Source organism: Mytilus trossulus, chromosome 12, assembly GCF_036588685.1.
Source record: "Mytilus trossulus isolate FHL-02 chromosome 12, PNRI_Mtr1.1.1.hap1, whole genome shotgun sequence".
NCBI classification, from domain to species: Eukaryota; Metazoa; Mollusca; class Bivalvia; order Mytilida; family Mytilidae; genus Mytilus; species Mytilus trossulus.
The window spans coordinates 37423006-37483953 of record NC_086384.1 but is presented as its reverse complement, the minus strand read 5'-3'; the positions used below and the strand labels follow the sequence as shown (position 1 = coordinate 37483953).

General features: G+C 32.5%; 2 protein-coding genes across 2 annotated transcripts in view; one reads left to right on the top strand and one right to left on the bottom strand.

The window, feature by feature from the left end:
- Nucleotides 1-9333: 9333 nt before the first annotated feature.
- On the bottom strand, nucleotides 9334-29156 carry LOC134692005 (caspase-2-like). Its single transcript, XM_063552344.1, has 10 exons — nucleotides 29032-29156; nucleotides 22306-22496; nucleotides 20036-20681; nucleotides 18410-18460; nucleotides 17394-17650; nucleotides 16559-16735; nucleotides 14915-15134; nucleotides 13402-13512; nucleotides 11796-11905; nucleotides 9334-10548 (listed from the first exon to the last, which is right to left on the bottom strand). The coding sequence occupies exons 2-10, from the start codon at nucleotides 22438-22440 to the stop codon at nucleotides 10414-10416; spliced, it is 1842 nt and encodes a 613-aa protein (XP_063408414.1). The 5' UTR covers nucleotides 22441-22496; nucleotides 29032-29156; the 3' UTR covers nucleotides 9334-10413.
- A 27679-nt stretch (nucleotides 29157-56835) lies between these two features.
- The window catches only part of LOC134692421 (uncharacterized), an 8338-nt gene continuing 4225 nt past the window's right edge, over nucleotides 56836-60948 (top strand). The window contains exons 1-2 of the mRNA XM_063552873.1: nucleotides 56836-57058; nucleotides 59057-59274. Coding sequence (XP_063408943.1) covers nucleotides 56836-57058; nucleotides 59057-59274 — 441 coding nt within the window. The remainder of the gene's footprint in view (nucleotides 57059-59056; nucleotides 59275-60948) is intronic.

Sequence of the window (60948 nt, the reverse complement as noted above, 5' to 3'; positions counted from 1 at the left end):
TAACAGGAGATCTCGATCTATAAAGATACATGTATTAAGGTAATAGGTTTGTTAGAGGAATACATTGGTAACATATTTTCAAATAGTGTTCTATGTTAAACCAAGGTTCTCTTGGTGGCCATCTTGCACAGTGAATTGGCAACAAAGTAGCAACACTTCATCAGAACCTCATAAGGAATATAAATGTCATAAAATTGATAATGGAAATGGGGAATTTGCAAAAGAGACAACAACCCGACCATAGAGCAGACAACAGCAGAAGGTCACCAACAGGTCGTCACTGCAACGAGAAATTCCCGCACCCGGAGGTGTCCTTCAGCTGGCCCCTAAACAAATGTATACTAGTTCAGTGATAATGTTTGGTTTCATTCCAGTCAGTGCTCCTCTACTCTAGAAGAAACATTTATATGTATTACCCGTAGGGTCTTAAGTCAAATTAAGTCCCCTGGTGGAGGTCATCTTGGATGATGGATAGGCTACCATGTAACAACACTTGGTCAGCACCTCATTAGGAAAAAAACCCAAAAATACCGAACTCCGCAGAAAATACAAAACTGAAAGTCCGCAATCAAATAGCTATATCAAAAGCTCAAACACATCAAACGAATGGAAAACAACTGTCTATTTCCTAACTTAGTAATACATTTCCTTATTTAGAAAATGGTGGATTGAATCTGGTTTTATAGCTAGCTAAACTTCTTACTTGTATGACAATCACATAAAATTCCATTGTATTGACAACGATGTGTTAACACAAGAGTGCACACGCTGAAATGTATTGCCTTCTTTACTAATCATTGATATTATGTTGATATTCCTAAATATAAAGCTTTATTACAACTGTCACATAAACTAAACATTAACCAATGAACTATAAAAATGAGGTCAAGGTCAGATGAAACATACCAGGCATGTACAGCTAACAATTCTTGCCTGCAACACATATAGTTTACCTATTGCTTATAGTTTAAGAAAAACAGACCAAAACACAAAAACTTTACAGATGAGCAATGAACTGTGAAAATGAGGTCAAGGTCAAATAAAACTTGCGTGACGACATATAGATCATAAAATATTTCCATATAATAAATATAGTTGACCTATTACATACAGCATAAAAAAAAAACAGGCCAAAACACAATAACTTAACTATAACCACTGAACCATGAACATGAAGTCAAGGTCAGATGACACATGCCAGTTTGACATGAACACTCCTTCCATACACCGAATATACTAGACCTATTACTTATAGTATCTGAGATATGGACTTGACCAACAAACCTTGTTCACTGATCTGTGAAATAAGGTTAAGGTCAAGTGAAACTGTCTGATGGACATGAGGACCTTGCAAGGTATACACATACCAGATATAGTTATCCTATTACTTATAATAAGAGAGAATTTAACATTACAAAAAATCATAACTTTTTTTCAAGTAGTCACTGAACCATGAAAATGAGGTCAAGGACATTAGACATGTGACTGACAGAAACTTTGTAAGATGTGGCATTCACAAACAAAGTAGGAAGCATCCAGGTCTTCTACCTTCTAAAATATAAAGCTTTTAAAAAGTTAGCTACTGCCGCCACAGCCGTGGCCGGATCACTATCCCTATGTTGAGCTTTCTGCTACAAAAGTCGCAGGCTCAACAAAAATTGGAACCCCTCAACATTTTGAATCCCCCTGGGAGTAATTAACCCCACACTCCTACCCAGCCTTTCTTTTGAAGTATGGAAACTTGTAGTACAATTTCACAGAGATCCATATTCTTAAACACTAGTTACTGTCAGGAAATTAGAAAATTGCATGTTTATGGCCCTTAATTCCCGCATTTATGGGCAGTTGCCTTCAAACTCAATCCCTGCCTTCCTTTTGTGATATGGAACCTTGTGGTACAATGTAAGAGAGATCCATACACTTACACACAAGTTGTTGTCCAGAAACTACAAAAATGCTTGTTTCTGGCCCTTAATACCTAAACTGTTAGCACTGTAACCCCCAAAATGAATCCAAACCTTCTACTCATAGTATACAACATTGTAGAACAATTTTAGAGCAATTGAAATACTTATACACAAGTTAATATCCTGAAAGTAGAAAAATGCTTGTTTTGGGTTCTAATTTCAAAACAGTTGAAAACATCATCCCCAAAATCAATCCCAACCTTCCTGTTGTGGTAATGAACCTTCTTATTTAATAACAGAGATCCATTCACTAAAACTAAAGTTATTATCAGGACAGTAAATATGTCTTTTGATGACGACAACGCAGACGATGCAGACAACATCATATTATTATACGATCCCAAAATGTTTTTGCGGTCGTACAAAAATGAATTCGAAAGACATGAAGAATACAACAATATACAATAGCACAATAACAGGATGTATAAGAATAGAGCTAAGACAAAGATCTGGCAAGGATCCAATTTACCAAATATAGTCCATTTTAATCCTTTTACTCATGACATATTTCATAACAAACAAGAATGTGTCCATAGTACATGAATGCCCCACTCACACTATCATTTTCTATGTTCAGTAGCCTGTGAAATTGGGGCCAAACTCTTTGGCATTTAAATTAAAAAGATCATAGAATAGGGAGCATGTGTACTAAGTTTCAAGTTGATTGGACTTCATATTTTTCAATATCTAACTTGACCAAAAACTTTAACCAGAAGCGAGACAGAAGGATGAAAGGACAGACTTGAAGCACAGACCAAAAAAAACATAATGTCCCTAAATGGTGCATGAAAAACTGTACATTTTATCAAGCAGTAACTGTGACTAAAACCATGAAAACGAGGTCAAGGACAATAGACATATTACAGCAGAAATCTCTTAACATAAGCATAAAAGGTATGAAGCAGTCAATTATAAAACCTATTGAAATATAAAGATTAACATAAATAGTTAATATTGCCACTGCCAGATAGAAATCATAAAGTCTCGCGTTCTTAGACTTCGTTTGAAGGTAAGACATAAACTGGAACCCTATCAATAACTGTTACCCCGATAATAACTGGTACCCAAACAATAACTATTCTCACTGCATACAAACAACAAAATATAATAAAAAATATTTATTATGATATCTAAAATATGCATCTCTTATAAAGAATGTCATACAAAGCAACAGTATAAAAGTATTATAAATGTACATTTCTTCATCTTTAATGTTCATTTATACAAATTGCCTCCCCTCCAAACCATCTTAATACAACAATTAGACCAACTTTCTCATTTCTGTTGATTTTGTTTTTTTCCATCTATTATAAAAAATATTAAAGTAGAGAAATAAATTCTCTGAACCTGATTTGATATTATTTTCAGTGTTTGAATCCTTACATTTCTCTTGTGTATGTACATGATTTCCATTGGACTATAATCATGCTATATGGCACTTTCTCATGTGATGTGTTATGGACATAAGCTTAAAAACGTACAACATAGCATTCCCAAAGCCTTCATCTGATAAATCAAAATCATTCAGATAGACATGAAAAAAATACCAAACTAAAAAGTGTTCAGATTTTATAGAATAATTTTTATTTTTAGGAAATTCAGATTGCTCCTCCGGTTACCAATTAATTTCTCAATCAGTTTTTAGGCCTTACATTGTTTTTGATGTATGAAACAAGTTTATGCTGGAGTAAAGATGATGAGCAAATTTAATGTGCAATTGAACACAAATTGCTTACTGGGAGTGAAAAACTAATCCTACAAAACTCCCCAATACTGTACTATAATTACATATCTACACTATGATCAATGTCCATACTCATATCTTGTTGCATTAAAAAAAGGTAGTAATGTGTTGTTCAATGTGACCATTTTAATTTTTTAGCATTCAGGACCTAAAAGATTTTTTTTTGGCCAGGTCCATGCCCAATTCATTGAACTTATGACTTATCTTAGCCCAGAAAGAAAAAAATCCAGCATTGTTGACTCAGGGGCAGATCCAGCCATTTTTAAGAGGGGGAGGTCTCAACTATATGTCCCCATTCAAATGCATTGATTGTCCAAAAAAAGAGGAGATTAAAACCCCAAGAACCCCCTTCTGGATCCACCACTGGAACTTAAAAAAAAAAGACTTTAAAATAATCTCCTCGTTAATATTAAATCAGTGTTATGATTATGGACATCAACTACAATGATATAGGTACTAAACAATTTCTCACACCAAAATAAAACCTGGTCTAAGATAACAGCACTGACCCTAAATTCTAAGTAAAATGTTATATAAAAAAATGGATTGATCTGTTTATATACAAATGAGATTACCAAAGAGCTACTTGTATACTAAATGAAATAATCTAAATTTGATATTTCTGAACACAATGTGGTGAAAACTTGCACCATTTTATAATGTTGTGATTGATATAATTACAATGCCATTGATATAATTAAAATTACAATGTCATTGATATAATTAGAATTACAATGTTTTTGCTATAATTAGAATTACAATGTTTTTGCTATAATTAGAATTACAATGTCATTGATATAATTAGATTTACAATGTCATTGATGTAATTACAATTACCATGTCATTGATATAATTACAAAATGTCATTAAAATAATTGCAAAATGTTATTGATATAATTACAATGTCATTGATAAAAATACAATGTCATTGATGTAATTACAAAGCCACCATACCTTCCAAAAACATTTGGCATGTGTCATTGAGATTTTTCAACTTTGACAAAAAAGTGGGACATATTAGTTATTATTGAGGTTTACGAATATTTTGCATACAGAGTATTCAATTATAATTTAAACTATACTCTGATGCAATTTCTCAAAAATTAAAAATTGCAAAATTTCTGAATTTACAGTTTATACAGTTTATGTACTAAAATAACATAAAATAATATAAAATCTACCAAATACAGTGAATTATTGAGTACTCTTTTTCAATTACTGTGGATTCATTATAATTTGCAGGGTATTTATTTCTATAATTTTGTTGGTGCATGTATAAAATTGAGAATGGAAATGGGGAATATGTCAAAAGAGACAACAATCCAACCAAAATGTTAACAACAGCTGAAGGCCCCCAATGGGTCTTCAACGCAGCAAGAAAATGCTGCATCCTGAGGTGGTCCTCAGCTTTTTCAAATTCAAATAGTCAACAAAGACAAACATTCCTGTCGGCTTCTATGCAGAACTTGTCAAAACCAAAAATCCAATATCATAAAAATTCTTTTTTACCACCATCCATACATTTTCTTAAATCATGTCAGTCAATGGGAATAAAATGAGACAGTTGAATTCATGTCAAAAATAGGCAACCAAGCAACATGTTCAAAAGTCATATTCTATCCATGTAGTGATTGAAGTTTCACCAGAAATCATTTAAGTTTAATCATATCTTGCTTACAAATCAAATTCAAAAGATGTTTTATTAAATACTTGTTGAATGCATTTGAGACAGTCTGGTTAATTGTGAGTCAGAGAGCAATTGACCTTAACAAACATTTTAATACACTGGACTAAAATTCATAGTTAGGCAAAACATTTATGTTACAATTAATCTGAAAAACATAATTTTTGCTTTAGTTTTTCAACCACACATTTTTTTCTCTTTTAGTTTCCGCCCTACACCAACAATACATTATTAAAATTCCATTAACCTGGTGTGACCTTTTTTTATTAAACAATTTACATATAAACTTCAAATATCAAAATTGCCCTACTTTTTATATATACATATTTATATGAAGGTGTGGATTAGTAGGCATTCTTCATTTTCATATAACATATTTGAAGAGGCCATTGTTATCTTTTTTATATTTTGATAAAAAAATTCACTCTATTCTTTAATTTGATTGTCATTTTTCTTTATCCTTACAATAATTCAGTCTTCACGCTGAGTGGTAGCCCAGGCTTGTAAAATTGCTCTCGGACTTGTAAAAATCATATCTACAGACCAACAGAATCAAACTAAAAAAAATCAAAAATTAAGCTCTGGGCCTGTAGATTTAACAGTTCATCATGAAGACTGCAATATTTTGCCAATTTTTCTCTATCCATACAATTTTTTGGCCAAATTTTCTCTCTATTCTTATTTCATTTTTCACCCTTCATTCTCTATATTTTGCCCATTATTTTCTAATCTGTTAAGCCCTTCAAGACCCCCATATATCACAGTAAATATTTACATGACATTAAGAATAACCTTTCACAATTTCACAGAAAACGATCTAGGTGTGAATTCTAGATAATCTGAAATTCATAAATGAAAATTTATAAATGAACAGTGTGATAACCATCAAATAACAACTTTGATGAAAGGGATAACAATACATAAATCAATTGTTATAACTATGTGTTGAAAAATGAGCAATAATCTTTAAAATATTTAATGAACCGTTGAAAAATGAGCAATAGACTTTAAAATATTTAATGAACCAACTTTATTCTAAATATAAGAAGAGGATGATCATCTCTAACTCATTGATTTATTGATAAATTGGTGTTTAATGCCACTTTCACCAATTATTCAGCACAATTTCATGGGAAGGTGGAGGATGCTGGGGTGCCTGGAGAGAGCCATCAACCTTCAGTTGGAAATCAGGCCATCCCAGTCAATTAAGATTGGAGTCAATCGCCCCTGACATGTGCTAGATTCATACTTACAACCTCAGTGTTGTCAACAGGAGAGTGTCTGATACAGCAGTTGTAATAACATCACTTCAAACAGTACATTATAGATTTAGGAATTTTTGTTATATATTTTAAATGTGAAAAACGTGACAGAATCAGGATTACTTTGATTTGAAATCACAACATTAAATTCAGATCTCATATGAAGCAGTCCATGAAATCACACAAATTATCAAATGAATACACTGTAATTTGGTAGAATATATATATGTGTACATGTGAAATGGCAAAAATACTAGTTCAATAATAAATGTCAGATGAAAATTTCAGACCAAAATACATTTGAGTAAAAAAATCATGAAAAAAGCCTTCTACGATGTTTATATTTTACAAAGTTGAATCTGCTTGATAATGGTCATACAAATGTTGCCCCTAAGGCATGATAGGTCATATTCGTCTGAGAATGATGGAAATGATGATTATATAGTATTTCAAATTAAAAACAATAAATATCTAAAACAATGAACACAATTTCAACTAAAAGGACGGCAATAAAAGTATGTACATATCATAAAACTAAAGACACCTGAAATTATAAACTTAGAAAATGTTTAAGCGTCGGATGTTGTAATTTTTACTAAAATAATTTCAAAGTAAGTATTTATAGACACACCAACAGATGGATTGAAGCCCAGTATTTCCATGTCCCTTGCAACACGTTATTTACGGCACAATGAAACATAACGGTAGTATGCATATTTCATTCTTTGCCATTTTACATGTCCAAATGACCACCAAAATGTACCTCCCCTTTTTGCATTTAAAAAATGTTTTATATAGAGCCCCAAAATGTACCCCTTTTTGCATTCAAGCAATGTTAAAAAATGTGCACAGTTGAACACTAATTCCTTATGCAGTTACAGTACTGTCATTCAAATAGTTACCATTTTACAATCATATATAAAAAAGAAAACAAATAGTATACAAAGAATTGATCAATAATAAAGCATACCTAGTCTTATTTAATTTCTGAATAAAAACAGAATATATAATGTTTTACAATACACTTGGAATGTACTTCTGTAATCTAAACATAATAAAAGTACAAAGACAAAAAATAAACTATTAAGACGAAAATAAGTATCTTAAATCTATTATTATTTCACAAATATGAGTTTCAATATATATTATTTTACTTTTCTTCATGGACGTTTTCAACATGTTAGTTTAAACAGTATTTATTAAAGAAAAATTACAAAAATAAAATATTACAATGTTACATGAAGTTCAAATATGGGATTTTGAAACAAGTTTGGAAAAACTTATAAAAGTTTGTCTCCCAAATTCTAAATATTCAGTCATTGAACATTTTAATTTGTGGTTCACCTTTATCCACAATCTACAAAAATTGGTATCCAACAAATAATAAATCCACAGTTAGGTATGGAGAATTTGTATATGATTTCATTTCTCTTTCTATAGTACTACATAATTACATACAGTGATTTTGGCAAAAAGCAGATCTATATAATAATTAACAATTTAAACATTAACAATAAAGCTGAACAAAATTCTGTGTTTTGGCAATTAAATAAAGCCATATCAATAGCATACATTTTGTTTTGCCTGGCAGAAGCACAACATAATTGAAGCCAGTGACAGGCTTTTTAATTTAATGTACTATAAACTTACAAGTATGTCATATAAATAATACTTGATATTTGAGCTTCAAGAACATGTCGTTGTAATTAAACACATTAATACTAGTATATTAACAAATAACTTCACTATTTATGCATGTATTTAAGTCATAGACAGTAGAATATATACCTTCCAGTTGGGAATGAGGAAAATTTTGTGGCAATCTTTCTAAGTTTATCTAAATATTTTCAATAAGCAAAACAAAAATAAAATCTTTATACAAATACATATAATGCATTTTAATTTTTTAATTTCTGCTGGTAAAATTGGCCCTTTCCCTCTAGAAAATGTAAATTAAGAATTCACACATCTTCATCTTAAGCATATCCCCACTTATAATTCAAAGTATTGGAAAGTTCAAAACAGAGAGTAGGTGTATGACAGTTCATAAAAGAGCACACACCTTAGAATCCATTAATGTTGAGCTGCTGACCAAATATAGTAATTTTGTTAAATAGTACGGGAAAAACGTGTGACAAAAATTTACGAGTTTGTTCAGGAATCAACATGTTAATAACTTTAAGGTTCTGTCAACAAATAACATGAAGCAGGTGTTTAGACAGATCTAAAATGTGCCAGACTTTTATTAATTCATCACTGTCAACATGCTGACCATATAAGTCATTTTTTGTTATTAGTTTCTGAATAAAGTGGGACAAAAATATTTTTAGGACAAATGAACGAAATACTTTATTCTGAATTGAAAAATAATTTGACTGATCTTTAAATGTTATTATGCATTCTTGGATTAATTAAAACTTTTACTGGGTGTGGAGTGTTAAATTTAAGTAAAATGTTTTCATCAATTGATTTTAATAAATTATAGAAAAGATTTAAAGTTTTGATGGTGGTACCCCAAAATTCCAATGGGGTTTTGAACCCTAAGATATTTTTTCCCAAAAAATAATCTTATGAAAACTTGCACGACTTTAGCCATGAATACCTAATTTCATAATTTTTGGCAAGATCAACATACTGAAAAAGCACTAAATATTTTTTTTATTCAAGCACCTTTATTTAGTCTTATGAAGAAATTTTTAAGCATAATTCTTTTTCCGTGACTTCGGCAGATCATTTAAATATGAAAATGAAAAACAGAAATAACATCTTTTATTAATATTTTTTAATTAACTCTCACAGGTATTGTTAAACTAAACGACAATGTGTTCCTCTTCTGTCAATATCGGGATTAAATTATAAAATAACACGTACATTTCATTTTCTTCTAGAAAATATTCTCACTCATATCATAAAGTATATGGATTTTGTAACAATTACATACTATAAAACAATAACAAGCTTATAACAAACAATTTTCTTCAAAATATTAACCTCAAAAACCCATAAAAATATCTACAAGTAACAACTGATACAATGTACATAAAAAACATTTCAGTCAAACAAACCCCTTACAGAGAGAAAATGATGTTTGGATCAGATTCATAAGTTATACAATCAATCAATATTCTATTGATATCTTGATTCAACAGTTTTATTTATTCCCATCTATCAGTACACAAGTTTTAATGATGATTAAAGAATATTTCTTTGGATTTCTTGTTGACCTTGGAGATTTAATTTGGAACAGAAAGGATTTCAGTTTACAAAATGGAAATATTCTTGTTGCATGTCATGATACAGGTGTTCTGAATAGACAGGTTCCTGCTTTACACAGGGTTCAGTTTAGACAGGTTTATTGTATTACTAATGAATACCATTATTTCAAAGATTTACAAAAAAAATCTATTTTCTACAAAACCCCATTTCTAACAATACAGATAATTTATTGTTGTTTTATCAAAAATAACAAACGCAAACAATCTAAACAGAGTTCTCTAAATCTTTCTTTTCCTGGTGGTCCTCGCAGAAATCTGCTGGTCCTCACTATTGAAAATACCAAAATTGTGGTGGTGCTTTGGAAATTTTGATAGTCAAAACTTTCGGACCACCACGTTTCTAGAACTCTGTCTAAGGATACCACAAAACAATTATTTCTTTCTTTCTCCCTTCCTTTATATAACTAACTGTGATGTAGACATATCTGTTCTTCCATAGCACTTTCCTGAATAACAAACACAAATACCTAATTTCTTTTCTCTATCCACTACCAATGCCAGGGAAGAAGAAGAAATGTGGCATCCTCAGTGTACTTTTATACTCAGACATTTGAGACATTTGGTCCATTTCTATCTGTGGACATCTTGATATTTTCCTTGAGACAACAGAATTGACCTGTAAAAAACATGTTAAATTATGTTGAAATGAAATATCATGAATAAGACTACAATTTTATTAAAAAAAAAAACAACCATAAAAATATCAAGTGAAGAGAACATTGCTTTCAAATATCCTCTAATAGAACAGAGTAATTTTCCATTAAATGATATGAATAACATATGATAAGTGTGAGTTTGAATCAACTTAGAAGTAAATCATTTCAAAGCCGACCCTGTCTACCTTTCTTATACACACATATAGCAGTAATGCTCTGAAGGTTTATTTCGTTCGATCTTTTCAACCCAATTTTCTTTTATAAACTAAATTCTAACCAAAATCATCATAAAACAAATGCTATATATATAGGCTTACATGTATATGCATACTTTGGCAGAACCATGAAATCAAATATCTATGAATATACAATATTTATCCACACTTTGCACACTGGAATATAAACAGTGGCATACAAAACAGAATTTTGATATTCTATCTTTGAAGATAATTAGAACAAAGAAAAGAAAATCCAATTGACCAGAGATTGATTTTTGGTGTTTTAAAGCCACTTTTGGACTATTTTGTGGCGACCCCTTTTTAATTGTTGGAGGTAGCCTGGAGAAAACCATGTAATTTTAATTCTTTTCCTCTTGAAACATCTTGATGATCTTATAGCAGTGCTCTAAAGATACACTTGATTTGATCCCGGACCAAGTTTAATCAAAGACTTTACCACATTTTCTTTTTTAAGAACATTTGATTTCAAGAGTATTTTTTTTATCACATTTTCAGATTTTCTTATGGTGTCCGACCACCGATTACTCCCTCCAATTGAGAATACATGTAAAAGTAGGTATACTGGGACACAAAATAGTGCTTTTGATGTCATTGTATACTTAAACTTACCATCAAATTTGCAGTCATGAAACTTTTGGTGAAAGAGAAATATATTTAGACTATTTTGAGCAAAATTTGCTTGTGACTAGTTGTCTATGAGTTTGCATTTAAAATTCAGGATTAATGTGCTCCATAGTATACTAACTTAAGCTTCCAGAAAACTAGGGGTCATTTTTGTAATACCTGTATAGGTAGGTTGAAAATTGGCATGTAGAAAGGTGATACTTGTACGATTCAGGATATTCCTAGTTTCTATGAAGTTAAACTTCAAATAAAATATTAAGAAAGCTGTGAAAATTGCAAATTTTTGTTAAACATAAAGGAATTTTAATTAGTGATTTGACACCTTATCTGTCTATCATACTTGCCCTATTTAACATTGTGCAAACATCTTCTGTTCTGGCAAACTTCATAAAAACTTGAACAAGAGCTTCAATATACCAGCTGCCTCGTTCTCTGTTTCTCCAGGCATAATACCCTGCAATCAGTAATACAAGATTTTAAGCATAATACCATGCAATCAGTTAAACAATAGTTTTAGCATTATACCCTGCAATTACATGTACTAATACAAGAGTTTAAGCATAATACAATACAATCAGTATTTGGTGGGGTTTGTGTTGCTTAGTCTTTTGTTTTCTATGTTGTGTTTTGTGTACTATTGTTTATCTGTTTGTCTTTTTTCTTTTTTAACCTATGGCGTTGTCAATTTATTTTAAACTTTTTAATTTGAATGTCCCTCTGGTATTTTTGCCCCTCTTATACACGTTTTTAAGCATAATATGCAACACTCATTTATACACAAGTGTTTTTTTTTAAAGCACATATATATACATGTGTGACTGGCTCAAGAAATATTTAATGTGGATTCATTATTATTTGTTGGAAACAAATTTCGTCAATTTCTTGGGTACAGGTGAACCAATAAATTAAGTATTCTACAAATTGCAAATTTTCTATAAGGTAAAATGCAGATTTTGACAAGACCATGACGTCATATATAAACATGAAAGTTTTCTTCAATCTACAAAAATCGGTACCCATGAAAATAAATGGATGAACAATAAACTGTTTCACAACAAGCCTGATGCTTTCTACTTATTGTGTTGTTTATAGTTTGCCGACACTTTTTGTTTCTATATTTTACTTGTGGATTCATTAACTTTTTCTGGGATATCAACTATTTCGGGGGATTAATGAAAACTTGTATATCGGTGGATATATGATTGACATTTTGCCAAAGTCTCCATACAAGCCTATAGAAAGGGTGTTCTTCCTTGACCATTTAAATTCGTGGTTAACCTTTTCACAGATAATCTAAAGAAATAATTAAGAATCCAAGGTATCTGCTGTTATCCTTGTGTAGAATAAAAAAAGATCCATATTTTTCTGTTCTTTATACATTTTTCACATTATTCTCTATTCTTAATAATTCAGCATCCAATTAATCTCTATTTTTTAGGGGTATAATTTTCTCTATTCTTTATTTTTTTAGTCATTTATTATGCACTTTTTGTCCATTACTGTGGATACGAATTCAAATGTTCAACAAATATCATATTTGCAATAGGCTTTGTCTACATAAATTGGCAAAACCACTAAATCAAATATTCAGAAATACGCAAGTTTTCAGCAATCCACGAAAATAGATATCCATGAAAATAAATGAATCCACATCCTCGAGTATTAGAATTGATTGATTGATAAATTGGTGTTAAACACTGTTGTGCTATTTCATGGTGATCAGTTTTTATAGGAGGAAGACAGAGTGCCAAGAGAGAACCACTGAAGAGGGGGGATAGGACCTTTATCGGGACTCCGGGATCGGGTGTTTTTAAGCTCGGGATTTCAGATTGACCCTTTTGGGACCTCAGGATCGGGTGTTTTTAAGCCAGGGATTTCCTGATCAGGACCCCTCCTATCCCCCCTCAGTGAACTTTGGTAGGAAATCTCAAGTATTAGTAAGGTGATTACCTGTTTGCGTAGGAAAACATATAAGCATATCTGACATAGTTGGTAGTTGATAAGGCTTACAAGGGGCTCCATCATGTTCATCACCATACATCACACCACTGTCTAATGCTCCTGAAAATATCTTTTTTATATATATTTTCAAAAATCAAACATGTACACTGGAACTAATCTGATAAAGTTAAAAGGTTAAGTGACATGAGATAATTTAATGGTTTAATTAATTTCTAAGTTATATAATAAAAGTAAGGACAAAAAAGGCCAGGTGTCAATTTTTTGATGAGGAAATGTCTCTGTGTTTTTTTTTAATACAAAAAAGTCTAGGTGACAATTTTTTAAGAAGGAAAAGTTAAGGTGGTAAACATTTAATAAGGAAAAGTCCAAGTGGCAATTATTTGATAAAGAAAAGTCTAGATGACATTTTTTCAAGAAGGAAAAGTTGAGGTGGCATTTTTGATAGTGAAAAGTCTATGACATTTTTAAGAAGGAAAAGTCAAGGTGACATTTTTTTAGTAAGGAAAATTAAGGTGACATTTTTTAGTAAAGGAAAACTCTAGGTGACATTTTTTTTTATATAAGTAAAAGTCTATGTGACAAATGTTTTAATAAGTCAAAGTCCAAGTGGCAATTATCTTTTAAAAGAAAATGTCCCAGCAGGTGATATTCATTTAATAGGGAAATGTCTAGGGGACATGTTTTCATAAGGAAATGTCTAGGGGACATTTTTTCATAAGGAAAGGTTGAGGTGATAATTTATTAATAAGTCTCGGTGACAAATGTCTTACTTAGAAAAAATCCATATGGCAATTTTTTGTTTATAACAAATTATTTTATGACTAAATATTATAAAGCAAATGTTTAGATGATAATTTCTGTTTTTATAAGAAAAGCTCAAGTGACCGTATTTTAAAACAAAGTCAACGCTTTTGGTGATTTTCTTCGGAATCTTTGTAAAATGATCCACTGTAAATTTAGAAATTATTGTTTTTATTATTTTGAAAAATGCGACAGGGTTTATCATCACAACTATTAAAACTCGCATTTTAAATTTTTTTCTTTAAAACAAACAGGATTTTTTTTAATATCGCAAAAGTTAAAATCGCATTTTAGTCTAATATGGCAAAATTGCTATAATAAATGCATGCAATAATTTCTGATATACATTACCTATAATTTACAGATATCAGAGTAACCTGCCTAATTTCCAAAATCCTGCTTTAACCCCAAAAATTGTCTGAGTAAAAGTTTAAATACAGGATGAAAGTTATAACTTTTTGATCAGATGCCAAATGTTGCAGGCAACTTAATAGTATCTGTTATATTTTTTTAAACTTTCTATACTGAAATGCAATATAGATATTGAAATATTGTTAAGATATTTGTCCTTGTTGAAAGCTATTTGTTAACCTCTAGAATACTGTCATTCTTTCCATCTTTTTCATTTGAATTATTTCCAACATTATCAGTACTTTTCTCATATATTTTAATTCATTTTTTAAAATTTTTATTGGCTTACCTCCCCTGCAAGCCTGAATAATAAATATTTTTGGCTTTCCTCTTAGATTTTTACAATGGCTATTATCAAATAAAGACATGATGCTGTCTAGAAATATCTTTCTCCCGTCTGTACCAAATATATATCCTTCCTCTCCATGACTGAGTATACATACTACACAGGCATCAGCATGGGCGTGGTCAGACAACTCGCTAAACTCTTGCAATTTGATTGCTATTTCCTGTCACAATAAAAATCGTAGAATTAACATACATGTATATAAATCAACAATCAGGGAATTCAGTGATACTCATTAGAGCTTATGTTTAATATGTTTGACAAATTGCAAATCCAAATAAAGTTTTACGAATTTACTTTGGTTGGAACTGAAAACAGTTATTTCTTTCATAATACAATGAGAGCTATATAACCCTGTTTTAAAGATAATTCTAATATGACAGCCTATCATCGTCAATCAGTATAATCACAGTATATCTCCTTTTAGCCTAAGCGCATATATACATAAAACTGGCTGTTCAGCCCAACTTTATAATACTCAGGTATTCTCAATTTTCGCCATCATAACCAACAGTTTACATAGACCAAGAATCAGATACAATTTAGTTATCTCTATTTTAAAACAAAATAAAATCAGTGTTTTCCTTTTTTCACTAAGGTAAGGTGGGTGTTTTCAAAAAATCACTTACAACCGGGTGTTTTGTTTTTTTTAAATGTCCAACCGTTTTTTTTTATTTACTGTGGGTGCACGTTGGGGTCACAAAAATAAAGTTTAGTATAATATTCACATTTAATGAAGTTGAAAAACATAAATACAAGTAGTCATATTAATTGTCAAATATTCTTTGATTTAATTTTTTTCAACAATTTATCTCTTTTCTCTCTTCTTTCATTTAGAATTTTATGCATCAGCATCCTCCTGCCAATGCAGGGCCTCTCGATCCAGGTTTCTTGCTTTTGTGTCGTATTTTTGGCACACAGAACAGTAGTATCTTTCCTCTGTGACTATAAGCCATTTGAAGTCTTGCTCATATTTGTCTTCACTTGGGTGTCTTTTCCGTTGTTTGGTTGATTTTTGTTCAATTTCCACAACTTCAACATTGCTATCAATTTTATTTAACTTATTTGGTCTGGTATTTTCTTTATCATCATCGTCATCTGCCTTTCTTTTCCCCCCGATTGATAAATGAAAACATTGAAATTTGACGATTGGACGCCATCTTTGTCAATGAAAACAAATCAGCGAGGCGCGATTAGTATTCAAATTGTAACGGTACAGAATCGAAAAAAAAACTTTAACCTGAAGCATGACAGACGGACAAACAAACGCACAAACCAGAAAACATAATGCCCCTCTAGATCTACTATCATAGGTGGGACATAATAAAAATAAAAAAGTTAGGGCCAGTTCTAGCCCTCCATGAACATCCTCCTTTTCTGAGGGGTTAATCTTTTATTTCAATTTTATTAGTAATAGAGCTTTTCCTACGTTAAACCTAATTTTCTCCATGTGGACTGATGCATCTCCATTGTTGAAACCAACAATTTTTGAAATTTGAATAGCAATAACCAAGTCAGTTCATTAATAAAACTGACCTATACATTCACAGTAAGTTGCAACCAAATAATGACTAGAAAACAACATACCTTAGCAGTCAAACCATCTGAATCATTATAAATTGTTACATCAAAATGCAACTGCGAAAATAGATGATAAAGATTATCCCTATCAATATTTGTTCCTCTCCTGGGCGGCTTTCCTTCCACTTCATTAACATTTACTATCAAGGCTTTCCCTCTTGGTATCCTGATCATAGAATAGGACTGCAAAAAAAATGCATAAAAGTAAGTTATACATGTATATAAAAATAAAGTATACAATAATTTAATTCATGGAACTAAGAGCCAAGTGGCATTTTATGGACCAGGCTTCCATCCCTAGAAGAGTGTAGGAATAAAAATTAATGAACTAATTGTTATATCATGCAAAAGAAACCTGGGTAATATTTATTCTTTAGTGCCAATGATAGATGTCAGGTTGCTGTTGTTTGTTCCATTCACAACATGATTAGACTTCTGGTATCAAAAGATCAAATAAAATTTTGGTTGTGAATTGTTGAGAGTTAATCTAAAGTTGTCTTTATAAGTTGTAATCTGTTATCTGATGTTTGTCTTGCCTTGACAGAGTCAAAAGGGGAGGCATAAGGATGCTGTTCCTGCATCAGCGGCAACATTTGTATTAGTTTGTGATTAGGTCTAGTATATGATGAACAACTTGTGGTAGAACAATGATATTAGGTATGCAGTTGTATAAGCATTGGCATATTACTTTTCCATGGAGATTATTTGGCTCAGCCCCCTCAGTCAAGGTCTAAAACTTCCTGAAACATTTGTTTTCACACCATTAGAAATTGTTCAGCTGCTTTCTGGTTGACTTTTATATAAAACCCTCTTTCACTTATAGTTTTATATATCAAATTACCTTTTTATAATGTTCTATGTAAAACTGTCTGGTACTGGACTCTACTTTGACCATTACTGGTCCATCTGTAAGGTCTAATGAGGGGTCATCATGTTCACCTCCTGGGACCATCAATCGTTTCCCAGTCTCTAGTTCAGGGTCTATTATTTCTTTAGACTGTGTACTGACTAATACTATTGGTGGTGTTCGTTTTGGCTTTGGGTCCTCAAAGACTGGAATGGTGATGATCTCATCCTCAGCTAATCTTGGTCTTTTCGCTGAATGAGAGATTTTAACATATGATGCTTTGATCTGTATTATATTCTATATACATGTACATAAGATATCATGTAAACTTCTGAGGTTATTTAACCTTAATTTTTTTTTGGGCAATTTGATTTATAGCATGGAAATTAAAATGACACACATTTTATAAAACTCCAAATTTGATCCTACAATCTTTTTCAAAGTTTCCCCCCAAAAAAAACAGTGCATGAAAGCATTTAAGGGTAAAATTATTTTTTGCCTTTTGGAATGACAACAAAGAGACATATAAAGTAAACTTTATAAAATTGACTTATCTCCCTTTGTCCATAATAATAGACAGAACAGGTGGTTTTCTTGGAAAGTATAGTAACAAATATTCACAGATCTTTTACCATGTTTATGGCGGACTACAGTGTGAATCTTGCTTCTTGTTAAAGACTGCATGATGAGTAATACTTAGTTGATTACATTCCCTTCTAATGGTCTCATTGGCAATCTTACCCTATCTCCTCATTTTGATCTTGATGGGATCTTTATAATTTTCACCTCATTGCACTATGTTGTTTGGGTGGCTATTCCAGATAAAGAAGATATATGAAATTATTATATTCATTCTTGATTGTAGGGAAAAAATCAAAAAGAGAAAAAATATTCTTATTTTATTACATTTCTACCATAACCTACATCCAAGAGATCATTCAACAATTTGCAGAGGAATATATTATAAAGTTGATTTCAGCACAACCATATATCATACTCTATACCCTTACCTGATTGTTCCATATTATCTGGATATTCTTTACCATTCTTTGTCATGGCATCTAAAAGAATAAAAAAACAAAATTCTTTAATATGAACAAACATTACAGTGTATCTACATAGATATATAGTGGTATTGCAAACTAATATAAAAGAAGTATTTTCTTTATAAAAGGATCAGCATATTGTAAGGCCAGCACTCCTTGCCCAAAATTGACTGTCCCTCTGGTATCTTTCGGCCCTCTTTTACATCATTTACATAATTTCATCCATTGATTTTTTTAACCATGTTAAATAGTGCAAGGTTAATTTGTTGTCGTCTGTCACAGCAGAAGAGAAAACATGGACATGTCTCCAGTATAATCTTTATACTTTTAATGGTAATAAAGAGACTTTTAATATCATGTTAATGTTTTAAAAGTCGTTGATTCTCCTATTACATTGTACATCTATATTTTTTATATAACAGGTAATGTGGAACACTTCTGCTTGATTTCAACAATAATAGCTTTTTAATTTAAATCAAACTTTTGATTAAAAATTGAAATGTACAAAAACTAAGATGGCAACTCCTTAAGGGAAAGTTGACCTTAAGATCATTACTTCATTAGCCTCATAAATTTACTATGATTTTTTTTTTTATTAATTTCCAAACTTTTTGTTGTGATGATAAAGGTTATTTCAGCAATTCAAGTAATTGTCAAGCTGTGTGCACAGTTTTACACATTCATCTGTTGCTCCCTATCATAATATGGATGCACTTGAATGTGTCTGTGTGCTAGTTATTTATGTTTTGCTTTGACAGTTAGATTTTATTTGCTTACATGTAAGAAGAAAGAAATGTCCATTTAAATACTCTAGTGAACAGTTGTCTTATTGACAATAATACAACATTTCCTTAATATACATTTGTACATGTTATTCTAAACAATAAATCTACCTTCTTACATAAATTACAAGGGGACTTAATCCGACTTATCCAAGTCAGGAGCCTGTGATTCAGTGGTTGTCGTTTGTTTATGTGTTATACATGTGTATTTTGTACAATTTTTGTACATAAATAAGGCCGCTTGTTTTCTTGTTTGAATTGTTTAACATTGCCATTTTGGGGCCTTTCCTAGCTGACTATGCGGTATGGGCTTTGCTCATGGTTTAAGGTCGTATGGTGACCTATAGTTGTTATTATTGTCTGTGTCATTTTGGTCCCTTGTGGAGAGTTGTCTCATTGGCAATCATACCACAACTTCATTTTTATATTATAAATGTACAACTTCAAAGAACTTGATTTGGACCTGCACTATTTCAAACCTTGTACATTTTATTGTATACAATGATTCATCATTATTCAGGATATTAAGTTTCGTGGATTTCGTGGGTAAAGGTGAACCAAGAATTCAATTGTTAAACAAAATAAAAATGTTCAATGATAGGCTAGGTACGTACATGTACATAAAATGTAGCAGACTTAGTCAAATCCACAAAAATTGATACCCCAAAAAAAATAAATGAATCCACAGTATATTGTATTTTACAGGTTAGTCTATAGCTAGTATTCTATTTGTTGCTTCTGCAAACTTCAAGAAAATTTTCACCATTTCAATGCATTTAATTTTACCTTACTAAGAAATAATAATTACCAACACTATCGTTCCTGATTAATATATGAGTGTTTCCAGCAAACTTTCTTGGTGATGAATCCCAATGATGAGGAAGACTGTTGATTTTATGGAAAGATTCCTGAGAAATGTCTCTAGGTTTATCATTATTCAAACCATTATAATATGGATCGGATATGTAATGCTGAAACTTATAACGAGCTTCGCCTTTCAGCTCTTCTTTAGAAAAATTTTGATTTGGGTCTCGACTGTTTGACGAATATTGTACAAAGAATTGATGATGATTGTCTGGAGGGTTGATTAATCTTGGCGGAGACGAATGTGGACGTGGCTGCACAGCAGACGTATAATTTGCACCGGATATTGCTAAATTTGCATTATCATAAGTATGAGATGTCGTTGTAGAAGGAACTGTCACATGAGTATGAATTCTCATAAAAGATGTAGTCTCAGCATGAGACGGTTCATCATTGAGAAGTCTACTACTACATGAGTTTGTAGTTTCTGTTTCAGATTTTTCCTCTTCTTTCGTTGTTAAATATAAATCTACAACATGTTCTTGTAGATCTTCTTTTAAAGAGTCACAGAAAGCATCAAACGCTTTAGGTCCTCTTGTTGGAAGAAGGTTCAATAATTCTTCCGCTTGCTGGTCTGGACTTCTGTTATGCTAAAACAAAAAAAACAAAATGAATAACCACAATAAATCTTTAATTGTAAAAATCTTGAAAAAGCTTTCCATAAAACTAAATTTAATGTCGGGCTGCTGCATACATGGCATATACATGTATATCTTGTCAAACATGTTTGTTATTAACAAAATATTTAAAATTGGATGGCATTGATTGGATGGTGTTGAGTTAACATCCAGCCATACCACCCCATATCATGCTAGTTTTACTATTGCTTGACATGTTCCTAATTAATTATAATTTAAACTGGAAATTACGGCAGGAAAATCCTACAATGAATATATTAAGTCGAGAGAAAGAATTATTTTCAAATGAAAAACCATTCAATTGCAAGATTCAATTCTTTAAATTATCTTATATTTACCTTATTTTTTTCTCTGTTTCTTCTTCTTACATTTATTTTTATACATTTTTATACATGTTATATGCATGACAGTGTTTTTTTCCCCATTATATATGCAACACAGTATAACGTGTTCTTTTGAATCTTAATCTAAAATATATAGGAAATGATAAACCTGTTTGTATACAACTTAATAAAGGGACATAACTCAAGATTGGTAAAAAGTGAAACCCCAAAAATTCCAACTTGATCTGTGTTTCTGATAAAAAGCATTGTGTAAAAGATTAATAATATTTTGTAGACACTAATTATGTAGGAAAAGGGAAATGAAAAATTCAGCAGTTTTTTCCATTTGTAAAGGAGCATCACTCCAGACAGTTGAAAGTGAAACCACTCAAATTCAAATTTTATCTATTTTTAATATGAGTATTTTGTATGAGTCCTTGACATTTGGTTTCACAAATTAAAGTTAGACATGTGGGGAATGCAAACCAATTTTGAGACATAGAGGCGGACAAGGGTAAAAATTAATACCCCTCCACTACAATGGGGTCAACAGTTCATTTTTATGTTGTGCTGTTATACCTAATGTCCCAGATTAGGGGGGGGGGGGCACTCTCAAACATTTAAAGAAGTTCTGCCAAATTGTAAATGCATTTTCCAAGCTGGGAGCCTGTAAATCACTAGTTGATGTCGATGGTTCGAGTCTATGTTGGTTAGTATCATTACTTTAATTTGTACATGGAGCTGTTGGTTTTCACATGTGAATTGTTTTACATTTTGCAGTGGTATTGGGTCTTTTATACCTGACTAAATGTTATAGATTTGATCATTGTTGAAGGTTGTAGTGACATAAGACTGCTTAAAGCTTCATATAAACTCTGGTGGATAGTTGTCTCATTGGCATACTCTATATGTTCTTATTTTATATTCTATGTTGGTCCCTTTTTTTTACATTGAAGAGCTAAATATTAAATTAAACTATCAAAAAGCTCTCAAAAATTCAAATAAAACATTTCTATTATTTCTTTCGACAAATTTCATAAACATGTATGTATGTATTAAGCGTTAGCATGGTTAAGTATTATTATTGTTTATATATTCTGGGTGAATTTCCCTCATGTTGTTTATAGGGATTTAAATCTAACAAAATGGCAGAGCATAGGGAAGACAAATCTTTTGAAATTTTTCATAGTTTATTATTTAAGGGAGTGTAAACTGTCCCTTGAATTCCCCCAGTAATAAATTAATTTCATTACCTGTATAGTTCTAACCATGCGCTGGTTAAATATTTTCCTTGCTATCAACTGTGTAAACAGACCGTCAGACACATTGAGATTCTCTACCAATTCTACCCTATTCCTGATCAATAATTCTTTGTGTTTAGAATCCATATTGTTCTATTTCAGCAAAATCAAAACATTGTGTAGAAAGATGGAAGACTTGGAATCTGTTAATAGATGTAAAATATAAATATTACATTTGTTTGTTAAAATAGATGTAAAATATAAATATTACATTTGTAAAATTAGATCATAGAAGACATTTAGGTCATCTTTTCAAACCTCTTAACAATGCTTAAGTGACAGTGTCAGTACAAGTGTAGATACTTTTTACCGATTTTTTTTTATATCTAATTTAACTCATAAACAGTTTAAATATTGAAATTAATTTATAAAATATAATCATGGACATGATGAATATAGATTCTTCCAATACATTGAGTGATATACAATATTTATCCCCTGGAGACAGTTAATTTTTCAAATCTAATGATTTTGAAACAATATGCCGGCAAACTTATTTCTTCTTTTAAAATGACCTACAAAGAGATGTGTTCTTTCTAAAAATGTATGGCCTGTCATCTGGAATGGTTGCCTTTTATCGTGCCATCACAATAGGAAGTTCAGAAGAAAGCAAGAAAGTTTGAAATCATAGTCGAGTTTTGACCAATGAAGAAATGAGATAAAAAAAAAACACACATTGATTAAATAAAAATAATCAACAGGTAGGGAAAAGAATAAATTGAGTAGGAATTAGATATACAATGTATATAGACAATAACTGTTTAGTGTCTTTAAATATCACTTGTATTTGTACGAGGCTAGGAAACAAGGTGTATGCAAGCTTTTAGCGAGCTACTACACCTGTTTCGAGCCGAGTACAAATACAGCTGATATTTAAAGACATTAAACAGTTATTGTCTTTATCCTGCAATCAATTCTGTATATTGTTTGTGTTTTGAAAGACACAAAAACTAACATATTTAGCATTTATTTTCGATTTGTAATCCCTTTAGGCCCGCGTAGTAATATCAAAATCACATATTACGCTGAAGACGGGGTCACAAAAAAAGAATCTCGAATGGTCAACAATAATACATTGCTCAAGATGAAAAATTATCTATTTTAACATAACAACTAATTTCAACAGTAAAAACAAATAATAAAACATTGTCAAATTTGAAACTGAAGTGTACGAGTTGTCCTACGCTTCAGACTTGACATTCACTTAACATGCATGCTGAAATTGACATAGTTGATTTTGTAACACAATCATACACATTCAAGTTTTGAAATGACAATTGTCATCGTCATTGGAATGCAACTGAAAAACACAATCTGAGGTCACACAGGTTCAAACAAAACTCAGTCCGGCAGTGGGCGGAGCTTCAAAGCGATATCTGTATAGTATACAGATACAGCATAGTGATATCTGTAAGGCTGTATCTGTATAGTAGGACACCTAATTGCAGGATAAATATATATATTCAATGTACAAAAAACATATGATACAGCTATACAGCCTTATAAGAACATTTGATTCTTCTTTGAATTACCTAGTGACAACTTTAACACTTACTGCTAACTTTTGAAATACATATGGCAGATTTTACAATAAGAAGGAATTATTGTTTTTTTGTATCCATCAAAAAAGCAATTGCTGAAACTGTGAAACAGACTGTGTAATGGAGTAATGCATTATGTTATTGAATAAAATGTGTCTTTCTGAGTAAATAAAAATAAAAATTACTCTGTGCTTGTGTTTTTTGTTAGAATTAGAGGGTTTTCAATTTCAAAATATTGGACATGGAATAGACATCATGACCTACTTTACTGACATCCAGCTTATTTGGAGTGGAATTTTGAAGTATTATTTATAAGTTGAGCCTTATCACATGGACTTATATTTTAATAAAAAGTCTTCTTTTGTGTTTTAATCATAACTTTAAGGCAGATTTTTATTGGTAAAGGCTAAAAAAGGTAATTTAATAATATTGTTGCTAACGTCACGTCTTTTCCGTCCATTGTGGTATGTCACGATCGCAATTTTCTTGTTGGTTCTCAGACAGGCAATTGTAGTTATTTTTATCCCGGGTTTTATAAATAATTGAAAATAGCAATCATATTAAATTTGGATGACGTAAGGGGGTCAAAGGACTTGAGGAATCAATATCATTGGCTGTTTTATTTTTTGCGAACGTTACTACTTGAGGTTTCCGTCCAAATCAGTGTCACGTGAGCAACATATATTTAGATCTGTAACTCTCCTGTATAGGAGTTACGATATCGCCCTTTGCAGAATTAGATTCGGAGTCAGTTCCTTCACATAATGGGGTAGCAAAGAAGGTTAGTTGTATGTAATATCGTTACAAGAGGACCTTAAATGTATTCCGTCCATCAAAAAGACGTTCGCAACAAAACGTAATGTCATGATAGTAGATGTTGCTAATGTTACTATTACGAATTGGTTTCATGTGTATTCATTTGATATAAAGTACACCTGCAAATGACATTCTGTATATTTAGAAATTCTAAACCAGACTGTACAATTTTATTACTCCAGGCATATATTAAACATCACTGTGTGCATACATTTTAACTTTTAAAGATGTTGTTGCTCATGTTACATGTCCAAATGTCGCTAACGTTACTTATTTTTGTCTCCGTCACGTTAGCAACATGAAAGTAGGAGACAGAACACAATACTGTAAAATCTGCCATATAATTTTTCTGTCTCTGGGTGAACAGTCATGACAGTGACATACTTTGTTATTTAGTCCATGGTATAAAAGTCCAAAAAAGTCATCTACATTTGTACATCTACGACATAGCAACTAGGTCATCACTCGAAAAGAGTACTTTGACCCATCACTCAAGTATAAAATTTTACTTTGACGTCTTCCAACATGACAAAAGCTTTGTAAATAACAATTTATAAAAATAGTTCCAAATTGTGCTTTTAATTTATGTACAGGTGCTAGTTAAAAACATCATCTATCTTTTGATTGTGTTGGTTAGCCACTACAGAGGACCTTGGTCTTGAATTCCTCACTGCTCTCTATCTCTAATAGCATGAATAGCTGGTCTGGTACCGTATAGCGGGTTATTTTTGCGGGGTGTAAATTTTCGCGGATAGAACAAAATCGCCAAAATAAATTCCGCCAATTTAAAAGTGTACATGCAAAGGTAATGTTAAAAATGTTGAATCCGCCAAAATAATAACCACCAAAATTTTTCGTATACCTTATTCAATGAAAATCGCGAAATTTTACACCCGCGAAAAATAACCCGCTATACGTTAGTTCATTCCAGTCTCTGATGGTCCGAGGAAAAAAGCTGTACTTGTAAATATCTTTGTTTGCCTGATTTGTACATATCTTTTAGTATTAGGTTGATTGAGTCTCGAAGTTCTTCTTGGTTTTAAAATGTGCAATGGAATTGGAATATCAACATTTTCATGGATGGCTTTATGAAAGAGTGTTATACATGCTATTTTTCTTCTGGTTTCTAGAGGTGTCAGGTTCAATTCTTCATAAAGAGTTGTAACTGTTCCAGGCTCTCTTGAGTAGTTGCTTTGGATAAAGTGTGCTGCACGGCGCTGGACCATCTCAATCTGATATACATGTACATGTACAAATGTATATGTTTTTGTAGGTGAGGGTCCCATGCACTGCAAGCGTATTCAAGGTGAGGTTGGACAAGGGCAAGATAGGCTTGTTTCTTGACTTCCTCTTGTCAGGATCCAACATTTCTCCCTATTAAGCCTAGTGCTCTGTTTCCTTTAGTGACATCTTTATTAACTTGTGTGTCCCATGACAGTGTGTTGGTAAGTTCCACTCCTAGGTATGGGTTAATTTTGATGATACTGATTCTAGGATATGTCCTTTTATGTTGTAGTTGTAATTGATGGCTTGTCTCTTTTTTGGTTTTTATAGGACATAATATTTTGGTCCACTTTACCATTTTGTCAAGATCTTCTTGTAGATGTTTGCAATCGTCTTTTGTTGATATTGCTAGGTAAAGTAAGCTATCATCTGCGAATCTTTAATGTTATGTCGTTCCCTATGTCATTTATGTATAGGAGGAACAGTAAAGGTCCTAAAACTGTTCCCTGTGGTACGCCGATGTCACTTTAGCTTGAACTTTCTCGTCCCAGTGCAACTTTTTGTTCTCTTTGTGTCAACCATGATTCTTACCTTAATCAGGTTAAAAACAAACCCCCTGTATGGTGAATATACATGTATAGAGGGATAATCCTTCTTTAGAGGGATAAAATTAATGCCATTCTGCCCTTATTGAGGGGGAGGACAGGGGTAAGGGAGACAGGGAGAAAGGAGAAAGGGGGTGGGAGTGAGGAGAAAGGGGGTAGTAGAAAGGAGAGGAAGGCTGGGAGAAAGGAGAAAAAGTTGGAGAAAAAAATAAAATATCTTTTTTTTTTTCTGGTAAATTTAAAAAAAAAAATAAGGAGAAGAGGGGTGCAATGTAACGTAATATTACTGCAAATTTATTTCTTTTTATTGTAAATAAGCCACGCATGCAACGGCACGTAATAGTCAAAGTTGTGACTGAGTGCAGAAATATGAAGATAGATAGATAGAGAAAGGAGAAGAGGGGTAGGAGAAAGGAGAAGAGGGGTGGGAGAAGGGTACCCCCTGTCCTCCCCCTCCTTATTTGATTTAAATCCAGTGCAAACAAAAATACCCCTCTATAGAGGGATAATTTTATCCCTCTAAAGAAGGATTATCCCTCTATACAGGTATAATACATGTATTCACCGTTTGTTCCCAACCTGTTAATTATGATGCTGGAAAGGATATTTTATTATTTTTCTTTGGCTCCTTCCTTATATCAGGGTTTCACTAAGGAATTTTGAAGGTGAGTCTAGGGAATCATCATTTTTTGCTGTGGTGAGTTCAACAGTGAGGAAGGTGAGAAAATGAAAGTTTACTGCTATCTTTGGACTCACAAGTTTTGGAAATGATGAGTCTAGACTGATTATTACGAGTCTAGGACTCGTAGACTAACCCAGGGGTTTCACTTCATTTTGTTTGAAGGGGCCAATTAGAGATTTAAGCAGGCCCAAACCTAACAGGGGGGGTTTGGGGGGGCTTGCCCCCCCACGATTTTTTTTAAAATTAGATGCAAAATCCTGCATTCTGGCGCATTCTGGGCATTAAATTATAGTTCTGAAAATGTCACTTTTACCACTAGCCCACCTCAAAATTTTAACAAAAAGGCTTAAAAACCTGCATACCTGGCATAAAACTATAGTTCTGAAAATGTCATTTCTACCACTTTCCCCACCATCAAAGATTAAAAAAAAAAAAACCACAAAATCCTGAATTCTGGGCATGGCAGAAAATTATAATTGTTCTAAAAATGTCACTTTTACAGTACCACTGTTAATGTCATGAATGTAGGCAACCTAAAGTTTTTCTAAGTAAAAAAATTGAATTTAAATATCTAACATCACTAAGTCAGAAAGTATAATATTGAAATATTTTCATTTATATCACTTCACTAAGAGATTAATTATTAGAATGATTGATGGATACAATTCAATGACACTTATGTATAAAAACTTGTTATTCATGCCAAAATAGAGTTCACCAGCAACAATCGTCCTCAAAATCTGATCATCCTCAGAATAAAAAAATACTACATTGAGCATCATAATTTATTTCTGGCTATATAATAATTGTTGATTAAAGGTTACATGTAGTAGCAAAAACTCTGAACCTGAAAAGAGGTTAATTTTATGTAAATAGGGACATGGGACAATAAGAAAATTATGGTGCTATTTACATTTAAAACCAGATACTTGTCCTACCTTTGGGGACCCCTAAAAAAATTTGGACAGCACTTCCCCTGCACGCAGCAGTTTTAAATATCCCCCTTCCCATTATCCCGGTGGTATGAAAAGATGTGTTAAGAAAGAAAAAGAAGAAGTGCTGGCCAGGCTCATTTATAAGAAAACATGAGCTTCCACTTCTTCTAAATTTCGTTTGATAGCTTTTAAAAGGGTTACATACCTCACAACTGAAAGTATTATCACCAGAAATATATCTATGATTTGGAACGGGACCAGAAGTTCTGCCAAAGCAATTTTTCATCGATGTACCCTGCCCCCTTTTCGGATGCTTTGTAGTTGCCGGCAGATCGACGGGGTCCGTTGTAGATCACCTAAACAGTAAAACTATGTATGTATGTACGTAGATCCCTCCGTTTACGGAACACCCCATGAGAGCTGCGAGGGTACAGTGGAATCCGTGTACATTACTATTCATTCAATCATAACAACGATAAGCACGTGTGTCAAACAGGAAGTCTGAAATAACAGCCAATGAAAATCGTCGTTGCAACCGCATGTCGGTTTAAAATATAAACACAAATCTTCGAACTCCGTCGTCATGATTTTAATATAAAAAGATCTGATAAAAAAAATCGGACTTTTTTTTTTTTTTTTTTTAAGGACAACTGAACCGGCCAGAAATTGATTTGAACAGTTCAAAATGGCCGGCGGCCGGTTCTTAATGAAAACACTGCAGTAACCTTAGCGAGAACCCTGGACGTCATAATTATTTGAACTAATAATAAATTATATCATATATGGCGCCATCAGAAGGCTCTTCAGGTTTAAATTTTTCTCGAGAGATACGAAAGTGAAAGAACTTTGATAAATAGGAGGAAATACATTCTTACATTAAGCTTAGTTAAAGCTGTTTTAGAATAAATCTATATAGTGATTATCTCGTTGCAACGCCAAGGAATTTAAAATTTCTGTACATGTTCACACAACTTCGTTTTCCAAATTAAAGGGAAGTTACTCTACGTAAATATAAGCTGAAAACAAGTTCGGTTGTATTATATCCGGAAAGACAAATACATTTTATAAGGATTCCACATTTTGATAGACCATCGCCATAACTATTTTGTAAGTATTTAACAACTATAGGAAATTTCACTGTGATATTTTCGGTATCTTTTACTTTCGGTTCAATTTTTCAAATTTTCAAATTAAAAAATAGATCTACCTTGTTTTGGGAAAAGAAAAATAAGTGTTAAGACCAACCTGGGAACAGTATGTATATCTAATATATCATGTTCCTGGACCGACCGAGTTTAAACATCAATAATCTTAATATAGAAAATGTTTTAATCCTGTAATATGTATAAAGTAACTTAGTTTCTTTTGAACATTCCTACCAAGTTTTGATTGGCCCGTTCGTGTTTCTGAATTGAAGATATTAGTTTAAACTTGTGCATACCGCTAGTTTTGTAGAATATAATAATGATATGATGCATCAAAATAGGTGGCTTTGTTTTTTATTTATATTATTCTAGACGCCGTCTAATTAACGTCGAGTTGACCTCTAAAGACTTCCGAAGACACACACAATGCATGCGGTATCCATCTTTAGCTAAAGAGTTGAATCGAAGCTCACATGAATACGGTTTCAATGAGCTCGAATTATTCTCTTGCAAGTGAATAATTTATCATCAATGTTTATAAGCTTATTTTGACAAAATTGATTCACACTCACTACTGATTGCAGGTGAACGGTGTTTTTTCCAAAGTAATGTTAGAGGTCTGTCATTTAAAGACGTATCGACCGTATCGTTTACGTTGAAGTATCTGCAGATTTATTAAAAAAACAGTATGTGATCTCTGTGTGTAATTTTAATTGATTATAATCTCAGTGCGTTTTTATGAAATCTCAGTATGTAATTCTTAATTCGCAGGGTGTGTTTTTAGGTCTAGTGTGTTTTTTTTTCAATTCTCAGTGTGATTTTTGTTTTGTTTGAAAAATGGTTTAAACATAGTTTTGACGAGAACGGCTTGCCATACAATATAGTAAAAACTAATTTGTCCTCTCTATTTTAGCAACTATATTTTGCCTGGTCATTAATCATGAATATTCATGATATTGCTACACAGGTAACTTTTATCTATAAATAGCCGAATCTTCTGGCGTTTGGTAAACAACAACACTTCATAACGTGTGCCCTCACGTGTGTGGTAAAATTTGTTGATTGATAGCACGTGGCTATTCTTGTTAATGAATGAATCTACAAAGCGAGAACACTTTCCATTTTCATCAGCTAAGACACGACTAGCCCTTTTTGAAAGGCTAATACTTGTAAAGACTAATACCATTAAAAGATTGTATGTAAACTACCTTTGCGTATATTAAAGATGTCTGCATGTGACTTATATTTACGAATGACGTCCTTGAACCGATGATAAAAATGTTTTCACTAGTCTGTCATATCAGTGTATATAAAGTGCGAATCCAGCTTGTTCATTTTTACTGTTATATGCGGGTATGTCTATTGTAGAATAAAGGATCATGGGAAAACTGTATTTTTTTACGTTTTGAAAATATCAAGTTAAGTGATTTGAAGGAAAGTTTTAACATATTTTCATTGTGATTTGTCTTTATAATATACAAACATAGCATTAAAGTTCAAATAAGTTTTATAAAAGCATCATAATAAAGCATATCGATTATTGAAAGCGATCCATTTTAACTATAGCTGCGATGAATTATATCACTGTTAGTGCAGTCATTATTAATGTAGAATTTTCAAAGATGCGAGGAATTTTCATTGTAGAATTATATGATAAATGCACTTGCAACAAATGAAAAAAAACTTAGTTGATGACTTAAGGATTTATGATACATGTATTTTCAAATTGAAATACAAACTCTTCATTCATTCTTCTTCAAATATATAGCTTTTCAAACTTGTAACAAAAGCGATTCTCAAAATGAAAAATTCTAGATCCGCGAATGGATACTACCGCAGTGGTAAAACCAAACACATTTGGGTTATTGTACACGAAATGCATGCTGATTTTAGACCCTTTGGAACTCTATGTGGACTATTTCAGAAACTAGGCAAAAAATCCCCAAACTAGATACACGGTTAGATTCAGCATGTCAACGAATCCCAAATATCTATATTAAAGGACTTTTGTCTATAAATTTGGACCCCACAAAATTGAAAAAGGGACCAAAAATATAAAAAAAAATGCATGCATCGGATACATTTGTTATTGAAGGCATAACTGTAAGAATAGGATGATTATACAAAAATATCTTATTCTTGGGTCTCATAGGGGGGTTCTGATCCCGATTCCCGCTTACTATTTTGGCAGATTCCCGTATTCCGCTTATTGTTTTGTCAGATTCCCGTATCCCGCATATACTATGCTGTTCTCATTTTTTGTAATTATCCGTGTCCCGCTAGACTTCATTTCTCGTTTTTCATGACACAATCATTTGACTTTCATCTGTCACGCTTGCAAAAAAGCGGCAATCCGGCGTCACGCTTATACCCAAATGCGACCCACTATTTTACTATATTCTGACTCATATTAAGCCCATTATAAATATATTAAAAAAGTAGCGTGGATTTTTTTTTATCCCGTCTTTATCCCGTCTCGTTTCGTTTTTGAGCCATATATAGATGTCGTACATGTATGTGACAATGAGTCAACTCTCCATCCGAGTCACAATTTATAAAAGTAGACCATTATACGTCAAAATACAGTCTTGGCTCACACCGAACAGCAAGTTATAAACGGCTCCGGTGTAAAACCTTTTAAACGGGAAAACAGAGGTTCAATCTATATCAAGATGTACGTAACTAGTGGTGAAGTGTCATGGAAATGGATAAAAAAAAATAAGGATAAAGATCCCTATACGCTTTATAAGAAATTAAATGGAATACATTTGAAATAAATCACGGTTATTTCTATTGAATTTATTAGAGTGTTTTAAAACCAAACTTTCCTCCGTAAGTTAAATTTTATAAAATCTTTCTCTTACTTTATCTATTGTTTGAGCGGCTAAATTAAGGCTTTACAGCTAATTTCCTAATGCATGTAAAGCAAACTTTGGTTGGCTTGCTTTGTTTGTTTTTTAATTGTTTATACAAACTTTGCAAATAAGATTGACATTTTTAACCAAATATGAATAGGCAAAGTTTAACCTGTATGTTTAATATTTGAATTAAATTGGGTGTTATCATAATGAATATCCAATAAAAGAAAAGCAAGCAAGTCAACTAAAGTCTTGCTCTACATGCTGAAAGAAATGAGCTGTAATAGATAAAGAAAAATAATTATACAGTGAAAATGCACCGCATATACAATACTAATGATTCGCTCCACAGTGAAAATGAAAGAATAGTATCATTATTCGACAGTAAACATGACTAGCATTACGAAATCATCATAGTGGAATTTAAATATGAAGAAACTGAATGACAAAACATATTCTACGTTATACAACTTTATTAATTGTATTAAAATAAATATTTTTTACTGCAACAACATTTCACCTGTTAGTTATAAAGCACCTGCACGATCTGTTCATGAAATGTGCTAAATATTCACCTATTTTGGTATATATAATTTACAGCTGGATGGCTTTAGGCGCGATAAAACCCCGCTCGCATCTCTTACTTTGTTTTATTAGTATGATGTATTTCTGAACATATACATTTTAACTAATTTTCTTCATATTCTTCAAAAATTAAAAAAAAGTTCGTCTGTTTATTTATCATTCTACATTAGACATTTATGGCATATACAGTAAAAATGATATTTTAGGATCCGCACTTTACATACACTGCATATTAAAAAAACTGGAGTAATAATTTTCCAGTAATACCGAGATTTCTTTCGTCAAGATTAAACACATAGTTACAAAGTGAAACACGAGAGAATAGAACAAGTTGAGATATGTACACACCATATGACGGTGACAAGGGAAATCAACATCTCAAAATGAATAACCTACAGTAGGAAATGAAACCTCATCTATTTTATCATAAATTTAAGTAGTAAGGTTAAAGTCGAAAATATGAATATCAAGGTCGAGAACAGGACAGTGTTCATTATACAGTGGACATACCGTGAAGTCAAAGGCGTCAATATTGAGAAGAATATTAAGAAAGATAACAGAAATTAGAACTACCATCCCTTAATTTTACAAGGGTTCTAGAGAACATGATCGAAACATACAAAATACTAAACGGAAAGTATGGCCTAGAGGTGGTATACATTGTAAAATAATGAAAGGATATGACTACAAGGACAGGGATAGCAGTCGATCCAAAACTTTACCTCTCACCACAGCAAGTCAAAAACACCAGATTCACCAACTCACTACAATATCAAACTTTCAGCACCAGAATAGATTACTTTAAGTACAGCTTTTGTCGATACAGAGTTGAACTCTGGAATTTACTTCCACAAATCATGATTAGTGTTAACTCTTTGGATTAGTTTAAAATACTGATCCAAAGTCAGTATATTTAGTCATCCATCCATTTTGTACATACATGTGAATGAGTTATTTTTTTTTATTTTTGCACAATTTAATTTTTGAAAAATGCACTCATTAGATTGTTTCTTTTAAGTAAGGGAGCTCGGCCGCGGGTCAAAATCCCTTTTTTTTTTTTTTATTTAATATAGGATTTCTCTATATTTTTCTATAAATGAATTTTGTACATACATGTGAATGAGTTATTTATTTTTTATTTTTGCACAATTTAATTTTTGAAAAATGCACTCATTAGATTGTTACTCTTTAGTAAGGGATCTCGGCCGCGGGTCAAAATCCCTTTTTTTTTTAATTTAATATAGGATTTCTCTATATTTTTCTATAAATGAACTCAACTTTATCTTCTACCTAATAGAAAAATGAAATAAAAAAAATGGGGTCACTGTTCATTTACGCTTACGCTGCCTTCGAAAAAAGCATACATTTTTGGTAATGTCCTTTTTTTCTGTTGAACAAATAGGCGAAATAGCGGTAGTATCGAAATAAAAAAGGACTAAATTACAGAAATCGCTTAAATTTTACAATTATTTAGTTTATGTACAGCTTATTCGAAAACAACAATAAAAAAATATAGGGAACTGATGAGTTAAATAAGATATTTCAATTTCAATGCCAAAAAATGTAATTTTTGAATCAAAGGGAGATAATTTGGAGCTTTTTCAATGATATTTCCATTTTAAAAGTCACCTGGGGCCAACACGTATTGATTTTTTGGAATGTTTGTACCATATGATAAAGTAACAAAAACAAACAACAAACAAATATTTTATTTGCCAATCGCGGCGCCCAGAATGAGCAGAATAATTATAATATAATTTTCAAACATAATTTATTAATGAAATGCACATGTATACCCCTGGGGGTTGAAGGCATATACAAACAATACAATACAATATACACAATAGAAAAATTAACATATTAAACATCATATATAAAGTGGTAAAACAGTAATATTTATGCAGGCGTTGTGTCCATAATGTAAAGTAAATTCAAAATAGGTTAAACAAAATACATAATATGTTTGATTTTGATTTAGTTGATTGATATAATATTAAAGAAAATGACAACTACTAAAGGTAATTTATAAAATTTGTAGTGAAAAATAAATGTTTCATTTTTTTCCGAAAATCTTATTCCCGCGAGCATCATTACTGAATGTCTGTTTGCGATGCGCCATCTATGTGCTGATGGATCGTCGTACGATTTAGATGTAGATGTAGGATACGAAGAAACAGTCTGAAAATCTTCCCACAGAGAACCAGAATAGAATTAAGGAGGAATGACTTCGTTCTACGGGTGGCAAAACTATAGCAAAGACTTTATGAGCAACAATCAACGGAAATGGAAAGGAATAAGTTGTAGAGACTGAGTGAAGAGGAACCAAGTGTTTATGTTTCAGTAACATATCCTAATTATAAACCTTATAATATATACAGTAAGTCTGCAGCGTCATGTTATAGTTCATGAAATATATTATGATTAATAGTTTTAGGGAAATCACTGTTAAAGACAAATATGAATGTTTCTATATTTGATTACAAATAATGATTTCTCAGACATGACACAGTCGTAAAGAATAAAAAAAAACAAAAAACGAACCTCAAATATGTTTTTGATACTTTTTAGCTCACCTGGCCCGAAGTCACTTTGCGTCCGGCGTCCGTCAAAGTCCGTCATCGTCCGTCGTCGTTAACTTTTACAAAAATCTTCTCCTCCGAAACTACTAGGCAAAATTAAACCAAACTTGTCCACACTCATCATTGGGGTCAATCTCCCATACGCAGATGGCCGTTAGGTCCGCTGCTGTATGCCCTGAGGTAATCGGTGCCCTCAGGTAATCGTGGCAATAGTGCCAATATGCGTAGTAATATCATGATCTAAAAATAGAATAGACTAAAAATACATCATTGTACTTTCTTTTTCGACTGACAGTATATGTGCGAAAAATTGGAGAAAACAGGAAAACATACAATTTTTTACAATAAGTTACGACAAATAATTCAGGAAAAAAATCCAAATATTTGGTTTATTTGTGATCATTGCAACGTGAACAGATATTTATTGAGTGAAACGTAAATGACTTAAAATAATTAAAAAGAAAACACTTTTTGAATGGCGATTTAAACTTTTATAATAATAGTTGTCAAAAACTGGTTTCATAGAGATTTATGTAAATAAATGTATATTCAATTATCTAAACTAACTATTAAAGAATAAAAGTTATCCACACATGCCTAAGGCAGCAAACATTTGATTTTCGGGGGGGGGGGGGGGGGGGGGGCTATGGATTTTTTGACAATATTTTTTGGAGACAGGTCGAAAACATTTTTTTCTTTTTTAGCATTACATATAGTGGCAGAACAATTAGAAACAAACTTAAAAAAAAACAAAAAAACATATCGCATTGTCATCTATAAAAGGTTCAGAAATAACAATGAAATCCAATTCAAACGAGAAAACTAACGGCCTTAATTATATAAAACAAATGAACAAAAACAAATATGTAGCACATACTAGTAAACAAACGACAACCACTGAATTACAGGCTCCTGACTTGGGGCAGGCACATACGTTTTTTTCTCTCATGAAAGTATAAAAGTTGTAAAAACAATCGATATGTGAAAAGTATTCCATCAATTATATCAAAGTATAAATAATCATAAATCTTTATCATTTAAGCAAAGCATACATTTATAGATCCGTATTTTACTCGATTGGCTTTAAGATAGTTAATAATATATCACACTAACATATGGACAGATTACGCATAAATTGATTTTGGTTACTTCTTTTAAAGTAACATAAGTAGAAAACGATAACATTTAATAGATAGGTTATTGAAAATCAGTCCATCTTTTCCGACTGCATGAGGGGCAGTGGTGGATCCATCCATTTAAAAAAAGGGGGGTTCCCAATCCAGGACACAAGGAGGGGTTCCAACTATATGTTTCCATTCAAATGCATCGATCTAAAAAAAAAAAGGGTCATATACCCAGAACACCCTTTGACCCGCCACTGCCCATTGTTCAACTACTAAATTGTCTGTTTTACTTACTAGTACACTTGGTACAATAAAAAACCTGATAATAAATTGTTCAAATAAGGCCTTTGAAAATAGTGGAATTAATTACTTTTGGAGTGTCAAAAACTCGTTGGAAGTACTTGATAAATTTCATGCATATATTGCTGATTTTAAATCTGTTCAAAGTTTTGATTTTTCTACCCTATATACCACTTTGTCTCATATTCTTATTAAGAAAAAAATCACATACCTAACTAACTGGGCATTTAAAAAGTCGGAATGCGAGTACATATGTTCAAACTCTTTGCGATCATTTTTTAGTAGCAATAAACAAAAGAACTATGTCAATTGGACATGCTTTGATACTATTTATGCGCTTGAATTTTTATTTGATAACATTTTTGTTCGCTTAAGAGATTCCGTATATCGTCAAGTTATTGAAATTCCAATGGGGACTAACTGTGAACCAATTATTGCGGACCTGTTTTTGTATTGTTATGAGTTACAATTTATGACTTAAATTAGCAAAGACCCATCAAAACAATATTTGATACAAAAATTTAACAATACTTTTAGATATTTGGATGATATATTGGCTCTCAATAATAACGACTTCCGTATGTATACTAAAGAAATTTATCCTGTAGAACTTACTTTGATTAAAACTAATGATAACAATGACCACTGCCCTTTCCTCGATCTTGATATCTATAATATCATAAACGGGCAGATTAATACAAAAATTGTTGATAAGAAAGATGTTTTTTTCATTTCCTATTGTTAATTATCCATTTGTAGATGGTGACGTTCCCTTGTCATCATCTTATGGTGTTTATATATCTCAACTTGTACGATTCTCTCGTGTATGTAACAACGTATTAGATTTTAGCGAGAGAAATTTATGTATTACTTAAAAAATATTACACCAGGGTTTTCGATATCACAAACTGGTCAAAACATTTACTAAATTTTATCATCAGTATAAGGAAATAATTCGTAAACATAACTCAACATGCAGACATCTTATACGTTCAGGTATTTCACATCCAATTTTTTATGGAAGTATTCTATATAAAAAACAAAAATGTCAGTATTCTCCTCAGAAACTAACAAAACCTTTAAATAGACTTATTAAAAGGGATATAGTTACGATACTGTTGTCAGGTCAATAAAGATTGCATATTTTGGCTTTAATATTGATTCACTGAAAGAGTCTTTGAATCGGAACTAACCACATCTATTTCTAAAAAACAGTTGTTGGCATGACACGGGTTATGTTCCTCTCATATATTTTATGATAGTATGATACTAAACCCCTAACGGGAGGGATTGTGCCTGATATTCCTATGATGAACACATAATCTTTCAATCAGTTTAATTGGGGTCTGGAGCTTGCATGTAAGTTAACTGCTAGTAGTCTGTTGTTATTTATGTACTATTGTCATTTTATTTATTTTCTTTTGTTACATTTTTTGACATCGGACTCGGACTTCTCTTGAACTGAATTATAATGTGCGTATTGTTATGCTTTTACTTTTCTACACTGGCTAGATGTATAGGGGGAGGGTTGAGATCTCATAAACATGTTTAACCCCGCCGCAATTTTGCGCATGTCCCAAGTCAGAAGCCGCTGGCCTTTGTTAGGTTTGTATGATTTTAAATTTTAGTTTCTTGTGCATAATTCGGAGTTTAGTATGACGTCCATTATCACTGAACTATTATGCATATTTTTAGGGGCCAGCTGAAGGACACCTACAGCTGCGGGAATTCTCGCTACATTGGAGACCCTTTGGTTGCCTTCGGCTGTTGTCTGCTCTATGGTCGGGTGGTTGTCGCTTTGACATATTCACCATTTCCTTTCTCAATTTAAATAACTATGTTTCTGATCTAATTTTGTATTCTATAAACGGCATCTATATATTTACACTACAAATCTACAACTCTCAGTCTATGGCTACACGTGCTGATCTTATCTATATTTATGCATAATATTCATTAGCTGTGTATGAGTATCAAAATCGTATCATACGCGATGATGACAAGCCAGTACACACTGTAATGATTTTTTTCACCAGTATTAAAAAAGAGAAACATTGCAGTACGAACAGTAATCTATTTTTTTTTCTTCATTTGACATTACTTTGAAAGTAACGTAGTTACAAGCACAGGTTATATAGTATATAACTGCTTTTTTAAAATGTTAATTGTCTTAATCAATCTTATTTGAGAGATATTGGGTATTTTCAAGGAAAAAACTCACATCTTCAGTGGACTTTTGTACATGGTCAGATAACCTCAGGTCATCTCTAAATTACTGTATCTCAGATCATATATATGATTGCTCACATAGTGAGGTTACCTCAGGTCACCTCTGTATGATTGAACATTGTGAGGTTACCTAATATTACCTCTGTATGCTGTACATGGTGAGGTTACTCTGTATTACTGCACATACTCGTATTACCACACTTTGTATAAACTTTACAAAACACTATTTCTTTAGTTTTCCTCAGGGCACTTCTGCATTTCTATAGTCAAGTGCACATGTTAACTAATGTCATTTCTTAACTACTGTATATAAATATGTAACCTCAGAACACCTCTGTATGTTAGAATATGGTGAGGTTACCTAAGGTCACAACTTCATGGTCATTGTACCAGCTGCATGTTACCACTGATAAACTTTGCAAAACGCTAATTTTCTACAAACCTCAGGTTACCACAATTGAATGTTCATAACTCCCTTCGTCAGCTTAGTCAGTCCAGATTACATCTATGTTCTTTTTTTTCACGGACAGGCTACATCAGGTCATCTGTAAATTACTGTACATGACAAGGTTACCTCAGGTCATATGTAAATTACTATACATAACCAGGTTACCTCAGGGAACAACTGTACTACTGTGCATGGTAAGGTTATCTCAGGGAACCATGGTACTACTGTGCATGATCGGGTTACTTCAAAGAAGCATTTTTCTACTGTGCATTGTCTGGTTACCTCAGGGATCCATTGTACTACTGTACATGGTCATGTTACCGAGGGAACCATTGCACTACTGTGCATGGTCAGGTTACCTCAGGGAACCACTGTACTACTGTGTATGGTAAGGTTACCTCAGGGAACCATTGTACTACTGTGCATGGTCAGGTTTACCCAGGGAACCATTGTACTATTGACATGGTCAGGTTACTTAAGGGAACTTTTGTACTTCTGTGCATTGTCATGTCTCCTCAGGGAACCACTCTACTACTGTGCATGGTCAGGTTACCTCACGAAACCAATCTACTACTGTGCATGATAAGGTACCTCAGGAAACCATTGTTCTACTGTGCATGGTTATTTAACCTCAGGGAACTATTGTACTACTGTGCATTGTCATGTAACCTCAGGGAACCATTGTTCTACTGTGCATGGTTTGGTTACCTCAGGAAACCATTGTAATACTATGCATTGTCAGGTTACTCAGGGAACCACTGTTCAACTATGCATTATCAGGTTACTCAGGGAACCACTATTCAACTATGCATGGTCAGGTAACCTCGGGAATACATTGTACTACTGTGCATTGCCAGTTTACCTCAGGGAACCATTGTACTACTGTTCATGGTAAGTTTATCTCAGGGAACCATTGTACTACTGTGCATTGTCAGGTTACCTCAGGGAACCATTTTACTACTGTGCATGGTCAGGTTACCTCAGGGAACAATTTTACTTCTGTGTATGGCCATGTTACCTTAGGAAATCTCTGTACTACTGTGCATGGTCATGTTACTACAGGGAACCACTGTTCAACTGGGCATGGTCCTATAACCTCAGGAAAGCATTGTACTACTGTGCGGGGAACCTTTGTACTATTGTGCATGGTCAAGTCTCCTCAGGGAATCATTGTTCTACTGTGCATGGTCATGGTCCCTCAGGGAATCATTGTACTGCTGTGTATTTTAAGGTTACCTCAGGGAACCATTTAACTACTGTGCATGGTCAGGTTACCTCAGGGAACCGTTGTACTACTGTGCATTGTCAGGTTACTTCAGGGAACCATTTTACTACTGTGCATGGTCAGGTTACCTAAGGGAACAATTGTACTTCTGTGTATGGCCATGTTACCTTAGGAAATCTTTGTACTACTGTGCATGGTCATGTTACTACAGGGAACCACTGTTCAACTGGGCATGGTCAGATAACCTCACGAAAGCATTGTACTACTGTGCAGGGAACCTTTGTACTATTGTGCATGGTCAAGTCTCCTCAGGGAATCATTGTTCTACTGTGCATGGTCATTGTCCCTCAGGGAATCATTGTACTGCTGTGTATTTTAAGGTTACCCCAGGGAACCATTTAACTACTATGCATGGTCAGGTTACCTCAGGGAACCATTGTACTACTGTGCATGGTCAGGTTACCTCAGGGAACCACTGTAAAACTGGGCATAGTCAGGTAACCCCATGGAACCATTATACTAATCTGCAGGGAACCATTGTATTGTGTATGGTCAGGTTACTTAAGTGAACCATTGTACTACTGTGCATGGTAGGTAACCTCAGGGAATCATTGTACTACTGTGCATGGTCATGTTACACCAGGTAACCAATATACAACTGGGCATTGTCAGGTAACTTCAGGGAACCATTGTACTGTTGTGCATGTCCAAGTCTCCTCAGGGAAACGTTGTTCTACTGTGCATGGTCATGGGACCTCAGGGAACCATTGTACTGTTGTGTATTGTGAGTTTACCTCAAGGAATCATTGTACTACTGTGCATGGTCAGGTTACCTCAGGGAACCATTGTACTACTGTGCATTGTCATGTTACCTCAGGTGACCATTGTACTACTGTGCATGGTAGGTTTCCTCAGGGAACCATTGTACTAATGTGCATGGTCAGGTTACCTCAGGGAACCACTGTACAACTGTGCATGGTCAGGCTACCTCAGGGAACCATTGTATTTTGTGCATGGTTAGGTTACCTCAGTGAACCACTGTACAACTGTGCATGGTCAGGTTATTTATAAAGATAGACAAGAATGAGATTTACAGATAATTTAGTCGACTGAATTTTTTTCTGAACTCATTTTTTTCTGTTAGTTTATAGGTTTATGGTGAATATAGACTTTTTAAAAAATCTTGCATCTTTTGGGGATATCATTCCAGGAAAGTGGAAGGATATCATGTTTACTTGAAGTGGTGAGGTCTAGTAAAAACAGCAAACAGAAAGTAGAAAAAAATGAGTTGACTTCAGGATTGTGTAACGTTTGATTCTTCGTGGCAAGACCCCCTTTTTCAATTAAATCACAATTTCACTTTGGTACATCAATGATATGAACATGAATTTTTTTCTAAGATCAGCTGTTTTGCATGTAAGCCTATGGAGCAATCAATAACAAGACTGCAACCTTATGTTAATTTGATTTGAATCGATTATATTTTTTGTTATTTTTGGGGTTACCTGAGGTAATCCTGTTATGAAAGAATACTTCGTAGATACTTTGCTGGTATATGCATTTATGCTGTAATTACACAATTTCTTAATTTAAAATGTAGGACTTCATAGATTTGTATTGTTTATGCGATTATATGTAAATGTTACGCGAGTTCACTTGAGTTAAATGGGTTGTATTTGGTGTTATAATTGGGGTTACCTGAGCTAACCCTGTCATGAATGAATACTTCGTAGATACTTTGCTAGTCTTTACATTAATTGTAATAAACCAACTTATTCATTTTGAATGTAGAACTTCATTGAAGTTATATTGTTTATGGGATATATATGTAAAGGTGATCTCAAATAACTTCAGTAAAGTGGGTTATATTTGCAATTATATTTGGGGCTACCTCAGGTACCCCTGTTATGAAAGAATGCTTATTAGATAGTTTGCTAGTGTAATCAAACAATTTCTTTATTTCACATGTAGGACTTCACAGATGTAAATTGCTTACGCGATATTTAGAAAATGCGATCTGTCTTAACTCGATTTAAATGGATTATACTTGTAGCTATTTTATGGGTTACCTGAGGTAACCCTGTCATGACAGAATACTTAGTAGATACTTTGTTAGTATATGTATTTATGGTGTAATAAACCAACTTCTTCATTTTCAATGTAGGAATTCATTGAAGTTTTATTGTTTATGTGATGTAAATGTAAAGGTGATCTGAATTAACTTGAGTCAAATTGGTTGTAATTGCTGTTATTGCTCGGGTTACCTCAGGTAACCCTGTTATGAAAAAAAATATTAGTAGATACTATGCTAGTGTATACATTTGTATTTTAATCACACAATTTCTGAATTTAAAAATGTAAGACTTCATAGGTTTGTATTTTTTATTTGATGCATATATATTTAAAGGTGATACCTGAGTTAACTTGAGTTATATGGGTTGTATTTGTTGTTATTATTGGGTTACCTGAGGTAACCCTGTAATGAATGAATTCTTTGTAGATACTTTGCTATTGTTTACATTAATTGTAATGCTAGTAAACAAACTTCTTGATTTCAAATGTAGGACTTCATGAAACTTGTATTGTTATGTGATGCACATGTTAAGGTGACATCAGTTTACTTCAGTTAGGTGGGTTATATTTGTAATAATGTCTGGGGTTACCTCAGGTACCCATGTTATGAAGAATGCTTTTGAGATAGTTTGCTAGTGAAAAAAAATATGTTGTAATCGGACAATTTCTTTATTTTAAATGCAGGACTTCATAGATGTGTATTTTTTATGTGATATATTGGAAAGGCGACTTAAGTTAACTTGATATGAATGGATAATACTTGTTTCTATTTTACGAGTTACCTGAGGTAACCGTGCATGACAGAATATTTAGTAGATACTTTGCTAGTATAACCATTTATGGTGTAATAAACCAACTTCTTCTTTTTAAATGTAGGAAATCATTAAAGTTATATTGTATATGTGATGTATATGTAAAGGTGATTTGAATTAACTTGAGTTAAATAGGTTGTATTGTTGTTATTGTATTGGTTACCTCAGGTAACCCTGCTATGAAAGAATTATTAGTAGATACTTTGCTAGTGTATACCTTTGTATTGCAACTCCACTATTTTTTAATTTGAAATATAGGACTTCATAGATTTGTATTGTCTACGTGATGTATATATATTAAACGGTGACCTCAGTGAACTTGAGTTAGATGGGTTATCTATGTTGTTATTGCTGTGGTTACCTGAGGTAACCCTGTCATGAATGAATCCTTCGTAGAAAGGTTGCTAGTGTTTACATTAATTGTAATAAACAAACTTTTTTATTTTAAATGTAGGACTTCATGAAAGTTGAATTGTTTATGTGATGCACATGTAAAGGTGACCTCAGTTTACTTAAGTGGGTTATATTTGTAATTACGTCTGGGGTTACCTCAGGTACCCATGTTATGAAGAATGCTTTTGAGATAGTTTGCTAGTGTAAACATTTATGTTGTAATCGGACAATTTCTTTATTTTAAATGTATGACTTCATAGATGTGTATTGTTTATGTGATATTTCTGAAAGGCTACTTAAGTTAACTTGATGTGAATGGATAATACTTGTTTCTATTTCATGGGTTACCTGAGGTAACCCTGTCATGCAGAATATTTAGTAGATACTTTCCTAGTGTATCCATTTATGGTGTAATAAATTATCTTCTTTATTTTTAATTTAGAAATTCATTAAAGTTATATTGTTTATGTGATGTATATGTAAAGGTGATCTAAATTAACTTGAGTTAGATAGTTTGTTTTTGTTGTTTTTGTATTGGTTACCTTAGGTAACCCTGCTATGACAGAATTATTAGTATATACTTTGTAAGTGTATACATAATATTCTAATTACACAATTTCTTAATTTAAAAATGTAGGACTTCATAGATTTGTATTGTTTATGTGATGCATATATATTTAAAGGTGATACCTGAGTTAACTTGAGTTATATGGGTTGTATTTGTTGTTATTATTGGGTTACCTGAGGTAACCCTGTAATGAATGAATTCTTTGTAGATACTTTGCTATTGTTTACATTAATTGTAATACTAGTAAACAAACTTCTTGATTTCAAATGTAGGACTTCATGAAACTTGTATTGTTATGTGATGCACATGTTAAGGTGACCTCAGTTAACTTCAGTTAGGTGGGTTATATTTGTAATTATGTCTGGGGTTACCTCAGGTACCCATGTTATGAAGAAAGCTTTTGAGATAGTTTGCTAGTGTAAAAATTTATGTATAATCGGACAATTTCTTTATTTTAAATGTAGGACTTCATAGATGTGTATTGTTTATGTGATATATTGGAAAGGCGACTTAAGTTAACTTGATATGAATGGATTATACTTGTTTCTATTTTACGAGTTACCTGAGGTAACCGTGCATGACAAAATATTTAGTAGATACTTTGCTAGTATATCCCTTTATGGTGTAATAAACCAACTTCTTCTTTTTAAATGTAGGAAATCATTAAAGTTATATTGTTTATGTGATGTATATGTAAAGGTGATTTGAATTAACTTGAGTTAAATAGGTTGTATTGTTGTTATTGTATTGGTTACCTCAGGTAACCCTGCTATGAAAGAATTATAAGAAGATACTTTGCTAGTGTATACCTTTGTATTGCAACTCCACAATTTTTTAATTTGAAATGTAGGACTTCATAGACATGTTTTGTTTATGTGATGTATATATATTAAAAGGTGACCTCAGTGAACTTGAGTTAGATGGGTTATATTTGTTGTTATTGTTATGGTTACCTGAGGTAACCCTGTAATGAATGAATCCTTCGTAGAAACCTGGCTAGTGTTTACATTAATTGTAATAAACAAACTTCTTTATTTTAAATGTAGGACTTCATGAAAGTTGTATTGTTTATGTGATGCACATGTAAAGGTGACCTCAGTTTACTTCAGTTAAGTGGGTTATATTTGTAGTTATGTCTGGGGTTACCTCAGGTACCCATGTTATGAAGAATGCTTTTGGGATAGTTTGCTAGTGTAAACATTTATGTTGTAATCGGACAATTTCTTTATTTTAAATGTTTGACTTCATAGATGTGTATTGTTTATGTGATACTTCTGAAAGGCTACTTAAGTTAACTTGATATGAATGGATACTACTTGTTTCTAATTCATGGGTTACCTGAGGTAACCTGTCATGGCAGAATATTTAGTAGATACTTTGCTAGTATATCCATGTATGGTGTAATAAATCAACTTCTTCATTTTTAATGTAGGAATTCATTAAAGTTATATTGTTTATGTGATGTATATATAAAGGTGATCTGAATTTACTTGAGTTAAATAGGTTGTTTTTGTTGTTTTTGTATTGGTTACCTCAGGTAACCCTGCTATTAATGAATTCTTAGCATATACTTTGTAAGTGTATACATTTATATTTTAATTGCACAATTTCTTAATTTAGAATGTAGGACTTCATAGACTTGTATTGGTTATGTGATGTATATATAAAGTTACCTCAGTTGACTTGAGTTTAATGGTTGTATTTGTTGTTATAATTGGGGTTACCTCAGGTAACCCTGTCATGAATGAATACTTCAGATCATTAATTGAACTTTTATAAAAAAAAAAAAAAGTTTATAAATTTACAAGCCATCCCCACCCTACACGTACATACGAAATGAATGATCGGTGAATACAAATAATAAAATCATTTGGGAAGTTTGTTGACATCTTTGGTATTTGGTCACATTAAAATTTGGTATTAAGATCTATCTAAATAAGAACTATATTTTCGTGCGTATTTAATCAATGACGCATTGCCACGATTACCTCAGGGCACCGATTACCTCAGGGCATACAGCAGCGGACCTAACTGCCACCTGCCTCCCATACAGACAGAGTTGTCGTCCTTTAACTTTGTTTTTATGGGAAATTGCATTGGGGTATCTAGTTTAAAAAATGTGTCTGGTGACCCAGCAAACCAACCAAGATGGTTGCCATGGCTAAAAATAGAACATAGGGGTAAAATGCAGATTTTGGCTTATAACTAAAAAACAAAGCATAAAGAGCAAATCTGATATGGGTTAAAATTGTTTATCAGGTCAATTTCTATCTGCCCTGAAATTTTCAGATGAATATGACAACCCGCTGTTAGGTTGCTGCCCCTGAATAGGTAATTTTAAGGAAATTTTGCTGTTTTTGGTTATTATCTTGAATATTATTATAGATAGAGATATATAATAGATTGTAAACAGCAATAATGTTCAGCAAAGTAAGACCTAACAATAAGTCAATATGACCAAAATGGTCAATTGACCACCTAAGGAGTGATTGCCCTTGATAGTCAATTTTTAGCCATTTTTCGTAAATCTTAGTTATCTCTTACAAAAATCTTCTCCTCTGAAACTACTGCGCCAATTTAAACCAAACTTGGCCACAATCATCTTTGGGGTATCTAATTTAAAAAATGTTTCCGGTGACCCGGCCATCAAACCAAAACGGCCGCCACGGCTAAAAACAGAACATGGGGTAAAATGCAGTTCAAAAACCAAAGCGTTTAGCGCAAATCTGACTGTGGTTAAATTGTTTTTCAGGTCAAAATCTATCTGCCCTGAAATTTTCAGATGGATTGGACAACCCGTTGTTAGGTTGCTACCCCTGAATTGGTAATTTTAATGAAATTTTGCTGTTTTTTTGTTATTATCTTGAATATTATTATAGATAAAGATAAACTGTAAACAGCAATAATGTACAGCAAAGTAAGACCTAAAAATAAGTCAACATGACCAAAATGGTCAATTGACCCCCTAAGGAGTTATTGTCCATTATAGTCAATTTTTATAAAATTTGTAAATTTTTACTTACATTTTCCACTGATACTACTGGGCCAAGTTCATTATAGGCAGAGATAATTTTACGCAGCAAGAATGTTCAGTAGTGAGATGTACAAACTCATCACCATCACAAAAACACAATTTTGTCATGAATCCATCTGCTTCCTTTGTTTAATATTCACATAAACCAAGGTGAGCGACACAGGCTCTGTAGAGCCTCTAGTTTTTAAATGTGTTTGTAGATGAAATGATTGGGGAATATCGGATTGGTAGTAACAATTCGACCTAACACTGTAGATTAACATATTCTGTCATTCTATGGCACATCTATTTCTTTATTTACTTTTTCTATTATTCTTTTCTGATAGGTTAAGGTTTTAGTCTATGAACTTGTGTTAAGGTTAAGTACGTGTAAGGTTAATTTTAATGTTTAGAGTTACGGATGGCTCAGAATAACCTCATCATAGGTACCAGGATTGAAATTTCATATTTACGCCAGACGCGCGTCTCCTTATATAGTTATCATTGGTACCAGGCTTATAATTTGATACGCCAGACGCGCGTCTCCGTCTACATACGCCTCATCAGTGACGCTCAGATCAAAATTGTTGGAAAGCCAAACACATATAAATTTTAAGAGCATTGAGGACCCAAAATTCTAAAACGTTGTGTTGTATACGAATACGGAGGTCTATGCCTGGGATAAGAAAGTCCTTAGTATTTCGAATAATTCATACTTTTACAAACAGTAAATGTATAAAAATGATCACATAACTGATTTTCATGTCAATACCAAAGTGCTGACTACTGGGATAGGTGATACTCTCGGGATCGAAACGTCGACCAGTAGTTGCTAAACCCAGTGGTGTTACTAATTATAAAATGTACCAGGTTTATAATTTAATACACCAGACGCGCGTTTCGTCTACACAAGACTCGTCAGTGACGCCCAGTTAAGAAAGTCAAACACGTATGAAGTTGAAGAGCATTGAGAACCAAAATTCCCAAAAGATGTGTCAAATACGACTAAGGTGGTCTATGCTTCAGTAAATATATAAAAATTACCATATACTAATTGATGCTTCGAACAAAAAAATCCTTAGTATTTCGAATAATTCATACTTTTGCAAACAGTAAATATATAAAAAAATTACCATATATATACTAATTGATATTCATGTCAACACCGAAGTGCAGACTACTGAGCTGGTGATACCCTTAGGGACCGTAAACTTCCACCAGCAGTGGCATCGAACCAGTGATGTAAATAGTTATAAAAGGTACCAGGCTTATATTTTGATACACCAGACGCGCGTTTCGTCGACAAATGGAATCATTATAGTGACGCATAGATCAAAATAGTTAGCTTTATATGAGCTGAGAGGTCTAGATTAAAAGAAGGCAGAACATTTATCTATGTGCGAGAATGCCGATAAATAGAAACCCAGTGTGTTTAAAGTGTTGAAATTAAAAGAAAAACGATTAAGGATAAGAATAAGATTGATAACATACATTGTTCTAAAGGTTACTGATGTGTAAACTAGGCAGTGGACCCGCAGATTCATCTCTTATAGTAAACATTGTAATATTTCTATTTAGTCAAGAACAAAAGAGTGTACACAGTCACGTTAACACTTAACCAATACTTGTAGCAAACGAAAATGCCAAAAAATATGGATGGGATGAAAAACTGAGTATAGTCCTCTAGTTGAAGAACACCAATGTTCGGTTTGGTTTGTTTGCAAAATATGTCTGAAAGCTTACCCACCGACCCTCATATACTTTCGCTACCATGGCTACGGTGAGTAAACTTCCGGACAAATTTTAGAAAACAAACAACTGAACCTTCAAGACAAATTCATCAATCTTTTAATGAGGGGGGCAAGGGGGTCCCAATAACAGCAAAACAGCAAATTGATTTGGCTCATAACAGATAACAAGGAATTAAAATGGACCAAAACAGATAACAGTAAATGAAATATTAAAATAAGTCGGTTTTTGACAAATCAGTATTTCTTATTACGGATATAATCCTTTGTAATGCATTCCATATTCTATGACTAATGTTTTTAGTATTAACTTATGTAACTAGAATGTGTTTAAATTAATACTCAATATATATTATAATATTTTTATACGCTCGTTTACGGAACGTATTATGGTATACTGTTGTCCGTCTGATGTCAACATGTCGGACATTAACTCAAATACTCTTTAACCAATTTGCATTAAACTTTGGGAAATTGTTTATATCTATTGAAGTGAGCTCCCTTTTTTTTTTGGGGGGGGGGGGGGGTGTAATGGGTTTTTATTCAATAAAATTGGTGTTTTATTTTCCAGTTTTCTGATAATATCTCAAAAATGCTTTCACAAAGCAAGGAATTTTGGCGAATTGTTTATATCTATTAATATGAGGTCACTTTCAATTTTTATAAATTTTAGATTTTACGTTTCCGAGTTAAAGGATTTTATTAATTAAAAAGTTTTTTTTTTTTTTCAGTTTTCAGACATTAACACAAAATGTTTTCAGCAGTTCTCATGAAACTTTGCTGAAATATTTATATCCATTGTTGTAAACTCCCTTTCGATTTTTATTAATTTTAGATTTTATGTTATTGAGTTAAGAGATTTTATTCATTAGAAAAAGGTGGTATTTTCTAGTTTTCAAAACATAACTCAAAAATGCTTTCAGCAGTTCTCATGAAACGTTGGTGTATTGTTTATATCTATTGACTGAAGCTCCCTTTGTTGCTAATAAAAACAATGACCTAAAAGAGTTTGAATATTCTGACTTTTTCTAAATGACCATTTAATGAGGTGTCACTGTGTGAATTTTTCTAAATAAGACTATGAGGCAAAGTGGTATATAGGGTAGAAAAATCAAAAGCACCAATTATAAGCATGCTATTTATCAAGTACTTCGAACAAGTTTTGACACTCCAAAAGCAATTTATTCCACTCTTTTCAAAGGCCTTATTTGAACAATTTTTTATCAGGATTTTGATTGTACCAAGTGTACTAGTAAGTAGAATACATAGTTTAGAAGGGAAACAATGGCTTGAAACGAAATAAACCTTTGTTTGTAATGAGTTATATGCAGCTTCGGACCCAAGTACATGGTTGGAACTTTCATTGTACAATGCATTTGGTTTTGCTTTGAAAAGAATCACAGAGCTGAGTCTATGTGCCATATTATATAAAAGATTAACTGGTTGTTAGGACCTAGTCCTTAATTGAGATCCTTGTCAGATATTCCTGGCCATATGTTTTCCATTTTGTCATATCAAGAATTGTTTGGGAAACAAGGAACATTATTCTCATACCAAAAAATTAGATAATTCTAACCGGACAAACATATTAGATGTAGACCGTGCCCCAATGTCCAATGATCTTCAATTTATACCGAATATTGACTGTCCAAAAAAAATGCTAACATTCCAATTTTCAATAACAGTTAACAGCAAATAAATTATCACAATAACAGATAACAAAAAGACTAAAAGCCCCAAAACAGCTAACAAAGAATAAGACAATAACAGCTAACAGCAAATATATTTTCAAAATAACAGATAACAAAGAATTAAATTGCCTCATAACAGCATAACAGTTAAACCCCTTGCCCCTCTCTTTAATGGAAATAATTTAACAGGGATTAGAGAGGTGAATGAGTGAGACAGACTGACTGATGAAAGAGATGTTGTTTGAGTGAGATCGACTGAGTAAGAGACTTGACTAGGTGTGGAAGACAACGGACTGGGAGAGTGATACATAACTGTTGTGTGAGACGGTAACTGGATGTGTGAGAGGGTGACTAGGCAATCAGGAATCTGAGACATTTACCCGAGAAATAAACACTTGGACCATTGACATAATTGAGATGATACGACAATCATGTTTGCATTCATAGGCACTCGTCGCAGATTTTTTTTTCTATATGTGTTATATAAAGATATATAGGGAGGGGGAGGAATCTGAGACGAGTGCCTGTGTTTGCATTGTGGCGTCAGACATTTTTTATGTGACTTCAACATTTTACGAGAACGTTTCATTTGTCCATGAAAGGCGGACAATTAACGTTAACGAAGAAAAACAGATCTATCTACCAATAAGGGGACGACCATTTGATATTCTGGGGGGGGGGGGGGGGGGGGAGAGGGCAGGAGGATTTTGAAAATAAATAACTCAGCATTGATAATCACAAAAATAAATGGTTTGTTCTGTGGTAGTTTGAAAATAAATAACCTCACTTGCAATGTATTGAAAATAAATAACTCAGCAGGTATATAGCTTCTTGGGCCTTCAGCGGTTCCAAAACCCTTCAAATTGTTTTTGCCTCGCTCCGCTCGGCAAAATATGATTGACAACACTTTTAAAAAAGTCTTAGGAAAAACCAACTAAATTAACTTTAAAACTATGTATGTATGTATGCTATACATGTATATTGCTTAGGAATATAAATGAAACATTCATGAAGTAAATTATAAAATACTTAATCTAAGTATACCAAATGTCTTTTATGATATACTTATTACTATGTATTTGTGTTTCGTTTGTCCTGTGTCGCTATGTATTATCGTGAAATGTTTGTATATTATATTGTCCTCTTGTACACAAGTATATGTCTGAGGTTATGAATGAAATCTTGAATCTTAAAATTTCTGCAGGGGATACTGATCTATTCTGATTAAATGGTACATAATGAGTTGACTATACATGTATTATTCATAATTGGTATAGTCCCTAGTGTTGACAGTGGGTTACTTGCCATTAATTTTTAATGCCTCAAATTGCAAGTAGAGGGGTGAAATTACACTGTAAAAAAATTATGGCTCCAGAATTTTAAAGGAAAATAGTGATTTGGTCCAGCTGAAAAAGGTTTAAAATGAGCACTTCGGAAGCTGTCAATAGATTTCAAAACGACATAAAATTGTCCATATTTTGAGTTAGAGGCGATGAAGTTTTCTATAATTTTAATTTGATATAATTTGTCCCAAAAGTTGCAAAAGTTTCTTTGAGAAAGCGGAGGTGGGACTTTTTTTTATTTTCATTTATGTTCTAAAAGAAATGCACTACAAAATAATTGTGGTTTCGGACCAATTAACAAATATTAAAAAAAATTGTATGTTTTCGAATATCTTGAATATAGTTGTGAAAAAAAATAATCAGTCCCTTGCTTTTATGAAAATGAAAAATCTTGCTTCAATAGTGCAGAAAATGAATAATCTGTCCTCTCAGTTTACAAAAATAAATAACCGATCAAAAACAAATCCTCCTGCCCCCCCCCCCCCCCCCCCTAGAATATCAAATGGTCGTCCCCTAAGATAAAAAAAAAAGACGAATTAGAAAATAACATCTCAAGAACACTAAACAGAAACTAGCGATATCCAGAGCTATACATGAACCGAGCAAATAGAAACATCACATCAACAAAAGATAGAGCAACACGAATCCAACAGAAAGAAAAGAGCTAACCGAACCTAACAAAAGAACAGAAACTAAATGTAGAGCTACACGCACCCAGCTGTTCTGTTCTGTTCAGGTATTTTCCTCCGTTATATATCGGAGCACTCCCACTTGGGATATATGGTTTCACTTCACTTTCTACTTCAAGTACTAGTGTTTGCGTTTAGTGTGTTTCATATGCATTTAGCGACAGAAATTTTGAGATTGTTTTTCTATTTCTATCAGGTCATTTGTTTTTAGGTAGGATAGGCTAGTTGTTGATAGCTTCGAGCAGATCATTATAATTTAAAGTACACCCTCCTCTTTATAATTAGCTTTATCACCTCTCCCTTTCAACTCGGTTTATGCAAGTTTTAGTAGTATACTCTCCAGAGACTCACATTCCAGCATTTTGTTATCTATTAATCATGTGTTTCTTTGTCTAATATGTTCTCCTATTTATTTGTATTGTAGTCCTGTAATATTATGTTGTCATTTCAATGTTATATTTAACTTGGCCATTAAAGTGCGAGGTTTTGCATGCCACAAAACCAGGTTCAACCCACCATTTTTATTCCCATTTAAAAATGTCCTGTTCCAAGTCAGGAAGATGGCCATTGTTATATGATCTTCTTATATTATTGTTCGTTTCTGTGCGTGTTGCATTTTAATGTTGTGTCGTTTGTTTTCTCTTATTTTTGAGATATTAAGATAAGACGTGGCATGGTACTTGTTTATCCGAAATTCATGTATTTGGTTTAGATGTTATATGTGTTATTCTCGTGGGATTTTGTCTGATGCTTGGTCCGTTTCTGTGTGTGCTGCGTTTCGGTGTTGTGTCATTGTTCTTCTCTTATATTTAATGCATTTCCCTCGGTTTTAGTTTGTTACCCCGATTTTGTTTTTTGTCCATGAATTTATGAGTTTGAACAGCGGTATACTACTGTTGCCTTTATTCCAGCAGAAAGTGCCTAATGTCCTCTTCAGCTTTGATTGTACCATGTAAGTTCCAGTTAATAGCCTACTTTTGAATTCTGCTTTGTTAATGTAATTCTGATTGTTTCTTACAGATTTCCAGATATTGTGGGGTATTGAGTAGTTTTTTTCTTGGATTGACAAGTACTTAATCGTTTTTTTAGGCTTTCTTCTTTCCAGATATTTGACCAGTATATATTTTATGGCCTTTTTCAGCATGTTTTTCCTTTGTGTTTTGTTGGCAGGTTTTCTAAAATTCATTTGGATTTCGCCGACTGTGTTTATTTAAAATTTTGTCTATTCTGTTTATGAAGGATTCTGTGAAGTCCTTTCCAAAGTCAAGTTCACATTGTACATGTTGTACGATTTTCTTTTCTACTGCATTATCTACCTGAGAGATTGTAAGAAATAATGATAGCATATTTCTGTCTTATATAGGTTCAACTGGTTCCGCTCCTAAGAGAATATAGAGGGCAGAGGATGAAGTACTTTTATGTAGACTAATAAATTGTTTAGATATTTTTCTCTTCTGTTTTCCCAGCTCGTATATCTCACAGAAAGGAGAACCAATTTAGATAAGAGGAAGGTGCTTATTAACAACAACTTATCAAATAGAGTTATGTGGAAAAGCGAAAGAGTACGGTCACCATCACAATTTGGTTGATCAATACCACGTTTCTTTTAATTTTCTGTTCATTTAGTTTTATATAACAAATGTATGAAGTAATACTATAAATGACATAAGGAAGATATCTAGATAAAAAAAATCTAAAATATTTTTAACCAAGGACACTACATCACGTGATAATGTGATAATATCTTCACATTATTTGTTTAATTTGAATGACCTATTTGTAATTTCTAAAAGTCTAGAACAGTACTGTTCTGTTGTAAGTTGCCATATTATTTGCGTCAGGAAATTGTTAAAATTGATTTGCCAAATGATTGTCTAATGGGAATATGATACACATAATACCGCATATGCTATCTTAACATACATATATCTGAATATGTCTTATTTCTTCGGAACTTCCTATTTAAAACTAGAAATTTTGAGTCTTTCCCCATTGAGGTGCTGTATATATGTTTGAAAACGATAAGAAACAACCGGAAGTTTGCTTATGTAAACAAATTGATTATCTGAGAAATTAGGACTAAAGAACGTATTTCTAAAGATTGATCACGGTAATATCATTAACAAACATTCAGTTCATTTAGTTGGATAGAACGTAAAATTTGAAAGCTTTTAAATTATTAAATAACAATTGTAGGTATACTAAAACTACTTCGGTTATTTTCTGGTTTCATTTTTGCATCATGCTTTAAATAATGTTGAATTTGCTTTGCACAGGTCTTCATTTCAATTTAATGACATTGCTCTATATCTTCTACTGCAATGATGGGGCGTGGCAGAACCATCGTGAAAAGTTAGTATATCATATCATAAGGGTTTGTGGATTAAATGTACTCCCCACACATATACACACAAAAGAAGAAATAGCGTGAAATATTACATACTAGATACTTCTTTATCAATGTATCTATTATGCCCCTTCTAGATAGTTTTTGGTAATGTTGTCATTTGGTTGCCGTCGAATTGGCTGCTAGCTTTTAAAGTCATCATCACAATATCGAACCATCTTGCTGTTATTCATTTCATTTTCTGCAAAAAGGGTGCTTTCAGCCCCGGCTTTCAGCTACGTTTGTCAAATTGTCAAGAGCAATATTTGTAGACATTATTTACGTTCTGGAAAGACAATATTGTGTAGAAAGTAAAATAACAAGAATACTGAACTCCAAGGGAAATTGAAAACGGAAAGACCTTTATAAATCTGGGCGTCACTGTTGATTTTTGTGTGGACAAGGCGCGTTTTTGGCGTATTGAATTTTAAACCTGATGCTTTTTGTTATCTATTAATCATGTTTTTCTTTGTCTAATATGTTCTCCTATTTATTTGTATTGTAGTCCTGTAATATTATGTTGTCATCTCAATGTTATATTTAACTTTGCCATTAAAGTGCGAGGTTTGGCATGCCACAAAACCAGTTTCAACCAAACACTTTTATTCCCCTTTAAAAGTGTCCTGTACCAAGTCAGGAAGATGGCCATTGTTATATTATTGTTCGTTTATGTGTGTGTTGCATTTTAACGTTGAGTCGTTTGTGTTTTCTCTTATTTTTGAGATATTGAGATAAGACGTGGCACGGTACTTGTCTATCCCAAATTCATTTATTTGGTTTTCATGTTATATTTGTTATTCTCGTGGTGTTTTGTCTGATGCTTGGTCCGTTTCTGTGTGTGTTACGTTTCGGTAATATGTCGTTGTTCTCCTCTTATATTTAATGCGTTTCCCTCGGTTTTAGTTTGATACCCCGATTTTGTTTTTTGTCCATGGATTTATGAGTTTTGAACAGCGGTATACTACTGTTGCCTTTCTTTATTAAATCAGTTGTAAATGGCAAAATCAAAAGCTCATACACATCAAACGTATCGAAAACAATTGTCATTATCCTGACTTGTTACATAACGAAACTAATCTCTGACTTGTATAACAGTCGCAGTTTAATTCATTCTGCAATATCATGGTGTTAATCGTTAAGAATGTTGAAAGCTCAATTCAAATAAACTATATGCAATTTTTAAAAGAAAAAAAAGAATAAAGTTAAAAATCATAGTTATTTACTTTCAGTAATATTATTGTTTGAATGTTAAAATATGAACAAAATAAAAAGTAGAGAGAACTGGTATAATCATTATCTAACCAACCACGTATGAAAATACTACTTTTTAAAGATGTTTAATGGAAGCCATATTTTGAATTGCAGTATTCGTTTCTAAGGAAAGAAAAGCCTAACACGACCAGTCTCTGTAACTGAACGTGACAAAGCAGAACTGAAAAAAACAACCTGATAGTAAAGAAAACAACTAAAATGGCTGCAATCTCCAAAGAAGTGTCAAATTATATAAAAATAGCAGTATTAGTTCTCAGAATATCTCCAAAAGCAGTTCGTTTAAAATTTGACATTGAATTCCATCCTAAAAGTTTGCGAAACACACTAGATAAGAATTTTGCTAAATTACAAGAATTGTACCACAAGAAAAGAATATTAAGCAAAGAGCAATGGAATTTGTTGTTTCCTACAAAGACAAAGGGTAAGACGATTTACATAATAATATTCATGTCTATTTATCAGTTATTATTTTTAGATTTCATATGTAAAATTTGACTTAGTTTTGATAAAAGATATTTTCCCAAAGAACTGCAACCTTTCCTGTACACTATACTACCTACAGGTTTGTGCATTAAAGTTTCAGCAATAACTTATGATATATCACATTTGTGAAGTTATAAATGACCATAGATGGCTTAAACTTCATAATTCTATAATTAAGCGGGAAAATGTATGACACATATTGATTATTTTAGAAATTGATCAATTTTGCTCTGTCCTTCTACGAACTTTGTATACACATATTTAACAACAATTTATGGCACTGAAGAACATTTTTATTTTATATTTTAATTATTGTTCCTTCTCTGATATATTTATATACTACTACTTATTTATCTGAATTTATCAAATAATCGGCTGTTGTTTTATTCGTGTATCGTTTACATGGACACCCCTACCAGACGTTGTGTAAATAGTAGTTTGTTTGAAAATGTTTAAACAATGGGGTTTGTAAATTGATATTTATAGAGAACAGTGTTTTGAAGGATGGATGACTGACCGCATGGATTGTTGATCGTCATGTTTTTATCAGGATTTATGAGGATTGGTCTTATTTGTTTAAGTACTAGGAGGAACTTGTGGTACATGTCGTTACTTAATTATTACGGGGAAAAAGGCAATCACCTTGAAACTTTTCTATCAATCAATTTGATTCGACGCGGAGTTGTAATATATGCTTACAATAAAACTGTTTTCATCCCCTTTACAAATCTATCTGTGTCTGAATATAAACCAACATTTTTACTTTTACATTCATATATATTTTCCACCTCGGGTAAATTAGTGAAATTATGATTGGTAAACGCCGTAACATGGTAACCCCCAATGGGTCCCATTTTGAGTTCATGGCGTTATATCTATTATAGATATTGACGTCATAATTAATGTTATTGTGTTTTATTGTTACTTTTTATACACAACTTGACAGGAAAAGTCCTGTTTGCGATAAACTCGTTACTGTGAAAGTACTTTAATTCGTGGGTACCAATTTTCGTGGTTTGAGCAAAATTAACATGTCGTGGTTTTTTAAATTTGTGGATTTTAGTTTTTTTACAACATTCACATTAACAAATGCTATTAACGTATCTTGAATTATAAAATAAATTCTAATCAGCAGCAAGCCAAGCAATGAAATACGTACGTATTCTGAGGATTTGATTGAACACTTTATCATAGCATATCATACCAGAAATTATCCGGATGATTTTTTTTTGAGAATTAAAAGATCAAAATTTGTATAGTATATTTTTTTAAATATTAAATGGGTATATTCCTGCCTGCATTGTAGTTCATAGTGCGTTGCCCTTTTATCACTTTTACAGTATTCCCAGATTTGGCGATATTCAAAATAATCTCTAGATCATATCGGTAGTTAAACCTACATGAGGATCTTTCCATGTCTTGAGTTCGACAACGGTTGATTTATTTCGTTGAACACTTTAATTGATGGATAGAGTCATCCACGAAAACCACGAAAATTGGTTCCCCACGAATAAAAGTACTTTCACAATATACGATTTACTACTGACCCGTAGGCGGTCAGTACCAAACCATATAACTTATAATATATTTTTCAATTTTGGTTTTCATTTAATTTTTTATTAACACTAATGACAAAACATCTATTAGATAAACCTTTATTTGATTAAAACTGATTGCAATACATTTATTCGAACTACAGTGATTACTATACATTTATTTAATTAATACTTTTCACTATACATTTATTTGATGAACACTGATTACAATATATTTATTATATCAACACTGCTTACAATACATTTATTATATTAACAATGAATATAATGCATTTATTTGATTCACACTGAATACATTTTTTTTTATTTACTCTAATTACAATATTTCCTATTCCGAGCACATACTGGACAGAGTGATTCTAATTTTATATCAATTCCAGGTGCAATTTCGTCTCAAAGTTTTGACATTACCTTGATGATGCTACTGATAAGAAACTTAACAGAAATAACTATAAGCAGCATACTTCCACTGCCGTCTCAAGTAGGTCTAAGTGATGATTTAGCAAGGATCCATTTCTATAGAAATAAAATTGCTCATGTTGAAGATGCGACGATAAGTGATACAGATTTCACAAAATATTGGGATGAAATTACACAGGTAACAATATTGAGTTCACTGTCACATAATGTTTGTAATGATAATAGTTGTACATTCCACAATTTTGAAGAAAAAAAATCTACTGCTATTGATATATTGTCTTCCCGTTCTCTTATCCACAAACAGCGGGCCAGCTGATGGCCGCCTCCGGGTGCGGGAATTTTTCGCTGCATTAAAGACCTATTGGTGACCTTCTGCTGCTGTATTATATATGGTCGGGGTGTTGTCTCTTTCACACATTCCCCATTTCCTTTCTCAATTTTATATAAGTATGCAAAGATCTTCTCAATGCCATCTTTCATTAAATATTTGACAACCACACAGTCGCTAAACTAGACACCGTAAATATAATTAGCGATCAACAATAAATGAATGTTATAGTTTTTGTCGATTATACGTACCAGATTTGCAACACATCTATAAAACATACACGGAGGACCAAATTTCACATGTATGCAACATTGGTTTCTATATAATGTCCTTACTTTATTACTATCAGAAACTCGTTTTCTTTGTCTTTCTTAGGACAGATATCCGCAAGAATACATGTTTTAAGAGTCATGTATGATTTACTTGATATGAACATTAAGTTATCTGTTCGTATTCCGTAACTACGTGGAGTTTCATTATAGTGTCAGCAGTATATACGGAACTGTTTACCTTCCCGAAACGTTTGGGATCTTCACAGTTTTGGCGTGATTCGTGTTGCTCAGTCTTTATGTGTATGTAATGTGTTTAATAGACCGGGTTAATCTGTCACCGAAAAAAAAACTCGTCAATTTTATGTAAAGTGTACTATCTCTATTTGTTCGAACTGCACATTCTAGCTTTTTTGACCTAGATTAATCTAATTCTTAATTTTACAGCACAAATTCAACAAAATACAAAATAACCTGGGATACAGTAAGCTTAATGTATATCCAAGATAGCTGCATATACAGTATAGTTTGATGAAAATCCAAGTTAATTCTAAAAAGTTATTAAACAAATTAAATTGTACTATCTCTATTTTGTCCGAATTGCAAATCCGAGCTTTTTTTTACCAAGATTACTTTAATTTTTAAATTTTACAGCAATACAACATAAAACTAAATTACGTGGGATTCAGTAAGCTAAATATATATCTAAGATAGCTGCATAGTTTGATGAAAATCAAAGTTGATTTGAAATAGTGATAAAAAAAATTAAAGATGCCTATCTGAATTTATATAATAATTTGTATTTTTATTTATTGTAAAATTAAATTCTTTCATTTCACAGCAATACATCAAACTACCTAACAAGCTTGAATTTTGTAAAGTCAATATTTTATTTAATTAGATGGGCTGATTTACACCAGTCAAAACTAAATTTGAAGGTCAAGACTAGTCGAGACAGATCGAGACTGGTTGAGACTCAGTCGAGACTAGTCGAGACAGGTCGACACAGGTCGAGCCTTGGTAAAGACCATTTCAGACTACACAAAGATCAGCAAGTACTGAATCAGACTAATTAAGTAAAGTCGAGACCTAGTCACCTAGTCGAGTACACTTAAGTACAGTTAAGAAAAATCGAGACCTAAATGTAGTCGAGTACACTTAAGTTCAGTTAGTAAAGTCGAGACAATGTGTGCTCAATTTTACTGGTCGAGCACAACAACTGGTCAATTCAGACTCTGAGTAGTTTGTATTGATT

Bases quoted from the DNA above. Each gene is read 5' to 3' on its own strand.
- LOC134692005 (XM_063552344.1), bottom strand. From the start codon at position 22,440: ATGGATTCTAAACACAAAGAATTATTGATCAGGAATAGGGTAGAATTG. The intron at 18,461-20,035 runs GTAATTATTATT...TTATTCTTTTAG, and splicing joins AATCAGGAACGATAGTGTTG to ATGCCATGACAAAGAATGGT. The intron at 15,135-16,558 runs GTATGTTGTTTT...TTATTGTGACAG, and splicing joins CAGATGGTTTGACTGCTAAG to GAAATAGCAATCAAATTGCA.